Source organism: Nicotiana sylvestris, chromosome 10, assembly GCF_000393655.2.
Source record: "Nicotiana sylvestris chromosome 10, ASM39365v2, whole genome shotgun sequence".
NCBI lineage: Eukaryota > Viridiplantae > Streptophyta > Magnoliopsida > Solanales > Solanaceae > Nicotiana > Nicotiana sylvestris.
The window spans coordinates 29,909,907-29,981,995 of NC_091066.1; positions in this window are offsets into that span (position 1 = coordinate 29,909,907).

A 72,089-nucleotide genomic window follows, 5' to 3' on the forward strand; every position below is an offset into this window, starting at 1 on the left:
ATGCGGTCCGCACAGAGGTGGGGTTCAGACTACCCACTCTCTGTATCCAGGTAGTGCAGCCGCACAAGGGGAAATGCGGTCCGCACAAAATGTAGTGTGGTCGCATTCCCTGAGGTTTAGCTTTCAGAATAATAAGTAGTGCGGTCCGCACAAAATAGTACTGCGGACCGCACAGGGGCACCGCGGACCGCACAAAATGACTTCAGTCCGTACTGAGTGCCCAGTTGTGGCACGAAATTAGGGTTCATGGATTTTTTATTTTAAGCTTAATTAACACCTGATTCCTGTCCCTACGTGATTTTCCATTATTTTAACTACATGAACCTACTCTAATCAAGAAATTAACAACCCTAATCTAATCAATTGAGGAAAATATGGGAAACATAGAAAAGGAAGTAAGGAAAAAAATTTAAAAAGAAATTAACAAAATTGAACAAGTGAAAGGGATGTAATGGTACCAGCTATGAGATGAAATGAAGAATAATGATTCCAAGCAGTTAGTTACGAGGAGAAAAGATGATGAACAATGCTTTTATTAGTTCTAAGAGTCAGGGTTCGAAAAGGGTAAAAGGAGGGCCTCAGGCCCTATTTATAGAAAAGGACCTGGGGCCCAGTCTCACCAACCAGTGTGGACCGCACAAAATGGACCGCGGTCTGCACATCACAACTATTTTCAAGCTTGAGGAGGCAACACACTGCGGTCCACACAAAATGGACTGCGGCCGCAGTGGTCCAATGCGGACCGTACAAAATGTAGTGCGGCCACAGTGGTAAAATTTAGAGCGGTCTACATTTTACCCTTACTAGTGCGGTCCGCACTAAATGTAGTGCGGCCGCATTAACAACTTCAGAGATCTGGCACTTTTTTCCACTATGTTCTGCACTATACCAACACAATCCTGTAACATCTCACAACCAGTTAGCCCAAAAAACAATCCTACTCTACAAATGAAAATCAAATAAAACAAGAAGAAAAACACATGGGTTGCCTCCCAAGAAGCGCGTGATTTAACGTCGTGGCACGATGCAGGTTACCATCACATCATTTGAAATGAAGAAGCGCCACCACGTGGCTGTCATCAATTTTTCCCAAGTAATGCTTGACCCGGTGCCCATTAACTCTGAAAACTTCACCATTTTTGTTCTTTAAATCAAGAGAACCAAACGGGGTCATACACACCACTTCAAAAGGTCCACTCCATTTTGACTTGAGCTTTCCCGAAAACAGACGTAACCGGGAGTTGAACAAGAGAACCAAATCACCTACTTTGAACTTTTTTCCACGAGCATATTTATCATGAAGGTACTTCATCTTATCCTTATACAAGGACGAACTGGAGTAGGCATGGAATCTGAATTCATCAAGTTCATTGAGCTGCTCCACACGAAGATTGGCTGCAACATCCCACTCAAGATTTAGCTTCCTCAAAACCCACATGGCCTTGTGCTCTAAATCAATCGGTAGATGGCAAGCTTTCACAAACACCAACCGATACGGAGACATACCAATCGGAGTCTTGTAAGTAGTCATATAAGCCCATAGAGCGTCATCCAACTTCTTTGACCAATCAGTCCTATTTGCATTGACCGTCTTTGACAATATGCTTTTGATTTCCGTGTTAGAGACTTCAACTTGACCACTTGCTTGAGGATGATAGGGAGTAGAAACTTTGTGATTGACACCATACTTTGAAAGCAGAGTGTCGAAAGCTCTATTGCCAAAATGAGATCCCCCATCACTTATGATTGCACGAGGAGTACCAAACCTTGTAAAAATGCTTTTTTTGAGAAATGCAACAACACTCCGGGCCTCATTGTTGGGCAAAGCCACGACATCAACCCACTTTGAAATATAGTCCACCGCCACAAGAATGTAAGTGTTCCCACAAGAGCTAACAAATGGGCCCATGAAATAAATGCTCCATACATCAAAAATATCAACCTCAAGGATGGTATTGAGAGGCATCTCATCTTTCTTCGAAATTCCACCCGCTCTTTGGCATTCGTCACATCTCTTCACCAAATCACCCGCATATTTGAATAAAGTTGGCCAATAAAACCCATAACTAAGAACTTTAGAAGCCATCCTCACCCCGCCATGATGGCCACCATAGGGAGAGGAATGACAAGCCTCCAAGATACTCAATTGCTCCTCCTCCAGGACACACCTTCGGATCACACCATCCGTGCAAATTTTAAACAAGTACGGCTCATCCTAATAGAAGTACAAACTATCCCGCTTAAGCTTCTTCCTTTGGTTAGAAGAGAGCTCACACGGTATTATACTGGTCATAAGGAAATTAGCAATATCGGCAAACCATGGCATATCATCCATCGACACCGAAATGAGTTGTTCGTCAGGAAATGAGTCATTGATCTCTAGGCCATCACGAGGCCTCCCCTCCTCCTCCAAGCGGGACAAGTGGTCCGCCACTTGGTGCTCACTACCCTTCCGGTCCACAATCTCCAAATCAGACTCTTGAAGTAACAAGACCCATCGCATCAGTCTAGCTTTGGAGTCCTTTTTCGTCATCAAGTACCGGAGTGCGGCATGGTCGGTATGAATAATAACCTTAGCAACCATAAGATACGACCGGAATTTTTCCATAGCAAACACAATAGCCAAAAGTTCTTTCTCGTTCACTGTGTAGTTCACTTGAGCATCATTCATTGTCTTGCTCGCATAGTACACCGGATGAAACATTCTTTTCACTCTTTGACCCAACCGCAACATCGCTCGCATCACACATGAGCTCAAAGGGCAAGCTCCAATTAGGCGTGGTAATGATAGGAGTGGTGGTCAACTTATGCTTAAGAAGTTCAAACGCTTGCATACACTTTTCATCAAACACAAACTTAGCATCTTTTTCCAATAACTTGCACAAAGGATTCACTACATTCGAAAAGTCTTTAATAAATCTCCGGTAGAACCCCGCATGCCCAAGAAAACTTCGAACTCCCTTGACGTATGTAGGGGGAGGGAGCCTTGAAATCACCTCGATCTTTACTTTATCCACCTCAACGCCATGCTTCGAAATTTTATGCCCAAGAACTATTCCTTCTTCCACCATAAAGTGACATTTCTCCCAATTGAGGACAAGATTGGTTTCTTCACAACGTGCCAACACCCTATCAAGATTCTTCAGGCACTCATCAAATGAATCCCCCACAACACTAAAATCGTCCATGAACACCTCCAAAATGTCTTCCACCATATCGGTGAAAATGGCTATCATACACCGCTGAAATGTAGTCGGTGATTACACAACCCAAAAGGCATCCTAGAGAAGGCAAAAGTGTCATATGGATAAGTGAATGTGGTCTTCTCCTGATCTTCTGGAGCAATCAAGATTTGGTTGTACCCAGAATACCCATCCAAGAAGCAATAGAAGGCACGTCCAGCAAGTCGGTCTAACATCTGGTCAAGGAAAGGCAAAGGGAAGTGATCATTGCGGGTCACTTTATTCAACTTGCGGTAGTCCATGCATACTCTCCAACCAGTGACTATTCTTGTAGGAATCAACTCATTTTGAGAATTTGTAACCACGGTTATGCCACCCTTCTTCGGTACACATTGCACCGGTGAAGTCCAAGAGCTATCAGAGATGCGGCATACAACCCCAGCATCCACCTCTTTTTTCACAACTTCTTGCATTTCCTCGTTCAACCTCCTTTGATGCTCCAAGGAAGGCTTTGCATTATCTTCTAGAATAATCTTGTGCATACAGAATGCAGGGCTTATTCCCCGAATCTCAGCTAAAGTCCATCCAATTGCCTTTTTCCGCTTTTGAAGCACCGCCAATGTGGCATCAACCTGCATGTTAGTAAGGCAAGAAGAAAGAATAACTAGCAAGTAGAATTTAAGCCTAAGAACTCATACCTGAGGTGTGGAGGAAGTGGTTTTAACTCCAATACCGGAGGCTCCTCAATTGAAGGTTTAGTTGGTGGAGTCTTTCTATTCTCGAGATCCAAAGACAATTTCCTAGTCTCATAAGAATAAGATCCCATTCTATGTAAAGCATTCACGCACTCCACTCGGATTGCATCCTCATTGACATCAAGATTCAATAATACGGCCTCCAATGGGTCCTCCACATTGATCATTGCACTGGTGTCATCAATTATCACTGTTGTGACGAGGTCAACAAAAGAGCACACCTTGGTACTGTTGGGCTGCTTCATAGATTTGCACACATGAAAGACCACATTTTCATCACCCACCCGGAAGGTGAGTTCCCTTGCTTCCACATCTACCAATTCCTTCCCCATAGCTAGGAAAGGTTTGCCCAGTATGATAGGAATTTCGTAGTCCACTGATAAGTAGGATTTTAACATGTTTTATACCCATACTTGCCTGCGCTTTGAGTGTAATTTGCTACAAAATAGTCCCAAAATGCTTACAGATTGCACTTGATTGCAGGTTTGAGCTATAAAGTGATAAATCGTCAAAGTTCGGCTCAAATCGGAGTGAAACCTGCTCAAATGTCAAAGATCATTAAAGTAAGGACATTCAGAACTTGGTGCGGACCGCACCATCATGTCATGCGGCCGCACCATAGGAGTTCATAGACTGTGAAACTACAAGTCAAGCTCATGCGGCCGCGTCCCACTTCATGCGGCCCGCGTCTCACTCATGCGGCCGTACAATATTGCTATGTGGTCGCGTCCAAGAAGTCAGAGAGTGTCATATTCTAGAAGCAAACCACGCGGCCACGTCCGACTTCATGCGGCCCGCATCCCTCTCCATGTGGCTGCACTCTATGGTCATGAGGCCCGCATCAGTGAAGTTCAGAGAAGCTGTCAAAACCATTCATGAGGCCGCACAACAACTTTGTGCGGTCCGCGCCAGTTTTCATGCGGCCGCATTCCAACTTTGTGCGGTTCGCATCACCATCTTCAGAGAGCAAGATTCAGAGGTCAAGTAACCCAGTGCGGCTGTGTGCCATCTTTGTGTGGTCCGCACTAACCCCGCAGGGGCAGTTTTGTCCAGTTTTCTAGCCAACTATAAATAGAACATTTTACCATTTTTAGGTTAAGTTTTGTATATCTGATAGCTGCTGCACTCGTGAGACTTATGTTTTGGCCTATCTTGGACATTTTTAGTTTAGTTTCATCATAGATTATTGTAGTTTAACATTAGCAAATAATTAATATGGTTGTTTTATCTTCTATTTCTTCATTTTCTTCTTTAGCTATGTCTAGCTAAACACATTAGCTAGGGTTGTGGCTCAACTCTAGTGTTGTTAATTAATGGGTGTAGCTTCTTAATGATAGATTGATATTGCGTGTTTGTTATTTGGGTTAATTTTATGGTTTAATTAAGGATTGTTGGTTGCAAACATTGATTCTAGCTTAGTGGGTCTTGACTCTTTTTGAGAAAGAGAGTCTATGACCCCAAAATTGACCCAACAAGGAATTGGGGTGGACCCATGAGAAATGGTAGTCCCAATTAACGGGTTAAACCTCGAGAGAGTAATCACCCTACTTGAACCCTAGTTGCTTGGTTTAATTGGCCTACCCAATTGGTCTCGAGAGAGTCAATTAGGCAAAATCGCTCTCTCTACCGAGAGGTGTGAGAGTGGGTATAATTGTGCAACGGTTATAACATTGATCCCAAATATGTCAATCGATTATTAGTAGTCTCTACCCGTTAGTTAACCACCTAGGTGATGCCACGACCCTAGTGCCTTTTTTTCTATATTAATCACAACTTAGAACATCTCCCTTTAGCATAAATTAGCTTAAACTTGTAGTTGATACAATTAGGACTCGACCCAAAAAATGATAGAAGTACAATTAGGAGCAAACACGCATTCCTAGTCTGAACAAATACGCAACTCCATTCCAAGCTTCCTGTGGAAATTGACTCCGATACCACTATTCGGGTAAAAGTCTTAGCACCCTCTCTTCCTACCGTTGTGTAAGGTTGAGTTTGCCGCGATCAACTTTTTGGCGCCGTTGCCGGGGAGCTTACGGTGTTGACTATTTGTGTAGCTAGTTTTGTGTTTTGCTTCTCTATCCTTCTTGTTTACTAATTTTGTTTGTGTCGATCAATCAGGTACAATGGCTCTTAATGCAAATGACCCTCTCGGCAATGTGATAGCGGGGGAGGAGGTAGAGGATCTAGAACAAGATGAGGTCTTACCTCAAGTTCCACGAAAGGGCCGACATGTAAATATAAATGCAAATGAGAACAACAATATTCCAGACCCTCCTCTGGCACCACCGAGAGTGGCTCCCAGAGTTTTACCAAATCAAGGATATGCCAGTGCTATTGTTCCTCCCTGAATCCGGGCGGGGGACTTTCAAATCACAAATGTTATGCTGACCTTGCTCTAGCAGAGAGGTTATTTCATGGGTGCCTCTGATCAAAATGCCTACAAGCACTTGAAGGGGTTCGTGGATACATGTTGGGGTAGCAAGCAAACAAACGTGTCCGAGGATGCGTTGAGATTGAGGCTTTTCCTGTTTTCTCTTCGGGGTAAAGCATTGGATTGGTTAGAAAGGCTCCCAAATCATTCTATTGCAACATGGGATGAATTGGCGGACAAATTTATTGCCAAGTTCTTCTCTCCAAGTCATATGGCAGCTCTTCAGGAAGAAATTCTAGCTTTCAAGCAAGAGCCGACGGAACCTTTGCATGAGATATGGGAAAGATATAGAACAATGGTGAAAGAGTTCCCTAATAACGATATGATCGAGGCTATGATTCAACAAACCTTTTATCGGGGCATCAACACCACAAATCAATGCATCGTGAGCCAATTGGCCGGAGGGAATTTTATGAAACTTTCTTACCAAGAGACATGTGATGTACTGGATGAAATGGACGATACCTCTTTGGCATGGCAAAGCCGAGCAAACGTGCCCCAAGGTGACCCCACGGTCATCCATTTGCACAAGGAATTGCACGATCATGGCCAAGCTATCGCCTAGATTACAACAACTATGAATCAATTGGCAAAAGCGCAATTGCAACAAGTCCAAAACCCGCACCAAGTCAACGCAATGGAAGGTGTTTCTATGTTGAAAAGGAGGCAAAGAGGACAACAACCTCAATGTAATTGTGAAAAATATGACAACAACAATGATGGTGGTGGTTATTCAAATGAGTGTTATGATGATCAAAGCGAAGAAGTCCAATATGTCAACAACTATCAAGGGAATAGAGGTAACTCTTCAAATCAACAATGGCGTCTTCAAGGTAATTGGGGCAATCAACAACAAGGCGGAGGTAATTGGAATAACAACAACCAAAACAACAATTGGGGTAATCAAGGCAACCAAGGAAATTGGCATGGTAGTAACAATAATTGAAGCAACAACAACAATCAAGGAGGGTGGAACAATAGCGGGAACCAAGGCAACCGGGGGCAAGGTTTTCAAAGGCCCCCCATGTACCAACAACTGAACAATCCACCCCCTTTCCTTCTCAATGTCCGAGTTCGTCCGGAAGCCAGATGGGGAGAATTGAAAGCATGTTCAAGCAAATGATGAAAAAGAACCAAGATTCCGAGGCCCAAATAGCTTTGCATAACAAATCTATCCGGAACTTGGAAGTGCAATTAGGCCAAATCTCTCAGTCTTTAAATACTCGCCCAAAGGGTGCTCTACCAAGTGATACAGTAGTAAACCCCAAGGGTGGGCACAATAATCATGTGATGGCGGTGACAACGCGAAGTGGAAGAGGCGGTGATGTGCATGCCTCAAGAGGAAACCATGTTATGGTGGATGAAGATGAGTTACGAGATAATGAAATGCCTATGGTGGTTGAAGATGTAGTTGAACCAAGTGTGAGAGATGATGTGCGGATTGATGTTCATGAGGTTGAGGAGGAAACACAAGAGGCCATGAACCCGTCTAGGGAACACGTGATTGATATGCCCGAGCCGTGGTGCCCAAAGCCCAAGCACCCTTACCTCGACCTCCTTCGCCCTATCCTCAACGGCTGGCCAACAAAAGGGTGACAACCAATTTAAGAAATTCATTGAGATGATGAAGAGTTTGACTATAAATGTGCCTTTGGTGGAGGCACTCGAGCAAATGCCAGGGTACGCAAAGTTCATGAAAGATTTGGTTACAAAAAAGAGATCAATGGAGTGTGAGACAATCAAGATGACCCATCAAGTGAGCGCAATTGTACATTCTATGGCTCCGAAACTTGAGGACCCCAGTGCATTCACTATCCCGTGTACCGTTGGAAGTGCCAACTTTACAAAAGCCCTTTGTGACTTGGGGGCAAGTATCAATTTAATGCCATATTCGGTCTTCAAGACCTTGGGAATCGGACAACCTCGTCCAACTTCTATGAGGCTTCAAATGGTGGACCGGTCAATGAAGCGGCATTTGGGGATTATTGATGATGTCCTTGTTCGTGTTGATAAGTTCATATTGCCGTCCAATTTCGTTATTTTGGATTGTGAGGTGGATTTTGAGGTGCCAATTATCCTTGGAAGACCTTTCTTAGATACTGGGAAGGCTTTGGTAGATGTTGAGGCGGGAGAGTTGACCTTTCGTGTTGGTGATGAAAAGGTGGTGTTCCATGTGTGCAAATCTATGAGGCAACCGAATAGCACCGAGGTATGCTCGTTTGTTGACATTGTCACGGCGGTGATAGTGGATGACACAAGCGCAATGGTGAATGTTGAGGACTCACTTGAAGCCGTGCTCTTGAACATGGATGTTGATGATGATGCTGGGAGAGTTTAATGTGTAAACGCTTTGCATGGTATGGGCTCGTATTCTTATGAGCCTAGGAAGTTATCCTTGGATCTTGAGAATCGCAAAACTCCTCCAACCAAGCCATCTATTGAGGAGCCGCCGGTGTTAGAGTTGAAACCACTTCCTCCTCACCTCAGATATGAATACTTGGGCCCTAATTTCACTTTGCCTATTATTCTTTCGTCTTGCTTGACTAACGTGAAGGTTGACGCCACTTTGGCGGTTCTACAAAAGCGCAAGAGGGCAATCAGATGGACATTGGCGGATATACGGGGTATAAGACTCACCTTTTGCATGCATAAGATCATATTGGAGGAGGATGCGAGGCCCTCACTTGAACACCAAAGGAGACTCAACGAAGCTATGCAAGAAGTGGTCAAGAAGGAAGTTATCAAGTGGTTTGACGCCGGTGTGGTGTATCCTATTTCTGATAGCTCATGGACTTCTCCGGTGCAATGCGTACCGAAGAAGGGCGGGATGACTGTGGTAACCAATGCTAATAATGAGTTGATTCCTACTCGGACGGTGACAGGATGGAGAGTTTGTATGGACTATATAAAGCTTAACAAGGTGACTCGAAAGGATCATTTCCCGTTGCCGTTCCTCGACCAAATGCTTGATTGCCTTGTGGGTCGGTCATTCTATTGCTTTTTAGATGGGTATTCGGGGTAAAATCAGATTCTCATCGCCCCTGAAGATCAGGAAAAGATGACCTTTACTTGTCCCTACAGCACATTCGCATTTTCGAGGATGCTGTTTGGATTGTGTAATGCCCTAGCGACATTTCAACGATGTATGATGGCAATTTTTACCGACATGGTGGAAGATATATTGGAGGTCTTTATGGATGATTTTAGCATGGTGGGAAACTCCTTTGAGAAATGTTTGACAAATTTGGACCGTGTGTTGGCCCGATGTGAAGATACAAACCTAGTTCTCAATTGGGAAAAATGCCATTTTATGGTAGAAGAGGGTATTGTATTGGGTCATAAGATTTCGAAGAGAGGTATTGAAGTTGACAAAGCCAAGATTGAAGTCATTTCAAGGTTACCTCCCCCTACTTCTGTCAAAGGGGTGAGGAGCTTTTTGGGGCACGCGGGTTTCTACCGAAGGTTCATCAAAGATTTCTCTAAGGTAGTTAATCCGTTGTGCAAGTTGTTAGAGAAGGAGGCCAAATTTGTTTTTGATGAGAAGTGCATGGAAGCTTTCGAGCTTCTAAAACACAAGCTGACAACAACCCCAATCATTATCGCACCCAATTGGAGCTTGCCATTTGAGCTCATGTGTGACGCTAGTGATGTTGCGGTTGGGGCGGTCTTGGGCCAAGGAATCAACAAGATGTTCCATCCGGTGTACTACTCAAGCAAGACGATGAATAAAGCTCAAAGAAACTATACAGTCACCGAGAAGGAGTTGCTAGCTATTGTGTTTGCCATGAAAAAGTTCCGACCATACCTTATAGGGTCCAAAGTGATTATCCATACCGATCATGTCGCCCTTAGGTATTTGATAACCAAGAAAGATTCAAAAGCAAGGTTGATGAGATGGGTGCTACTTCTTCAAGAGTTTGATCTAGAAATTGTGGACCGAAAAGGAAGTGAAAATCAAGTGGCGGACCACTTGTCCCGCTTGGAAGAAGAGGGGAGGCCTTCTGACGGCCTAGAAATCAATGATGTGTTCCCGGATGAACAACTCCGTGCGGTATCTATGCATGATATGCCGTGGTTTGCCGATGTGGCAAATTATCTTGTGACCGGTATAATCCCGTATGAGCTATCTTCTAACCAAAGGAAGAAGCTCAAGCGGGATAGTTTGGATTATTATTGGGATGAGCCATATTTATCCAAGATTTGCACCGATGGTGTGATTCGCCGATGTGTCCCGGAAGAAAAACAATTGAGTATTTTGGAGGCTTGCCTATGGTGGCCATCATGGCGGGGTGAGGACAGCTTCTAAGGTGCTTAGTTGCAGTTTCTATTGGCCCTCCTTGTTTAAAGATGCCGGTGATTTTGTCAAGAGATGTGATGAATGCCAATGAGCCGGTGGGATTTCTAAAAAGGATGAGATGCCTCTCAACACAATTCTAGAGGTGGACATTTTTTATGTGTGGGGTATCGACTTTATGGGGCCGTTCATGAGTTCTTGTGGGAACACCTATATCTTGGTAGCGGTTGATTATGTGTCGAAATGGGTCGAAGTCATCGCTTTTCCCAACAATGAAGCTCGAAGTGTGGTGGCATTCTTGAAAAAGAGTATCTTCACAAGGTTTGGCACTCCACGTGCTATCATTAGTGATGGTGGTTCTCATTTTTGCAACCGGGCTTTTGATTCATTGCTTTCCAAGTATGGTGTAAATCACAAGGTGACCACTCCTTATCATCCTCAAGCGAGTGGCCAAGTTGAGGTTTCCAACCGAGAGATCAAGAGTATATTGTCCTAAACTATCAATGCCAATAGGACCGATTGGTCGAAGAAACTAGATGATGCTCTTTGGGCCTATCGGACAGCTTACAAAATCCCGATTGGTATGTCTCCGTACCGGTTGGTGTTTGGGAAAGCTTGTCATCTTCTGGTGGAATTGGAGCATAAGGCTATGCGGGCCTTGAGAAAATTGAATTTAGAATGAGATGTCACTGCGAATCTCCGGGTTGAGCAACTCAATGAGCTAGACGAGTTTAGATTTCATGCCTACTTCAGCGCATCCTTGTACAAGGACAAGATGAAGTACCTTCACGATAAGTATGCCCGAGGGAAGGACTTCAAAGTTGGTGATATGGTTCTTCTTTTCAACTCCCGGTTGAGGTTATTCCCAGGAAAGCTTAAGTCTAAGTAGAGTGGTCCATTTGAAGTTGTTGGTGTAACCCCATTTGGAGCTATTGATCTCAAAAACAAAAATGGTGAAGTTTTCCGGGTCAATGGGCATCGTGTTAAGCATTACTTGGGAAAGTTTGATGACACCCCCGTGGTGGCACTCATTCATTTGAAGTGACTTTGATGGCAACATGTGTCGTGCCGCGACGTTAAATCAGGTGCTTCTTGGGAGGCAACCCATGTCTTTTTCTTTCTTTGTTTATTTCTGTTGTAGATTAGGATTTTTGAGCTAATGGTTTGTGAGATGTTGCAGGAATTGTGATTGAACCAGTGCAAAACAACTATGCAAAAAGTGCACAGTCTCTGAACAGTGACCGTGCGGCCGCAATCCCACTTTTTGCGGTCCACACCGGCCAAAGAAAATATTGCCAAGTTTCTAAAGATGGCTAGTGCGGCCGCGTCCTTGCTTGTGCGGTTCGCACCGGTGAAGGCCAAGAATGATCAGTCTCTGAACTGCGTTCACGCGGCTGCGTCCCACTTTGAGCGGCCCGCGTGGTTCTCATGCGGCCGCAGCCCGTCTCATGCGGTCCGCGTGCCTTCGTTTTAGAACCAGGTAAATGGTAAAGTCCTAGTACGGCCCGCGGTCGTGTTCACGCGGCCGCACTGGACAGTAAGTGATGGGCCCCACTGTGTTTCCTATAAATAGACCATTAGGATCTTCATTAGAACTTTTCGCCAAAATTAACCCCTGAGCCCTAAAAGTTACTGTTCACATTCAGAGACCCCTCTTAGTGTTAATATCAAGAGCATTTCTTCGCTTTCCTGGTAACATATCTCTCACATTAGTCTTTACTTAGTATTAATTTAAACTTTATACATGTTTCCCTAGTCATAACTTCTTCGTTTTTCTTTTTTGTTCTTCGTCGTTTCATGATTAGGATAGTTTTATATTGTTCTTGTTGTTCTTTGAAATGATGGGCATGTTATAAATGAGTAGGGACAAAGTAGGATGCTAAATCGTGAAAGACTTGAGTTTTTTGTAAAACCCTAATTGCCCCTGTAATGAAAGCCCAGCGCGACCGCACTCCCTGATTATGCGGTCCGCATGCCTTTTACGCGGCCGCATCATTCTGTTACGCGGTCCGCGTAGGCCTTGAGCCTAAAGGTTGATACTTCCCAGCGCGGCCGCATGCCTTGTTTGTGCGGTCTGCCCCATGCCCCATGCGGCCGCATCCCATGTTTGCGCGGTCCGCGTGGGTGAGGTTCAGAGGGCACCAATTTTTAATAGTATGGCCAATGCGGCCGCATGAACAGTTTGTGCGGACCGCGTTGGCCCCCACGCGGCCGCACCCCTTATTCATGCGGTCCGCATGGTTCCTAATCAGATAGGTGTTCATTTCCCAATTTGGTCAGTGCGGTCCGCATGCCTTGTTTGTGTGGTCTGCACTGCTATTACCTGTTCTCTGTTTGTGTTTCTATTCTGTACTTAAACTCTGCAATTGCCTGAACAAACAATGTTAGAATTATTTGTGTGCAGGAAATGGTTAAATAACGAGGGCGTGGAGCTAAACAACCCGGACGAGGAGCTAACCCCTCCCGGGGAGGTAAAGCAAAATTGAAGAAACTCACTCCCCAACCAAAGCTAAAAACAAGAAAGCAGGTGATGAGTGATGAAGAGCTGTCAGGGAGTGAGTACCTCCCTTCCCAGGATGTCTCAACTGATTCGGGGAAAGCCCCCGCAGGCCCAGCTAAAGCTCCAACTGTTATACAACCTGAGTCGTCTGAGGGCTCAGAAGCAGGCAGTGCCAAATACTCCACCTCCCCCACAGCTTCAAAATTCGGGGAGGCTGCAGAAGATAAAAACAAGAGTGATGAGGAGGTCCCGGACAGTGGGGTACTTAGAGTTGGGGGAATTGAAAGAACTAGAAACCCAGTTGTATGGCAGGACAGATTTGTCAGCGAGGTGGCCTTTCATAAATTTCGGGAAGTGTGGCCAAAGAAGAAGGTGATTCCAGAAAGAATAGTAGTCACCCGGGATTTGTTACCCTACCTTCCCCGAGTCCATGAATAATTTATTACTAGAGTGGGGTGGGATTTCTTTAAAGATGAGCTGGTCGATGCAAATGAATATATGGTGAAGGAATTCTACAGCAATGTGGCCCACACAAAAGAAGGGTCAATTGCAACCAAAGTGCGGGATAAGAAGATAGTGTTCTCGGGAGAGGCGTTGAACGAATATTTGGGTTTCAATGAGGAGGATGACTCTCTGTACAGAGAGAAGTTAGCGTTGAAAAAGGAAGCTCGTCCATGGATGGCACAGTTGTTAGCTCAACCGGGTACTGTTCCGGAGTGGATTCAGGTGGGGAAGAAAATACTGCGAAAGGACCTCAATTTTGAGGCGAGAGGATGGTTAACTTTTGTATGCAACAGGTTGGACCCTTCGTCCCATGACCAGACCATTCCAATCACCCGAGCGGTTCTCATTGCATCCATCATGGCAGGTTTCACCATCAATGTGGGGAATGTTATGTACAGTGTGATCACATCCATTGGCATTGATACGGACAGAAACTACCCCTACCCGAACACCCTAACAATGTACTTTGAAGATGCAAAGGTGAAAAAATACCCATTTGATGTTGGAGTCCGGCCGGTGTCCCCGTTCTCATGGTTTAATATTTAGGGGTCGGACAACCCGAAGGGGGATAAGAAGGGAAAAGCATCCACCTCTACCCCGACTGGCCAGTCTGAGGAGCCAGTTGCGGTAGAGGCCTCTATTGAGCCACCTACTCCTGTTTCGGACATCCCATCCTCCTCTGTAGGTCCCAGTTCTTCAACTGGCCCAGTGGTTCCCACATCCAAATCCAACCCCCCTCACGGCCCAGCAGTTAGCAAAGACATTGGCCAATTTGAACAACTGGATGTCAGTCTTGACATCCAAATTGTCCACTTTGGCTACCACAGTTGCAGCCCAGTCTGTTCCAGCCACCGTTGAGATTCCTCAGTCCATTGAGGATACATTGAAGACACTCCTGGCCAACCAGGAGAAGATTTTGGCTACTCAGGCTACCTTGACAAAGGCAGTTGATGCACATGGCAAAGCTTTAAAGGAGCTTGCCAGAGAACACAAGAAGATGAGAAAATCCCGGGCATCTAAGAAAGAGGTGAAGGAGCTCCGAGCTGAGGTTGACAAGACAAAGGCAGACCAACTACCTTTAGACTTGTTCTTTGATGAGTCAGCACCTCCACCAGCAGTAGTTGTACCGGAGCCACAGCAGGAGGAGGAGCCTAGGCACCCAAGGAAGAAGAGGAAGCTTCCTAGCACTGAGGGTGTTGTGATAGAGGTAGCACAGATTCAGGAGGATACTTTCAGTGCTCCACCAGATGTTCAGCCGGTCTATGACCCGGCCCCTATCCCAGCAGCAGCAGGCCGGGAACCAGTCTGAGGTTCCTGCCAGTACAGAGGACCAGGGGACCACTGGTCAGCCCATTACGATGGATCAGGCTTGAGGAGCCACTCTATATCTTTTCTCTGTTTATATGCTTATTTTGGTAGTTGGCATTGGGGACAATGCCAACTTTTATTTGTGGGGGTGCGCCCTACTATTTTGTATTTTGATGGTTGATACATTTGAGATGACTGTACATATTTATTTGACTCTTAGCTTATGTTTCTAGTTGATAGTTGGCCTGTACATAACTTTTCATTCTAGTTACTTTTCTACTTTATGTACATATTCATTCCCCCCTCCCCGTTGTATATTCTACTCCCCTATTGTACATATTCATTCGGTTTTTCTATTTTCGTTAAAATGTTTCGTTTTTAGTTCCATAGCAGGCTCGTAACCTTTTTATTTTGTGTTGGCGTTTGCAATAAGCCCTTGGTTTTATTAATGCCACGGTTCTTTCCAAGGGTAGAGTGTTGTGCGAACCGGGTGGCTCTTCCCAATGAGAGATAGCGTGATAACCTTCTTAAGGGTTTGAGTCCGTTTTTTATTTTTCTTTTTTTTTATTTTCAAGTTTTGCAGTCAAAGGTACCTCAGGCAAAGCTTCACTTGGTCCTAACACATTTACCTTTGATCCCATGGTCAAAGACATAATGTTGTGCTTAGGATGGTGAAAGTCATGGCCTTGAGACTCTTGTGTTGACCAAATAGTCATCATGTGGTCGTATTGGACCATTGTGCGCTTGAATCATAACTAAGGTCGTTGTGGGCCCTCGACTCGATATCTTTATCAATCCTTGAGAGTGTGTGGTGAGAATTTGATTTGCGAGTCCAAGTCCCGAGCCGATAGTCTAGAACTTGCCCCGAATGTTTGTTGAGGCGAAATATTAGGTGAAATTTGGCTTGAGAAGTGATTGTAGGCTTTCCTTGATCCAAAATGCTAAGATTGAACAATTCACCTACCAATGAAATGATCCCTAGTTAACCCTTTTGAGCCTTGAACCTTCTTCTTTCAAGAACCAAAGCTACAAGCCTATACCCATTCTTAATGATACCCTCTCTTGGCACCCAAATCTTCCCTTGAGTAGATGGCAAATATCTAAGTTTGGGGGGAGACAAGAAAGGAAACAATGTGGTAAAAGGTACAAAAGCAAAAAGAAAAGAAAGGTAATAAAAAAAAAAAAAAAAGATAAGATAAAAAGAAAGACCTAATTGAATAAGGTCAAAAAGGGGATTCAAATAAAACAAAAGTGAAAAAGGGTGTGAAAAAAGTAGAAAAGTGAGAAAGGTGTTGAATTGCATAAGAAAGGGTGACAATGTGTCTCTCTAACCCCTTGAAAAAGAAGTGAATACTCAAATGAGTCAAGAAAGTGTGCCAAAATGAATCAAAAGAAGTGCTTAAGGGAAGATTGAACCCACTTGAACAAAAATATGTCCTACCCTTACCCAAAAGCCTTCACAATGACTCCACAAAAGCCCTACATGATTTTGAGTTGAAGGGAACCTACATTAGTGGATACTTACATAAGGGGCAAGCATATGGTACTTAGAGCCGGACTTGTGGCCTCTTCCTTGAGAGAGATGAGTGAAAATCCATCAACCTCGATTTGTGTGTCAATACTTTAAAAGGTGAGGTTCACTTAGGGAGAGTTGAGGATGTGTGAGTTTGGGTTCCACAATGGCCAAAGTAATTAAGAAAAGTTCTTTGATGAAATATGTCAACTCTTGATGCTCTTGTGTCACACTTGATCCACAAGTTTTCAAAGTTTAAATGTGTTAATGATGCATTCGCATTGAGGGCAACTGTTAGTCCCAATTGATGCTTGTTGAGGTTACCTTAGGATAAGCTGAAATTGCTTGGATATTGTCTTTGAGGGGTGGGTCTTGTTTTGTTTTCTTGAGGACAAGCAAAGGTTTAAGTGTGGGGGAATTGATAAGTAGGATTTTAACATGTTTTATACCCATACTTGCCTGTGCTTTGAGTGTAATTTCTACAAAATAGTCCCAAAATGCTTACAGATTGCGCTTGATTGCAGGTTTGAGCTATAAAGTGACAAATCATCAAAGATCGGCTCAAATCGGAGTGAAACCTGCTCAAGTGTCAAAGATCATTAAAGTAAGGACATTCAGAACTTGGTGCGGACCGCACCATCATGTCATGAGGCCGCACCATAGGAGTTCAGAGACTGTGAAACTACAAGTCAAGATCATGTGGCCGCATCCCACTTCATGCGGCCGCGTCCCACTTCATGCGGCCCGCGTCTCACTCATGCGGCCGCACAATATTGCTATGTGGTTGCGTCCAAGAAGTTCAGAGAGTGTCATATTCTAGAAGCAAACCACGCGGCCGCGTCCGACTTCATGCGGCCCACATCCCTCTCCATGCGGCCGCACTCTATGGTCACGCGGCCCACATCAGTGAAGTTCAGAGAAGCTGCCAAAACCATTCATGCGGCCGCACAACAACTTTGTGCGGTCCGCGCCAGTTTTCATGCGGCCACATTCCAACTTTGTGCGGTCCGCATCACCATCTTCAGAGAGAAAGATTCAGAGGTCAAGCAACCCAGTGCAGCCACGTGCCGTCTTTGTGCGGTCCGCATTAACCCCGCAGGGGCAGTTTTGTCCAGTTTTTCCAGCCCACTGTAAATAGAACATTTTACAATTTTTAGGTTAAGTTTTGTACATCTGATAGCTACTGCACTCATGAGACTTATGTTTTGGCCTATCTTGGGAATATTTAGCTTAGTTTCATCATAGATTATTGTAGTTTAACATTAGTAATTAATTAATATGGTTGTTTCATCTTCTATTTCTTCATTTTCTTCTTTAGCTATGTCTAGCTAAACCCATTAGCTAGGGTTGTGGCTCAACCCTAGTGTGGGTAATTAATGGGTGTAGCTTCTTAATGATAGATTGATATTGGGTGTTTGTTATTTGGGTTAATTTTATGGTTTAATTAAGGATTGTTGGTTGCAAACATTGATTCTAGCTTAGTGGGTCTTGACTCTTCTTGAGAAAGAGAGTCTATGACCCCAAAATTGACCCAACAAGGAATTGGGGTGGACCCATGAGAAATGGTAGTCCCAATTAACGGGTTAAACCTCGAGAGACTAATCACCCTACTTGAACTCTAGTTGCTTGGTCTAATTGCCTACCCAATTGGTCTCGAGAGAGTCAATTGGGCAAAATCTCTCTCTCTACCGAGAGGTGTGAGAGTGGGTATAATTGTGCAACGGTTATAACATTGATCTCAAATATGTCAATCTATTATTAGTAGTCTCTACCAGTTAGTTAACCACCTAGGTGATGCCACGACCCTAGTGCCTTTTTTCTATATTAATCACAACTTAGAACATCTCCTTTTAGCATAAATTAGCTTAAACTTGTAGTTGATACAATTAGGACTCGACCCAAAAAATGATAGAAGTACAATTAGGAGCAAACACACATTCCTAGTCTGAACAAATACGCAACTCCATTCCAAGCTCCCTGTGGAAATTGACCCCGATACCACTATTCGGGTAAAAGTCTTAGCGCCCGCTCTTCCTACCATTGCGTAAGGTTGAGTTTGCCGCGATCATCCACCTCGCAGTCCAAGATCACAAAATCAGCTGGCAAGATAACTTTGTCCACCCGGACAAGCACATCATCAATAATACCTAAGGGTCTCTTCATCGATCTATCTGCCATTTGTAATCTCATGGAAGTCAGCCTAGGTTGCCCAATACCCAAAGTTTTGAAAACTGAGTAGGGCATCAAATTGATACTATCTCCCAAATCACATAGAGCCTTGGCAAAATCCGCACTCCCAATGGTGCAAGGAATGGTGAAGGCACCGGGATCTTCAAGCTTCGGGGCCATTTAATGCACTATAGCAATAACTTGGTGAGTCATCTTTATAGTTTCACAATCCATAGAACGCTTATCTGTGACCAAATCTTTCATGAATTTTGCATAACCTGGCATTTGTTCAAGAGCCTCCACCAGAGGGACATTAATGGAAAAGGTCTTCATCATGTCAATGAACTTCTTAAACTGATTATCATTCTTTTGCTTCGTGAGCCTTTGACAATAAGGTGGAGGTGGCCTTGGCAAAGGAGCCTTGTCTTTAGGCACAACCAGCTCCGACATGTCTATTATGTGTTCTCTAGACGGATTCACATCATTTTGAGTTTCCACCTCGACATCTTGAATATCAATCCTCACTTCTTCATTCACATTTTCATCAATCACATTTTCAACCACCAAAGGAACTTCATCTTCTTGCAACTAAACATCATCATCCACAATTTGCTTTTGTTTGGAGGCATGCATATCACTGCCTCTCCCACTTGTTGTTGTAACTGCCATAACATGGTTGTTCCTACCCTTTGGGTTCACTACAGTATCACTTGGTAGAGCACCCTTAGGGCGAGTATTTAAAGACTGTGAGATTTGGCCTAACTGCACCTCCAAGTTGCTGATAGAGGTATTGTGGGAAGCCAACTGTGCATCTGAATCCGCATTCTTCTTCATCATTTCAATTCTACTCATATCATTGCCAGAAGAACTAGGACCTTGAGATGGAAATGGGGGGGGATTGTTCGGTTGTTGGTACATTGGGGGCCTTTGAAAGCCTTGCCCCCGATTTCCTTGGTTTCCATTGTTCCATCCACCTTGATTGTTATTGTCACCCCAATTGTTGTTATTACCATTCCAATTCCCTTGGTTTCCTTGATTGTTGTTCTGATTGCCCCAGTTGTTGGTTTGGTTGTTGTTCCCCCAATTACCACTGTTTTGTTATTGGTTTCCCCAATTGCCTTGAGGTCTCCACTGTTGTTGATTGGAAGAGTTGCCCCATTGGCCTTGATAGTTGTTTATATATTGAACCTCTTCACTTTGGTCATCATAACCATCATTTTGAAATTCATCATAGTCATCATCAAATTGCTCAGAATTCCCTTGGTTTTGTTGCCTTCTTTACCTTCTTTTGTTGACAAGCATATTGACACCCTCCATGGCATTCACTTGGCGAGGATTTTGGACTTGTTGCAACTGTGCCTTTGTTAATTGGTTCATAATAGTTGTCAACGCCGCTATAGCCTGCCCATGATCATGTAATTCCTTATGCAAATGAATAACCGTGGGGTCACCCTGAGGCACATTGGCTCTACTTTGCCATGTAGAAGAAGTGTCAGTCATCTCGTCAAGTATATCACATGCCTCATCCTACGACAGCTTCATAAAGTTTCCCCCAGCAAGTTGGTTCACTATGCATTCATTTGTTGTATTGATGCCCCGGTAGAAGGTTTGTTGTATCATAGCCTCGGTCATATCATTGTTGGGGCATTCTTTCACCATTGTTCTATAACACTCCCAAATCTCATGCAAAGGTTCCGTGGGCTCTTGCTTGAAAGCCAATATCTCATCATGCAATGCCGCCATATGCCCCAACTAGAAAAATTTAGCAATAAACTTATCTGCCAACTCATCCCAAGTAGTTATGGAATGGTTGGGAAGTCGCTCGAGCCAATCCAATGACTTCCCTCTAAGTGAGAATGGGAAGAGTCTTAACCTAAGAGCATCCTCGTACACATTCGTCTGCTTGCTCCCCCAGCATGTATCCACGAACCCCTTGAGATGTTTGTAGGCATTTTGATTTGCAGCGCCCGTGAAATACCCACGCTGCACAAGTAAGGTCAACATTACATTGGTTATCTGAAAATTGTCCGCCCGGATTCGGGGTGGGACAATAGCACTCGCATAGCCCTGGTTCGGAAGTACTCTGGGAGCCACTCTTGGAGGTGGCGGAGGGGGGTCTGGAACATTGTTATTTTCATTCGCATTGGCCTGGCGGACTCTACTTTGTCCTTGAGGTACAAGAGGCACCTCATCATCTCCGACATCATCTACCTCCTCCCCCGCAATTACATTTCCAAGAGGGTCATTAGCGTTGTTCGCTACCATTTAGTACCTGAGTTGTGACACAAACAAGTTAGTAACAAAGACGAAAAGAAGAACAATACACAAAATCAACTAAATAGATAGCCAAAACCGTTAGCTCCTCGACAACAGCGCCAAAAAGTAATCACGGCCTACTCCGCACTACTATTGAGTAGCAAGAGAGGTTCGGAGCAGCTTTTACCCGATTTAGGGTCAGGATCGATTTTCTCAGAGAGCTAGAATTTGGAATCGAGTATCTATCTAGTTTAGGGTTGCGTATGTGTTTCAAATTACACTTCTAATCATTTTTAGGATTTTCGTTTTACTTCTACTATTATCAACTACAAATGGTAAATGCAACTAGATTAAGCTAAGAGTTAATCTAAAAGGGGTTGTTCAAATATTTAAAAGGCACTAGGGTAATGACTTTCACCTAGGTAGTTAATTGACCGGTAATTGAATCTAAGACACAATTGACATAATTGGGGAGTATGATATAACCGTTGCACGATATTACCCACTCTACACCTCTCGGTGGTTCGGGTGATTTTGCCCGAATTGACTTTTTCAAGACCAATTGGGTGTGCAAATTTGCACAAGTAATCAAGGTTCAAGTCGGGTATTACTCTCTAGAGGTTTAACTCTTTAATTGGGGCTATCAATCTCTTGAGTACGCCCCAATTCCTTGTTGGACCAATTTTGGAGACTTGCTCTCTTTCTCAAGAAGAGCCCTAGTCAACTAAACACAAACTAGTGTTTGCAACCACTAATTCTGCAATTAACCATGAAATTGGCCCAAATATCAAACACTCACAGTCAATCTGCCCTAAAATACAAGACTCATCAATTACCCACACTAGGGTTGAGCCACAACCCTAGCTTATGGGTCTAGCTACTCACAATTAAAGAAGAATAAGACAGAAATAGATGAAGAACAACTCATATTAATTAATCACTAAGGTAAATAACAAGATTCAATGATGAAAAGTAGATAAAATTGCCCAAAATGGCTAAGAAAGTCGAACCCACGAGTGCAGCTACGTTACAAAACTATTTGATATCCTAAAAATAGGAAAAGAAGCTATTTATACTAAGCTAAAAATTCTGGACAAAATGCCCCTGCGTGGTTAGTGCGGACCGCACAAAATGGTGTGCGGCCGCACTAGGGCTCTGAACTTGAAAATACAGCTCTCTAAACTTGGGCAATGCGGACCGCACATAATGGATTGTGGCCGCATAGGCTTCTAGTGCGGTCCGCATAAAATGGACCGCGAACCGCATAGGCTTCAATCCTCAAATCTGGCACCTCTCTGATCTTGGGTTCTGCGGACCGCACTAAATCGAATGCGGCTGCATTGCCTTCCGTGCGGACCGCACAAAACCTAGTGTGTCCGCATTGCATCTTTGCCTTGAAATCAACCTCTCTGAATCTCCTAGTGCGAACCGCACAGAATGGTGTGCGACAGCACTGGCCTGCTTTGCCTAAGCTTGTCTTGTCTTTGGCACTTGTGCAAGTTTCACTCCTTTTGAGCTGATCTTTGACATCTTGTCACTTTGTTGATCAAACCTGCAATCAAGCACAACTTGTGAGCCTTTTGAGACTATTTTGTGCAAATTTCTAATCAAAACTTAAGCAAGAAGGAGTATAAAATGTATTAAAATCCCTAGTTATCAAGTCCCAAAAGGCTCACAAGTTGTGCTTGATTGCAGGTTTGATCAACAAAATGACAAGAAGTCAAATATCAGCTCAAAAGGAGTGAAACTTGCACAAGTATCAAGACAAGACAAAGCTCAGGCAAAACAAGGCCAGTGCGGTCGTACATCATTCTGTGCGGTCCGCACTGTGAGGTTCAGAGACATGACATTCAGGCACAAAGTCAATGCGGTCGCACACCATTCTGTGCGGTCCGCACTAAGATCAATGCGGCCGCACTCGATTTAGTGTGGTCCGTAGTAAGGAGGATTAGAGAGTTGCCAGATTTCGAGTTCAAGCCAATGCGGTCCGCGCTCCATTTTATGCGGACCGCACTAGAAGCCTCCGCGGCCGCAGTCCATTCTCTGCGGTCTGCAGTGCCCGAGTCAGAGAGTTAGATTTTCAAGCTCAGAGCCTTAGTGCGGCCGCACACCATTTTGTGCGGTCCGCACTAGCCCCGAAGGGGTATTTTTATCCAGATTTTTTAGCTTAGTATAAATAGCTTCTTTTCCCATTTTTAGGGTACCAGATAGTTTCAGAACATAGCTGCGCTCGTGGGTTCGAATATTTTAGCCATTTTGGGCAATTTTATGTACATTTCATCGTTGAATCTTATTGTTTATCTTAGTAATTAATTAATATGAGTTGTTCTTCATCCATTTCTTGCTTTTCTTCTTTAATTATGAGTAGCTAGACCCATAAGCTAGGGTTGTGGCTCAACCTTAGTGTAGGTAATTGATGGGTCTTGAATTTTAGGGCTAGATTGACTATGGATATTTGATATTTGGGCCAATTACATGGTTAATTGCTGAATTAGTGGTTGCAAACACTAGTTTGTGTTTAGTTGACTTGAGCTTTTCTTGAGAAAGAGAGCCTAAGTCTCCGAAATTGGTCCAACAAGGAATTGGGGCGTACTCAAGAGATTGATAGCCCCAATTAAAGGGTTAAACCTCGAGAGAGTAATACCCGACTTGAACCTTGATTGCTTGTGCAAATTTGCATACCCAATTGGTCTTGGAAAAGTCAATTCGGGCAAAATCACTCAAACCATCGAGAGGTGTAGAGCGAGTAATATCATTCAACGGTTATATCATACTCCCCAATTATGTCAATCGTGTTTTAGACTCAATTACCCATCAATTGACCACCTAGGTGAAAGTTACTACCCTAGTGCGTTTTAAACCATTTGAACAATCCTCTTTAGTTTTACTCTTAGCTTAATCTAGTTTCATTTACCATTGTAGTTTGATAAAAGTAGAAGTAAATCAAAAAACCCCAAAAATGATTAGAAGTGCAATTTGGAACACATACGCAACTCTAAACTAGATAGATACCTGACTCCAAATTCTAGCTCTCTGTGGAAATCGATCCCGATCCTAAATCGGGTAAAAGCTCTTCGACCCTCTCTTGCTACTTAATAGTAGTGCAGGGTAGACCTCGATCACCAAACATGCACACAAGTCTTAAAACATCATACGAATTTGTTCGTGCGATCAAATCGCCAAAATAACACCTAGAACTACGAATTTAGCACCAAATCAAATGAAATTCTTAAGAACACTTTGAAATTTCTATTTTTACAACCGGATGTCTGAATCACATTAAATCAGTTCCGTTTCTCACCAAATTTCATAGATAAGGTATGAATATTATTTTGGACCTGTACCGGGCTCCGGAACCAAAATACGGGTCCGATACTAATAAGATCAAACACTAAACAATTCTTAAAACCATTTAATTTTCAGTCATTCAATTTTAATCAAAAATTCATTTCTCGAGGTAGGGACCTCGGAATTTGATTTCGGGCATATACTCAGGTCCCATATTTTGATAAGGACCCATCGGGACTGTCAAAACATGAATCCGGGTTTGTTTAATTAAAACGTTGACCAAAGTCAACTTAATCAACTTTTGAAAGCAAAAATTATTATTTTTATCAACTTTTAACATAAACGCTTTACAAAAATACGTCCGGACTGCGTGCACAAATCAAGAAGGGTAAAAATAAAATTTTAAAGGCCTCATAACACAAAATCAAGTTCTAAAACACAAGATGAGCTTTTGGGTCATCACAATTACATTTTTTACTGAACAAGATAAAACATCCTTTCTTTTTCTTTTTAATTTCAGAAAATTATAGGAAAATATCTTTCTTTGCGAATTGTAGGTCACTCTGCAATCACTTTTCGCTATTACATGATTGCTTAAGCACAAATATCAAGTTAATGGAATTGTGAAAGTGCAATGTCAATTATATTTTGTCCAAGTCGAAATATATATATTATTAAACTCTATTATTAATGTTTTGTCCTACCTAGTGACGGATCCAGCATTTTAAGGTAATGGAATGCTTACGATTAATTAGTACTAACAAATGATGGGAGGAGTCGGATTGATATGCACGGATTGAATACGTTTTGGACAACACGAATAAAATTTCGGAATCACTCATATTTAATACGGATAAAACATAGATTGAAGGACAAAAAATATGAATATTTATATTTTTTTGAATATTATCATTATTATGGATTCCAAACCACAATATAGGTTGTCAAATTTGGTGGTGGTAAATTGCATATATTTTTTTGTACCACGATGAATTAAATGAATTGAAGAGAGAAGAAACGGTAAAGTTAAGAACAAAAGGGAAAGACATGTAAAAGGAAGACGAAAAAAGGTTAAAGAATACACTACGTAAGAATCAAACTCCGGATAACACAGATCGCATATTTAAATTCCATTAATCAGTAGCAACCAACAATTTGTTTGAATAATGGGTGCTCATTTAAATATATACCCATTTCATGAGAAATTGTCAATAAAATTTTGTGTTTGATACCATGAAAAATGGGTGCTTGAGCACCACAATTCTCTATGGGTATACGCCCATGGTCCTACATGCAATCTACTTATTTTATCCAAGTCAGAAATGTCAATAAAAAGAAAATAAACTCTATTATTATGTTTATTGTGATCTACTTAACTACTACCTACATGCAATTCTACAAGTGTTTTGCATGACATCAGAAAGAAACCAAAAAAGAAAGAGAAGAAGAAAAAACAATAAAAAGTTTCTTCTCTAGGCCGACAAGAGTAAAATTTAAAAAAAAAAAAAAAAATTGGCGAGGTTGGAACTTTTTATAGGTTATGTTTGGGATTTCTTTTGGTTTACTATCTGGTATCCGGTACCTACATTGAGGCTCAACTAAATTCGGATTCGTGCCGAAATTTTTTATATCGGGAGATAAAGCACTTCCCAACAAAGACGACTTTATACTGAGGGATTCGAATACGAAACCTTTAATTAAGGATAAAGAAAATACTTACCATTTCATTACAATCATAATCCTTGTGGATAAGTTTGGGATTATATGATAAGAAAGTCATCACAGATCCTTAAAGAGGGATAAGAAATTAGGTAAGAAAATGACAATAGTTACACTAAATAAAAAATCTGTCATATATTGCATGAGAAACAGCCACGTTGTAAAGGAAGCAGCATAACTCAAAAACATCCCAACAACCTAATTGGCCATTTGTTCCTTTTATCCATTTAATAACAACTAAAAAAAAAAAAGAGATGAAGGAGTAGGATGTATATACCATCAAACCTTCCTATAACAGTCTCGTTTGTTCGATATTATTTGGCTGTTATAGTAAAGTATTGTTATCAAGGACATATATTATAACATAATATAAAAATCGATTTCGAGAAAAATTTAATTTTCATAATGAATGAATGTTATATAGGGATATTATTATAGAGAGGTCTGACTGTACTAATATCGTAAAAAAATGCTAATAAATTTAAGTCGCCTAAAAGATACCTATAGGTAACGGTTTATAATAAGTGAAATTATAAAAAAATATATATGTAAATGCGTGTAATGTGTATGCGCGGAGCTACATAAGTTTTCTGCTTCTAAAGAAATCCCTTGAGTAATGTATATATTTAAGCAGCTATTTTTAATTTAAGAGATTAGATGGACGACTTTTTGGTTAACAAGGATCTTTGCATAAATAACCAGTCGAATTTACTATTTATTTTTTTAGTCGATATTGTATACGGTTAAAACGGGGCCTACCCGATTTTACTATTTGATCGAGGCCAGGGAATTGCATCGAAGGCCAGCCTCGTAGTGAATCAGATCATAGCACAAAGACAAGGTATCTAGTTCGCGGATCGAGGTGCCTGTCGAGATCGAGGCTAGCAATAATTGAAACCAAATATGGCAGATTTCGAGCAAAGCGCAAAAACGGAAAAGCGGGATATCTGTGGCCTGTCGAAGATCACAGCGTAAATCTCGGAATGGATCGAATGAAAAGCGGTTAATTAGCTAATCATGGGATTTACTTTCGTAATGAGAATTGTACCATAGATAAGATTCCTCTACTATATAAAGAGGGTTCTGATCATTTTGTAAACACCTTACTTTCATGCATATCAAAGAAATACAATACTTTCTGGCTTATATTCCTGTTCATCATATTGCTATAATTTTAACTATTCTTACATTGATCAGTTCGAGGGTACTCAACTCGAGGGTTGCACTCCGGTCAAACACTGGTTTGCTTTTATATTATCGTTGATTTCTATGATTGCTATTTACGTTTATCAATTGGTATTAGGTGAAATCATATGTCTTTAAAACCATATGAAAAGTTTAATTGTTATCCAATTTTAAGGATAAACAGTTTGGCTCCCACCGTGGGGATAAGGATAATAGTGATTACATGGTATTAACACTGGTTTACTCTATGCTTGTTCTTGTAAGTGTCTTTGATTTCAGGAATCAACATGTCAAACTCTCAAGTAGCACTCACTCACACAGGCACCGACCTTGGTCTTTATGGCGAGAACGAGAACATAGTCGACCCGGGAAACGGAGTACCTTCAGTCAACCCCGATGGACCACCGGCCGTAGATCCAGTCGATGTCAGCTCCCGTATTTCCATCAATGGGAATTTGGGCGTCGACCCTGAGAATAGCATCTGCAGGGAGTAGCCGATCAAAATGCACAGAGCGGTGAAGAAGGTAGAATTAGTCTTCGAATGATATTCGAGATGTTGCAGACTCGACAAGCTATGATAGCATAACTCCAAAATTAGAATCGAGCACCAAGAAGAATTGAGCTTTAAACATCACAAGAAGTTATTCACAGAGCCTAGCCTGTACCGAAGAAATCGAACGCCAACGAATCGGGGACTGATCCCGCCATTATGAAGATGCTCGAGAAGCTCACTAAACAGATCGAATCAAGTGAAAAGAAAATCGTGGCCAATGATAAAAAGATAGAAACGTACAACTCACGGGTTGAGCAAATACCGGGGGCACCCTCGATTCTAAAGGATTTGGATTCGAAGAAGTTTGTGCTGAAGCCTTTCCCTCAAAGTACGGCTCCAAAGCCCATCCCGAAGAAATTTTGTATGTCAAAAATTCCCAAATACAATGGGACCACCGATCCTAATGAGCATGCTACTTCTTATACATGCGCAATAAAAGGGAATGACTTAAAAGACGATGAGATTGAATCTGTTCTATTAAAAACGTTTGGAGAGACTTTATCGAAAGGAGCGATGATATGGTACCACAATTTTCTGCCCAATTCCATTGATTCCTTTGCCATGGTTGCAGATTCATTCGTAAAAGCATACGCTGGAGCAATAAAGGTTGCGACTAGGAAGTCGGACCTCTTAAAAGTAAGACAAAAGGACAATGAAATGTTAAGGGAATTCGTGTCTCGGTTTCATTTGGAACGCATGGACCTACCCCTGGTCACAGATGATTGGATTGTTCAAGCTTTCACTCAAGGTTTGAACGAGCGATGTTCGATAGCATCACGACAACTAAAGCAGAATTTGATTGAATATCCGGCTGTGACATGGGTCGATGTACATAATCGATACCAGTCAAAGATCAGGGTCGAGGATGATCAATTGGGAACCCCGTCCGGTTCCATTTATTCGAACAAGCCCGTCGGCAGAATTCAAAGGGACATTGACAAAGAACCCTGATCGAACAAAGATCGGTACCAACCATACAATGCATATCATAAAAACAGCGGCCAGGACGGAATCTCGTTCGAAATGATCAAAGGAATAATCAAGGATAGATATCCCGAGGGGTTATGAGTAAAAGTGGTTTCGATAAACATGTCGAGCCCACGGAAGCACCACGACTATCAGAATACAACTTCAGCATCGATGCATTGGGTATTGTGTCAGCTGTTGGACGGATCAAGGATACTAGATGGCCCAGGCCCCTACAGACCGATCCTGCTCAAAGGAACCCTAACCAAATATGCAAATACCATGGTACCCATGGTCATAAAACCGAAGATTGCAGACAACTGAGAGAGGAGGTAGATCATTTATTCAACTAGGGTCATCTTCGAGAATTCTTAAGTGATCGAACCAAGAACCACTTCAAAAGAAGAGACTCAAATAGACAGAATGAGCAGGAAGAACCACAGCATGTAATTCACATGATCGTTGGGGGTTGATATTCCTCAAGGACCGGTATTTAAATGCACCAAAGTGACAATCACGAGGGAGAAACAAACTCAGGACTATTTACCAGAAGAAACATTGTCTTTCAACGATGAGAATGCAGAAGGGATCGAACAACCTCACAACGACGCACTGGTAATATCTATCCTTATGAATAAAATTCAAGTTAAACGTGTGTTAATTGATCCAGGAAGCTCGGCAAATATTATTCGATCAAGTGTCGGAGAGAAACTCGGCCTCCAAGATCAAATCGTGCCCTCAGCTCGGGTACTTAATGGCTTCAACATGGCAAGTGAAGCCACCAAAGGGGAAATCATTTTGCCGATAAATGTGGCAAGGACCATCCAGGAAATAAAGTTCCATGTGATCGAAGGCGACATGAAGTACAACGCATTGTTTGGGTGGCCTTGGATCCATAACATGAGGGCAGTACCCTCGATGCTTCATCATGTCCTGAAGTTCCCAACATCAGAAGGAATCAAAATGGTGTACGGTTAACAACCCGCCGCCAAATAAATGTTCGCAATCGATGACGTAGTACTAGTATCGATGCTTTCATCAATAAAGGAATCGGAGTCGAAGGTAAAGTGAGAGATCAAATAGCAACCACAGTCGCCGGCCTCGGCCCGGTCAGAGGAGTGGGAAATTTTCGAGGATGATGATTATATGATACCTCGAACCTTCATAATCCTCGATGACTCTGATGCAATGAAGTCAATGGTCGAAGATCTGGATCAAATCATGCCGATCGAGAATTTGTTTGATCGAAAGTTATACCTGGGAACGGGGTTGACTCCCAAGCTCAGGGAAAAACTCGTTCAATTTCTTTTAAATAACATGGATTGTTTTTCTTGGTCCCACCTAGATATGAAAGGAATCCCACCGGAGATCATTATGCATCGACTAAGTTTGCATCCGAATTTCTGCCCGGTGAAACAAAAGAGAAAACCTCAGTCCGAGGTAAAACATGCATTCATCAAGGACGAGGTAACAAAACTTCTCAATATAGGGTCCATTCGGGAGGTAAAATATCCTGAATGGTTAGCAAATGTAGTTGTAGTCCCTAAAAAGGGAAACAAACTTAGAATGTGCGTAGACTATAAGGATCTAAATAAGGCATGCACTAAAGATTCCTTTCCTCTGCCGAATATTGATCGCATGATCAATGTTACGGCCGACCACGAGATCCTTAGTTTTTTCAATGCCTACTCTGAGTACAATCAAATACAAATAAACCCAGAGGATCAGAAAAAGACTAAAATGTAATGTCGTTCGAACTAAAAAATGCTGGTGCTACTTATCAATGCCTAGTAAATCGAATGTTCGAAGAACAAATAGGTAAATCAATGGAGGTTTATATTGACGATATTATAGTAAAGTCTCTACGAGCAGAGGACCATTTGAAACATTTGCAAGATACCTTTGACATATTGAGAAAGTACAACATGAAGCTTAACCTAGAGAAATGTGCATTCAGGGTCGGCTCGGGCAAGTTACTCGGCTTTATGGTATCAATCGAGGAATCGAAATCAACCCTAATAAAATCAAAGCAATCGAAGACATCACAGTTGTTGATAATGTCAAGGTTTTACATAGGCAAAAGGGAAGCATAGCCGCCCTGGGTCGATTTATTTTGAGGTCCTCAAATAGGAGTCATCGTTTCCTCTCACTGCTTCAGAAAAAGAGCAACTTCGCATGGACCCCGGAATGTCAACAGGCTTTGGAAGAACTCAAACGTTACCTGTCGATCCCACCATTGTTTCACACCCCAAAGGCGGATGAGAAACTTTACCTATATTTAGCGGTCTTGGAGATAGTTGTAAGTAGGGTTTTAGTTCGAGAAGAGCAAGGTACGCAATTTCCTATTTATTATGTTAGTCAGACCCTAGGTGAAGCCATGATACGATACCCATACTTAGAGAAATTAGCGCTTGCTTTAATAAGCGCCTCTAGGAAATTAAAGCCATATTTCCAATGTCACCCAATTTGTGTTGTGACCACTTACCCCCTTTGCAACATTTTGCAGAAGCCCGAGCTCTCGGGCCAATTAGCCAAATGGGCCGTTGAGATCAGTAGGTACTATATCGAGTATCAACCCCGTACGGACATCAATTCTTAAATCTTGGCAGACTTCGTGGCCGACTTTATGCCAGCCCTCATACACGAGGTCGAAAAGGAACTATTATTAAAATCGGGTACGTCATCGGGGGTGTGGACCCTCTTCACAAATGGCTCTTCGAACGTGAAGGGGTCCGGGCTAGGTATCGTTTTGAAGCCGCCCACATGTAATACGATTAGAAAGTCTATCAAAACTTCAAAATTGACTAACAATGAGACTGAGTATGAGGCCATGATTGCAGGTCTCGAGTTAGCTAAGAGCTTGGGAGCAGAGATCATCGAGGCCTAATGTGACTCCCAACTTGTGGTAAATCAAGTCAACAGAACTTTCGAGGTTCGAGAAGATCGAATGTAGAGGTACTTAGACACATTACAAGTGTCTCTACATCGATTTAAAGAATGGACACTGCATCACGTGCCTTGAGAACAAAATAGCAAGGCCGATGCCCTTGCAAATTTGGGGTCGTCGATCGAAGACGATGAACTTAACTCGGGGACTGTCGTGCAACTTTCAAGGTCAGTTATCAAAGAAAGACATGCTGAAATAAACTCCACAAGTTTAACCTGGGATTGGAGGAATAAGTACATTGAATACCTAAAGAACGGGAAGCTTCCATCGGATCCTAAAGAATTGAGGACTCTACGCACGAAGGCCACACAGTTCACATTGGCCGAGGATGGAACATTGTATAGGAGAACGTTCAGTGGACCGTTAGTGGAATGTTTGGGACCAGGAGACACTGACTATGCTCTACGGGAAATTCACGAGGGCACTTGTGAAAACCATGGCGGTGCCGAATCATTGGTTCATAAAAGTCATCAGAGCATGATACTATTGGGCCGATATGGAAAAGGACACTAAAGAATTTGTTTGAAAGTGCGACAAATGTCAAAAGTATGTGCCGATGATCCACCAGCCCGAAGAGCAACTCCACTCAGTCCTATCCTAGTGGTCGTTCATGAAATGGGGGATGGATATCGTCGGCCCTCTACTATCAGCCCCAGGTAAAGCTAAATTCATATTATTTATGACTGACTATTTCTCTAAGTGGTTTGAAGCACATGCCTTCGAGAAAGTCAGAGAAAAAGAAGTCATAGACTTCATTTGGGACCACATTATATGCCGATTCGGAATGCCTGCCAAGATCGTATGCTACAATGGAAAGCGATTCGTCGACAACAAAGTGACAAAGTTTTTCGAAGATCACAAAATAAAAAGGAGCATGTCAACGCCGTACCATAGTAGTGGAAATGGACAGGCCGAATCGATGAACAAGACCGTCATTCAAAATCTGGAGAAAAGTTTGAATGAAGCTAAAGGAAAATGGAGAGAAATATTACCCGAGGTCCTTTGGGCATATCGAATAACATCGAAATCCAGTAAGGGGGCAACGCCATTCTCTTTAGTCTACGATGCCGAAGCTATGATCCCGGTCAAAGTCGGAGAACCCAACTTTAGGTTTCGATATGCAACAGAAGAGTCAAATCACGAGGCTATGAATATAAGCCTTGAATTGCTAGATAAAAGACGGGAAGCCTCCCTCGTTCGAATGGTTGCACAGAAATAGCGGATTGAGAGGTATTACAATCGAAGAACCAATCATCGATACTTTAAAACCGGGGACTTAGTCCTAAGAAAGGTCATCATCAAAACTCGAGACCCAAACGAAGGAAAACTTGGCTCGAAATGGGAAGGACCTTATCGGGTCCTCGATATCATCGGAAAAGGATCCTACAAACTTGGCACGATGGACCGTGAGCAATTGCCAAACAATTGGAATGTATCACTTCTCAAACGATACAACTGCTAAGGTATGATCTTCTCTATTTTCATTTACATTTTATATTAACCAATTATAGGTGTTCAACCGAAGATATCGAAGGATCCTCCCACACAAAGTTCTTAGGTTTGAAAGCACACATTGCACTCTTTTTCCCTTAGACCGGTTTTTATCCCAAATGGGTTTTTCCGGTGAGGTTTTTAATGAGGCAACCATTGTTCGTGCTAACTTAGAGCAATTCAACAATATCCGAGGCTTCTTTACAATCAATATCGAATACTGGAGGGCATCCCCCTCGGATGTCAACTTTGTTACAAGGAAGATACTTCATGTCAACAGGGTCACGTTTGGTAAAACTTTGTAAGGGCCAAACAGTCAAACGAATCGTGCCCATTTAGATCACTTGAGCCCTAAAGGCAAACATGTACACATGTATAATCTATTGAGAGAAGTATTTTTCCTTGACAAATATTTCTTGCCTTAAAGAAATTTTTACTTTACAATTTCATACTTTTGATCTATTGTGGAAACAGGCTTAAGGGCCGATCACAACTGAAGTGCAAACAACTTACCCCGTACTCGGGGACTGTTGTCCAAACAATCGATGTAATCGAATTATTAAAATCTCGAGATCATAAGACCTTAAAAAGGCAACCCTCATTTTATAGGCCACGACCACGGCCACCCCACTCGGGGACCGACACTTCAAACAAGTTTGATAGGCCACGGCCACCCCACTCGAGGACCGACACTTCGAACAAGTTTGAAGTTTAATCGGGAAACAAGCCCAAGAGGCATATCCCAAGTTAAAGGCTATGTCCAAACCACCACGGTTCGGAGACGTCCGAATTCTGTAATAAAAAGGCCTTCTAATATCTTCATAAAATCGGTTAAAAAGGCTACCCTAGGCATAGTTACAAAGGGTTTCGATAACATCAACCCTCAAAATCCCTATAGGGATATAGGATTGTTCAAACTCTCTAAACAATATTATGCTAAGGCATAACAAATTTTTATATGATTAACTCTTTTAAGCCAAAAAGGGGAAATGAGCCATTCTTTTAAGGCTATATCGGCCTAATTCAAGAGCCTAGGGGCTGTTTTATTTTTGAGTTCGAGAAGTCATCCTCACTCAACTAAAACCTAAGGTTCATCCTACTTCGAGTTCGAGCAAATACTCGTTCGATTATAAAGACTACACTAGTCCGACTTCGATCAAATTGCCCAAGCCTCATACTTATGAAAATTTTCAAGACATGGTCGAAACAGAATTTGTACGAGGCGGAAATTGAAATAAAGACAAATTAAAAAGAAAAGAGATCTTTTATATATATGAAAATACTTACATGGATCGGTCAGGATCTTACACAAAAAATTCAAAAAAGGAAATATTCTAAGTGCATAATTTTCCTCAGGAGCTATACCTTCACCATTGGAATCCCCTCTGCTCTCGGATCCACTCACACTCCCGAAATCATCATCATCGAAAGAGAGCAACGCTTTGGCTTCGGTCTCGAGTTCTTTCGCGTTCTCGATCTCGATAGCAAGGTTAAAGCTACGAGTATGAATCTCCTCAAGAGTCTCTCTTTGAGACTGGTACTTGGCATGCTCGGCGGCCCAATATGCTCGAGTCTGAGCAGTATCAGCAACTTCCTTTGCTCGAGCTTGAGTAGTTTCAGCATCAGCTCGGTAGACGGCCACGATCGTCTCCGCATCAGCCTTTACTTTTTCTGCCTCAAATGTAACCTTTTCAAGTTCGGCGGCCAACCGAGCCTCGAGCTCCTCAATTTTCTAGGCTTGGGCCGAGCTTTCCTTCTTCATGCTTTGGAGCTGACGTTCGGCCGATGACAGTTGGGTTCGAGCAGTATCTTTCTTCAAGGCAAGGCGGTCCATGTTTTGTTTCCACCCTAAAGTCTGTGCCCTCATCATGTTGGCCTCCTCACGGAACTATTCGATTTTTTGGCCTTCTACTGAACCTGTAGGATCGAAGTATTAGTCGTCGTCTTCGAGTTGATATATCGAGCTTCTAAAAAATTTCATTACCTGCTCAATCAAGTCGGTCTGCTCTTTATGACTGAGGCCAATTTGGCTCGGAGGTCCTTTATCTCCTCTTCTTTTGCCCGTTGAGAAGTTTGAGGGTGTTTCTCTCCTCCGTGAGCCTTTGAAGATCGGCCTTGCATCATCTCAGCTCTGCCCAGGATTTAGAAAATGCATCCTGATGATGTGTCAAGTCCTATGTAGAAAGAAACGAAATAGTCAAGAAGAAATAAATACAAGCGTGATATCGATGAGAGGAGCTGAGATTTACCCGGCTCAGAAGTCATTGAGCCTCATAAAAGAGACTCAATGCCTCAGTCAGGTCGGTAGCATCTTCGACTCCCATAAAGCAACCACGGAAAAGGTCCCCCCCTTCGTGGGCTCTTTCCACATCAGGGGTCCCCATGGCCTGGGCTTCCTGAATTTGCCCTCAGAAAATGTAGGGAGGGGCGGTGAATCGCCAATTTCTATTGCGCCAAACAAGTTACTTGGGGCGTTTTCTTCTTTTTGAAAAGCCTCGAAGCCAGCCCCTTCAGAAACACCCACCGATTGCTCATTTCAGAGGGAGGCATCTTCAGCCTCCGAAGACTCGGAACTTTGCTCGGGCCCTCTTCTGAGATCTCCTCGGTTCAAGGCTGAATCTCTTCGACCCTCACCGGCTCAGTGGCCTTTGGGGCATCAATGCTTCTCTTCGTTCGAGTCACCAGCTCGTAGCCAACATCTTCATTTTCCACTTCTTCCTTTCCTAGTCGCTGAACTACATCTGCAGGCAGGATGGCAGTGTCTTTCTTCGACTTGTGAGCCTTACTCTTCTTGGGCTTTGGAGTCTCGAAGGTTGAGACCCTCTTTCTCTTTTTATCCTTCGCCGGCTTTGGGGACGGGGGTGAAACCTCCTCCTCCCCGAACGAGGGCCTCATGACAGCGTCTTTTCCGAAGCCTATATGAAAGGGAGTCAAGTAAGTATGAAAAGAAACATTTTAGCGAAAATCGTCAAGCATGTAAAAAAGGGCTTACCGTGATTTTTGGCCTCCCATCGGCCCCTTGCCAAATCACGCCATGAGCAGCGTATGAAGAGGTCGAAGCCAACTTCCGAACCTGGCTCTCAAGGTTAGGGATTGCACCGAACATCCAAGAGACCACTACATCGTAGAGAAGGATGCTGATAAGGAGAAGCAAAGAAAACAAAACAATAAATGGATGCTAAAGGCAGGATTGTACTTACGCTTCATATTTCACTCCTCAGGAAATGGCATTTTATCGGTAGGGATTAGGTCAGGAATCTTCACTCGAACGAACCTTCCCATCCACCCTCGATCCTTGTCCTCATCTATACTCGAGAACAATACCTTGGTTGCCCGGCATTGGAGTTTTATTAATCCGCCTCGAAAGAGATGGGGGTTGTATAACCTACTGAGGTGGTCGAGGGTGAAAAGCATCCCTTTGGCTTTGTTCGCAAAGAATCGGAGCAGAATGATAATCCGCCAAAAAGAAGGATGGATCTGGCCAAAGGTTATTTGGTATTGGCGGCAAAAATCAATAATGACGGGATCGACATGGCCTAGGGTGAAAGGGTAAGTGTAAACACTTAGAAACCCTTCGACATGGGTAGTGATGTCTTCTTTGGGGGCCGAAATCACCACCTCTTTATCTTTCTAATGGCAGTCTTTCTTTACCTGCTCAAGGTCACTCTCAGTTATCGAGCAAATATATCTCGACATAGGCTCACACCGACCAGGGACCAACGAAGTCTTCTCGACTTTGAAGTCAAAATCAAGGACACATCCCTTCTCGATAACACACTCCCCAAGGCACGATTCCATCGGTGTTTTGTCGCTCGCCGGCCGCGATGAAGAGATGTTTTCCTTTTGAGGAACATTTTTTGACTTTTTCGCCATTTTTGTGTAAGTTTAGGGAAAGAAGAAGAGGATAAGGCTTGGTGTTTTGAGGGAAGGTTGATAACGAAGCCTAGAGATTGTGTAGAACAGAAAAGCTTAAGAGATTTAAAGAGTTTTGAAGATTATAGCAGAGATCAAGAATAAAGTTTGGGCAAAGAGAAGGAAAGCACATTTATAGGATGAAGATGACGGTTCTGAATCAATAATGGCTGACAGCAACTGACAGGCATTTAATGCCTCGATATATGAACCGACGGGATGTTTCAGTTACTTTCGTCGCTTGCGTCACGAGGATGATGTCATGACAAGTTGAGGTATAAAATCGAAGGCTCAGTTTGTTTCTTCTCATTACACTCTAAGAAACGAGGGGACTATCTGTATACGGTTAAAATCGGGCCTACCCGATTTACTATTTGATCGAGGCCAGGGAATTGCATCGAAGGACAGCCTCGTAGTGAAACAGACCAGAGCACGAAGACAAGGTATCTAGTTCGGGGATCGAGGTGCCTGTCGAGATCGAGACCAAATATGGCAGACTTCGAGCAAAGCGCAATAATGAAAAAGCGGGATATTCGTGACCGATCGAAGATCATGGAGTAAATCTCGGAACGGATCGAATCAATATTGGTTAATTAGCTAATCATGGGATTTACTTTCGTAATTAGAATTGTACCATAGATAGGATTCCTCTACTATATAAAGAGGGTTCTGATCATTTTGTAAACACATTACATTCACGCATATCAAAGAAATACAATATTTTCTGGCTTATATTCCTGTTCATTAGATTGCTATATTTTTAACTATTCTTGCATCAATCAGTTCGAGAGTATTCAACTCGAGGGCTGAACTTCGTTCAAATATTGATTTACTTTATATTATCGTTAATTTCTATTATTGCTCTTTACGTTTTATCAATTGGTATTAGGTGAAATCATGTGTCCTTAAAATCATATTGTAAGTTTAATTGTTATCCAATTTTAAGGGTAAACAGATAAACATAAATTATATACGTAAATTATATATCTCTTATTATTTTTTATTTAACTGATTGAAAGGACTGACTATTTGAGTTAATATACTACTCCATGACAATAAATAAAGAATCCAACTTATGGAAAGTCGTGAGATGTTAGAGAAAATGGTTGTACTTTCGAGAGATATGACAGATTATTAATGCAGAAATTCTAAGTGCTATAAGTCATGGCTCGCGTAACAATTCTTGGCAACAATTGAACATTTAAAAATAGGTATCAATCAAGATTTTTGAAGTGGATTCAAAATTTAAATTTAATATATTCGACATTTATATTTTCACTATCGAATCATTGTACTTTTTATTATAAGTTCAGAATGCAATTAATGTTGAACTATTAATAACTTTTTACAAATATATTTATACTCGGACGCACAAATAATTAGTTCCGTTGAACCCAAATAATCGTATCCCCTCCATTACTGAATCAAGTGTCAGTTCTTCAGTCTCGACCATTTACGCGAACATGTCTTTTGTAGTCTTATGGTTTGTTTGATTATTACTACAAATTACAATCCCCTTGTCCTGTCTATTTTTTTTTCTCACGTTTATTCTATACTTTCATCGTTTTTATTTTATTTTTTCATTTAAATACTTTTTAATTATCTTTTGTAAAAATATATGTGGACAAAATATTTTTACCATTTTTTTTGAACTTTTTGACATGGAATTACGGAGTAGCAAAGTGCTGATGCAGAGAGTAACGTGTCACAATCTGATACCAAAAAATTAGCCTTTTGATCGCTTCTATTTTCTATGCAATTTACGCATAGTTTAGTTACTTTAATAAGATAAAAATATTTTTTTATAGTTCGATCACCTAATCAAAGTTAGGATGGTATTGATCAACTACTGATGATGAGCTTTATCTGCTCTGTATTAATACCTTACATCTTTCTCGTATTTCCTATATCTCTTATATTGCTGTTACTTTGTTTTTTTATGGTATTTATGTTATGTTATGGATTTTATGGTATTTTATGTTGTTTTATTATGAGTCTATTGATAGTACTAATATAGTGTCTCTTGTTGCCTCTTTGAGCCGAGGGTCTCCTGGAAACAGTCTCTCTGTCCCTCGAGATAGAGGTAAGGTCTGCGTACATATTACCCTTCCCAGACCCCACTTGTGGGATTACACTGGGTTGTTGTTGTTGTTGATCACCTAATCAAAGTTTGATTATCTCTACTCTACTTCCTTACAGTTTCTTTCAACGAACACAGTCAAATTCCTTCCAAGAAATACTCTGGTAGCCAAATCAGTGCAATTGATGGCTCACGGTTACAGTATTGAATAATCTATTAAGTGAACCATGGTTAAGACGAGTTTGGAACCTAAATATTGTATTTTTTTGACTCAAAATATATAAATAGATAGGAAAAAAAATTAGTGATCAAAATATATAAAACGTAATTTTGAATCATGTTTTACCTTAACGTTCGTTTGGATGGTAAAACGCGTTTCAGAACTGGATTTTATATAATATGTGGTTTGAAACCACGTTTTCTAAATTTAGCTTTCTGTGGTTGACAGCTATGTTTTGCAAGCATGCACAGATGCACAGCTGTATCTTATTCTGCCACCAGATAGATATGACAGTATACCTGCTGGTTTTACTGTCACTTTATATTGTGCCTTTATTTTGGATACTACAAGTTTTTGTGGCTACTAGTGGAAAAACTTTCCACCTTAAGCAACACTGTTTATCCCATGTTTATCGTAATCTGTTGTTGATATTACACCAGGCAAACATCAATTATACGAACATGCTTATCAAGCCTAAACTGTAAACTAACAAGACAAAGACATAAATACACTTGGCTGAAGATCCCAAGTTCCCAACAATAGTATTAAAAAATCGAAGGCAGATAAGAGAAATAATTAAGAACAAAATGGTATAATTATTGGAACATAACACGTGGAATTAACCCCAGGTATACACACATAGTAGAATTAATTTAGCTGATATTTTTTCATAAAACATGTGGATGCGTGGATTATAGTTAGACGAGTCCGAAACTGAAATGATGCCTTTTTGGACATAAAATATATTTATACAGTTAAAAAAAAGTTATATTTTTACATAAAACGCAGTATAATACTATATTTTACTTCAATTTGGGCCCACCAAATTAGTGTTCTGCAGGACCGACATAAATAATTTATTTTTTAGTGTAAAACGTATTATAATACTACGTTTTACTGAAACGTAGTATTATACTGCGTTTTACACTAATTTTTGGGCCCACCAATAAGTGTTCTGCGGATAACTGACATAACAATAATTCAAATACATAAAACGTAGTATTATACTGCATTTTACATAAAAAGAATTTTGCACCCCAAGCTAGGACTTGCCTTATTTAAAGGCGTTAGAATTTTATGAAAATTCATTCAAAACTTTCCTTCAAACTTCCGTTCATACTTCTCTTCTTCTTATCAAGCATTTTTTTATAATGTCTGAAGAGCCAAAAATAATGGTTTCATTATATTGGGGGGGGGGGATGAGTTTGTAATGGAGAATAACTCTGTGAAGTATAGCTCACCTCCACAGTGTCATGTTAAATTGCCACTTACAATGGAGTACGATAAGTTGGTATCGTTGTTAGGTAAAAAAAATGAGTGTGAGGAAACGTTCGGTGAACCTTAAAGTAACCGGTAGATTCTGTATTCTGTGACTCCGCAGGGGTTTGCTTATTATTCTGAGTTTAACATCGAAGATGATGAAACTCTTAGAGATTTTTTGCGAATTCTGGATGAATACAGGGAATTTATTGTAATAAAATTGTTGGAAATGTACGTCAAGGTTGAAGATGTTCCCAATAATGAGGGTGTGCATAGTAGGGATAACCCCCAGTCATCCGGTGGTTATTCTGGAGCAGTTTTTGCCGGACAGATTCCTGATGAAAGAGCTTGCGTTGATTTAAACTTGTCACTACCGGTGAATGAGTAGCCACAAAATAATTTTTCGACTTTATATAATCCACAAGACAACTGGTAAACTTCAATTTTTCTATACTTTAGCGATGTTTATTTTATGTTTGAACTGAATTTGTATTAACACTCATATTTTTCATAGGGGGTACCGTCCGGATATGAATTTTACAAGTTATGACCCCGCTCCTAGTTGGAATATGCATAGTTCTGGCGTGTTGGACCACGGTAGTCCATCCGAGAGTCATCACCAACAAGAAAATATCCATCATGGAACGTCAACACAGTACGACTTGTAAGTAAAGTGATATAGCTATATGTAAAGTATTTATCTAGTTGAGTAGCTTATCATTTTCTTCTTTTTGTGTAGTGAAAACGAGCAACTTGATGTTCCTGACCTCACACAGTTGCCCATAGACGATGTATTGACTCTTGATTTGGCAGATGCGCAGAGTCAGGAAGATGATAGTGATTATGACAACAATGCCGATGAGTCTGGAGATGACACGCCCTTTCTTGATGAGGGTGATGACGAGAAGGAAGTGGATGTCGAACATGAGCTGACGAGGGAGCATGCTCTTCCACATCACGTTAGACCAAGAGTGTATGAGTCCCACGTGACGTTTCATAAGCGAAATATTCCCTACCTTAATAATCTGCCAAGTATGCCGGACGTGGATGCCCTTACAAGGGATGATGAAGAAATTCGGTCAGCAATGTGGGATGAGTCTAGACCAGCGGTGCTGGCAAAGGGCATGTATTTCCCCGATAAAGCTCGCCTAATCAGAGCTGTAAAAATCTACAGCATAAGAAAGTGTCGTGAGATGACGGTAAGGGAGTCAACTACGGAGGTATACAAGGTTGTATGCAGTAGAGACTTTATGGGTTGTCACTGGATGTTGCGTGCCAGCAAGAAGTAATCAGGGTTGTGGAAAGTGGGTAAATTTATTAGCACCCACAGATATGAAATGGACACATTCAATGAGAATCACTTCAATCTGGATGTAGACTTAATTTCTCTTGTCTTGATTCCATATTTGGAAGTGTCCATTAGGTTCAAGATTAAAGAGTGTATTACAGTCGTCCACCAGGAGTATGGTTGTACTATAACCAAAAGAAAGGCATATCTCGGTAGCAAACGCGCTTTTGAACTTATTTATGGCGACTGAGATAAGTCTTTTTCATCTCTGCCCAGGTGCATGGCTGCACTGCAACACTTTAACCCCGGGACTTTTGTTGAATGGAGGCGTGAGCGGAGTCCGAACAGACCCGAATATATTTTTAACTATATGTTCTGGTCATTTAAACCAGTAATTGATGGTTTTGTGCATTGTCATCCTGTAATTTCCATAGACGGTACTCATATCTATGGAAAGTATGATATTAAGGTTTTGATTGCAGTTGCAGTAGATGCCAACGGACAAATATTTTCACTAGCTTTTGCCATTTGTCCCAACGAAAGCGAAGAGACGTGGACGCCTTTTTTAAACCACTTGAAGCAGCACGTTGTCAAACAGCGTTCAGGTATTTATCTAATATCTGATCTACATGGTGGTATTTTAAGTTCTGTATGGCATTTGCCTGAATGGCAGGAACCCTATGCATACCACCGTTACTGTGTGAGGCACCGAAGGCCAATTTCCAGAAGAAATATCCTGACAAGGCCTTGCATGATTTATTGTGGATGGCTGCAAGTGAGCACCAGCAGTGCAAATTCATGAGGCGTATGGAAGCAATCCGGTAGTTAAATCCATGAGCCTATACTTGGCTGATGGGACATGAGCTTCACATGTGGACATTGCATGCTGATGGTGGCAGACAATGGGGAGCCCTAACTATAAATGTGTCGGAGTCATTCAACGGCTTGTTGAAGTCTAGCCGTGGATTGCCTGTCACTGCCATGGTCCGCATGGCATTCAAACAGATTGTGGAGAGGTTTGTTGAAAGGCATGGAGCTGCATTGGCATTGATGGACATGGGTGTTCAATTTATGACAATACCGATGAGAAGATCTGAAAGGTATAGGAGGCGAGCACATTGACATTCATTTTTATAATACGATCACGACCAGGGTGTTTTTGAAGTTAAGACCGCTATACGCGGACACCGGGGGAATAATCTACAGACGGTGAATGAAGCCAGCAGGTTGTGTTCATGTGGGAAATAGACCATCTACCACATGCCATGCGCACATGCCTTGAAATGCTTTCAACAAGTTGGTTTAGGGGCAACCAACTATATTGATAGGCAATACAGTGTTGTTGCATACGTAGACACGTATAGTGGGCAGTTGCAGCCATTGGGTGCTGAGCATTATTAGCCGCCGGAACCTTTTAAAATGGTGTGTAACAAGGACTATTTGCGCAAGCTGCAAATGCAAAAGAGAACGTGTATACAGAACCAAATGGATGTTGGTGACATCGTTTATGCGCGTAAATGTGGCATATGCTCGCAAACAGGATACGACAGTCGTAAATGTCCTTCAGGTGGTGTGCATAGCGGTGGTAATCCAGCTCCTGGTGCAAGTTCGTCGAATATACCCAACTATCAAGGATACACCTAGTCTTTTATTTTCGTATTATTTTTTGTAATACATGTCTGTACTTGTGTATGTTGCAATATCTATCAAATAAAATTATGTTCCACAATCTTGTTACATCTTATTTTTTAACATGACCTTTTGAATTGGGATGCTGATATGGTTGTTCAAATATTCAACTTATTGGTGTTAGTAAAGAAGACCAATCTAAAAATTAAAAAAAAAAACTATAAAATCAAGACATCCTTTATTATCCTTCTTAAAATTTAATATGCAAAGTGTGGTATAATACTACGTGTTGTGAGTTGTCTTGTCGTTCTGAAAAAAGTTGAACCGACTGCGAAAAGGCTATTTCGTTTCAGAAAAATTTAATATGTAAAACGTGGTATAATACTACGTTTGGTGTGTTGTCTTGTCATTCTGAAAAAAGCTGAACCGACTGCGAAAAAGTTGTTTCGTTTCAGAAAAATTTAATATGTAAAGCGTGGTATAATACTACATTTTGTGAGTTGTCTTGTCGTTCTGAAAAAAGCTGAACCGACTTCAAAAAAGCCATTTCGTTTCAGAAAAATTTAATATGTAAAGTGTGGTATAATACTACGTTTTGTGTGTTGTCTTGTCATTCTGAAAAAAGTCGAACCGACTGCGAAAAAGCTGTTTCGTTTTAGAAAAATTTAATATGTAAAGCGTGGTATAATACTACGTTTTTTGTATTGTCTTGTCGTTCTGAAAAAAGCTGAACCGACTGCGAAAAAGTTGTTTCGTTTCAGAAAAATTTAATATGTAAAGCGTGGTATAATACTACGTTTTGTGTAAAATCTTGCCTATAAATAACGGGCGCATTCTAGTTATTTTCTGCGCTTAACAATAACCAATAGCAAATATTTCCATAAAACCAAGGTTTCTCTTTACGCTTTAACAAATGTCTCACCAACCCCTTTATGTCCCAAGGTGCGAGTACGGCAAAAAATGCATGATGTACGATTGTTGGGAAGAAGCTGAACGCCACTACTGAGCGTGTATGAACAAGTTTTATAGGCAGCCCGATGAACCTACATGCAATTTTGAGGTATGGACTGATGAACCCTGTGAGCAGGAATACTACAAAGACAAGTTGTATTTTCTTCATAATTTGTGTACGAGGTACCGGGAAAGAGAGCGCCAATACAAGCAAGAAGTTGAGGAGTTGAAGGCGAAACTCAAAGAGGTGGAAGAAGAAAAAAATCTAGAAGACCAACTCATGTGGTTGGAGAAGAGAATACTATCCAGTCGTGACTAAACAATGACATGTACGTGTTGAGCGTAATAGTGTATCTTTATGTTTTCCTTGTCATGTGTTTTCATTAGTTGTACCGAATTTATGTTTTGTTAGGTTTGCTATGTTTGTGTTGTACTATTAAAATAAAATTGTTGTTCAAATTCTGTTAAAATAGAATTGTTGCCATTATTTACATAATGTAGTATTTACGCAGAATACAAACAAAAATAAATCAATGAGTCACGCAGCTTGTATGCTTCAGTGCAACCGCTGGCCTGAGTCACATCCCCTGTCGCGCGGGCACACTATCAGGATTATCATCATCAAGTCACCTCTTTATGTGAGGATGCACAGCAGCATCGACAGTACAGCTGGCAGGATCGGTAGAAGGGGTCGACGGGCCGTCAGCAACCTAATAAACAATTACTAAGCTTAGCATATGAAAATATATATTAGTAATGTACGTGTTAAGTCAAAAACATTTTCTCACCATGGTCTCGTCGACCTCCTGAGTATAAGCACCCGTAGTATCCTCATCATAACATACAGTGGCCTCTGTGATGGGCTGGGGCGAAGCCTTAATAAGAAAATTAAAAAATAATTTATGGCAAATCATTAAGGAAAAGAAAACAAATTGAAATTTTATAGTAATAAAAACATACCTGCACCTGTGGTAGATCCGCATCAACCGCCGGGGATGAGGCATAACTCAACCTGCGCCCGCCATCCACACCTCGGGTCGGCCGATCCTCAGCTGCGGTAGATGGGCCTGAAAAGAACTGGTCTACATCTCCGTCGAATGTACCCGTGATCAACAATGGATATGACGGGGTGACCTGCGATGCTGGCAGAGACAGCTGAAGGCTGTACGACGACATGCTGCTGGAAGGCTCGTCTAGCTGAGGGAAATAACCCGGCTGATCATCACCAAGATCCTCATCAGGTGCCTCAACAGGTGGGTCGACAGGTGCCTCAACGCCCTCTTGCTGGGGACCACCTCGTCGTCGTCCCCCGCTACCCCGTGGGGCACCCTGCCTCGTGGGATAGCCCTGCCTCGTGGGGAAGCCCTGGCTCGTGTCCGACCCCTGCCTTGTGGGACAGGCCTACCCCGATGGTGCTCCTCTGGCGCCGCATACTCAGCCTCGTGATCCAACTTCGCGCCCTCTTTGGCTGGCTGCAGGGTACGGAGAGCCATCTCTTCCACCCGCCGGCCATACTTAACGACTACAGCATTGTTGCCATGCTGCTACATCTCCTGTCCCAACTGGTAGAACATGTGATGCCCAATAGCCTGCACAACATTTAAAATATTAATTAAATAATGCTATATCACAATTATAAGACTTATGCCACAAAAACATACCAGTGTCTCGTGCCTCCCGGGGTATGGTCTGTACCGACCGCCAAGTACATGAATGGGGTTCCCGATTATCAGTTGGGTGTGACGGTGGTACCATGACGTATAGAGCTCAATAGTCGCCTCCTGGATCTGCGAAGGTAAAATTTAAGAGTCATTTTGACTATATAGAATTCAAAGTAATAAAAAGAGTACTCGAAAATGTTGTCACATGTAGAAGTGGAAGAAAACCACATATGTCCACCTGGGTGCCCATGCTAGCCCGGCACATAATCTTGTACAGGTATGCTAGAACAGTAGCACCCCCAGCTGTACTGGGGTAACTCATCTAGCTGCTGTAGGTGATACAGAAAGCATAGACTCACTAGATTTCCTGAAGTGTTCGGGAACAAGACACCCCCAAAAAGAAGAAACAACGCCAACCTCGTGTATCGGTCAATATGGAGATCCTCTATCTCGCCGGTAATGTCGGGGTGCAATACCTCCATATGTTGTCTGATAGTTGTCACAGAAATGCGACTGCCCCCTCTAACTGCAGCCTCACCTTGTGGTCTAAAACCAGTATACTGCCCTAGCAAATCCAAATACTGAGGACGCGTCATAGCTCTCATATACTGGGGCAGTGCAACGGCCAGTCCATCAACACACAGCCCATACAAAACCTGAACATCCTGAAGCGTGATGGTGACCTCTCCAGTGGGCAGGTGAAAAGTGTGCGTCTCCGGTCGCCACCGCTCTATCAACGCCATGATGAGAGACCAGTCGAGCTGCATCCGCCCAATCTCAAAAATCCTAAGGAAGCCCGTAGCATGCAGGCGATAGACTACGCGGGCATGGAAAGCTCTCTCCCTCAAAAAGTCCCACAAGTCGTCCGGTCTCCTAGCGCGGAGAGTCTGATCAAATACATGTCCCTCCCATACATAGGCGGACCTATGGTCACCCTGTAACACTAATATCTGATCCGCGGCTGATCCAGGATGCACATGCGGCAAGTCCATGTCGTCTACTGTAATTTAAACAATATTAATTGTGTGTTTGTGTTATAATAAATTAAATAATTAATTATTTAATTGGACAGAGTAATTATCTATGGGTTCCAGGCTCGATATTTGAGGCCCAGTAGTACCAAGCTATCTTTAATTATTATGTGTGTCAATTTCAATATTTTTAAAATTTTGTTAGTTTAATAAATTAAATAATTAATTATTTAATTGGACAGAGTAATTGTTTATGGGTTCCAGGCTCGATATTTTAGGCCTAGTAGCACCAAGCTATCCTTAATTATTATGTGTGTCAATTTCAATATTTTTAAAATTTTGTTAGTTTAATAAATTAAATAATTAATTATTTAATTGGACAGAGTAATTGTTTATGGGTTCCAGGCTCGATATTTGAGGCCCAATAGCATCAAGCTATCCTTAATTCTTTTGTGTGTCAATTTCAATATTTTTAGAATTTTGTTACTTTATAAATTAAATAATTACTTTTTAATTGGACAAGGTATACAACTATGAGTTCCACGCTCGATATTTAATTTGACAACATATATTAATTTGTTAGTTCTGTAAGTTTATTTTATAAATAAATAATTAATTTTGTAAAGTGTAATTGGATAGAGTTTGTAGTTAGTACATACTTAAACTACAGAGACTCTACGCTAAAAGACTCTATATTTTACTATGCTAAAAAGCTCTATACTTTACTACGCTAAAAAGCTCTATATTTTACTACACTAAAAAACTCTATATTTTACTACGCTAAAAAGCTCTATATTTTACTACGCTAAAAGGTCACTATTCTTTAAGCAAATAAATAATCTAAACTAAATAAAAACAACAAATATATGAACATAACATTCACGAAATTACATATAAAACAGTAAAAGATATTTGTGAACAATTTCATTAACAATAAAAATTATTTCTCAAGTTTTAACAATTTTTTAAAACACTAATAATTTAATCCGGGTAAAAATAACATACAAATTTAATCGCAAACATAACACAAATCAACGTGGAAACACATTCAAGAAAATAAATATGCATATGCTCTACGAGTTTCGACATAAACTAAATCGGAAGACCTCGATTTATGTTTTTTGAAATATCGAAAATTTGAAATTTTGACCCCGAAAGAAGGAATCCAAGCCTTGGGTTGTATGCGGGACCTACGCTCTTCACTTTTTGTGTGACGGGTGGGGCCCAAGATTTTTTTTTAATCGGGGGGGAGGGGGGCAACAAAAATTGTGTGTGTGGGGGGGGGTTTAAAAATATCGACTGGTTCTGTCATGGGGAAGATGGAGGGGTTATATTTTTTTTATAGGAAGACGCAGTATAATACTACGTTTTCCTTAAATGTAGTACTATACTGCATTTTTCTATAAAAAAAATAATTTTTTAGTAAAACCTAGTATAATACTGCGTTTTACTTTAACGGCTAACTTTTCGTTAAAGTAAAACGCAGTATTATACTGCACTTTATGTAGAAATGTAACTTTTTCTTTTTTAATTGTATAAACGTATTTTATGTCCAAAAATCCATCATTTCAGTTTCGGACTCATAGTTAGACCGAGTCTTCATCTCACAACATATAGAAGTAAACATTATACAACCAAAGAAAGCTAAATTTAGAAAACATGGTTTCAAACCACGTTTTATATAAAACACAGATTTGAAACGCGTTTTACCTTAACTCCCAAATGGACGTTAAGGTAAAACATGGTTCAAAATTACATTTATTTTGGTCACTAAGTTTTTTTTATCTATTTATGTATTTTGAGTCCAAAAAAAAATATAATATTTAGGTTTCGGACTCTGGTTAAGACTTTGATCTCGTAAATTAAGGGTGTGTTTGGTATAACGAAAAATATTTTTTGTGGAAAATATTTTCTTGGAAAACAAATAGTAATCTTACTCATTTTCGGTGTTTGGTACGCAGATTAAGGGAAATAACTTCTCAAGAGTATTCATAAATATTTTAGATACACTAAACATACATGAAGCCATAAACTTTCAAATCAACAACATTCCGAACCCACAAATTTCATAAACTTCTGAACCGCTAAACTTTTGAACCCGTAAACTCTATAATTTCTAAACACGCAAATTTTCAAACACATAAACCTCTGAACTCATAACTTTGGAACTCATAAAATTTCGAACCTGTAAACTGAAAAATGAACAACTAGGACCGAAAATATTTAAAAAATAAAAAAATAAAAAAATTGCCACTACGGTGGGGTGGGGGCGGGGGTGGGTGGTGCGAACAAAAAATAAAAAAACAGAAAATTAAAAAATATAGAAAAAAGGTTGAAAAGAAAAGTTTGGGGGTGGGGGAGGTGGGGTAGGGGAGAGAAGGAGAAGGGGGTTGGGATTAGATGTGAGGCTCGGTGAAGTTTTTGGAAAATGTTTTCCTAACTTTTTCTAGGAAAGCCATTTTCCTTCAATTTTAGGAAAATGTATCTAGAAAAATATTTTTCAAACTATTTTATGCAATCAAATAGTGAAAAATGGAAAAATATTTTTCGTCATACCAAACATAACCTAAATATTAACCATAAATAATAAATTGTGACATGTTTTACCAATTTAAATAAAATCCTTGTAAGGAAATGGAGATAATGAAAAATGAAGAGGGAGCCGCATCCATAATTGTAAGTTTCTTTTCTGCTGTTTTTTTTCGATTTTGAAATTCTCCAATCTGTAATTGTAATCAAGTGTCAATTCTTCAGACCAAACTAGAAAGAACAAATCCATAAGATCCATCACTATCAGTTTCAATCAAACATGTCTTTTGTAATCTTATGATTATTTTGGAGTTCTTGGATTGAAACATTAAAATTAGTGCGATCCCCTTTTGTTCTTGTCCATCACCCATTACTAAATAACGCTATATTTTAATAGCTTTTTTTTTTCTCATTTTAAATATTTTACTAATTGTCTTTTGTTTATAATATGGTGCTCAAAATTTTTATATGATGATCTTTCTTTTTCTATCGTTGATTTTACAAAGCGGCAAAATGTTGGTGTAACGAGTGACGTGGTATAACCTGGCACTAGAAATTTAACATTTTGTTTTTTTTTTCTTCTAACTAATTAACCATATAGTTCAATTATTTTATGCTTTTACTTTTATAGTTAGTAAAATTTAACGGCCATACATGAAATTGACCTATTAAGCCTCTACAATCACCTATATAACCAAAGTTTTGATGGTCTATAGATCACTTTCTCTATACCTTCTTTTAATGAAATGAGTCAAATTCCTTCAAAGAAACACTTGATCTTGGTAGCCAAATTATTATACTTCAGATATGAAATTTTGAAAAATTTCAATTTGTGCAACACTCTTTTTTTTTAGCCAGTTCCAAAAAATAACAGTTTTTATATTTAATATTAATAATTTAACTTTAAAGTATTCATTTTACTCTTAATAAGATGATTTATATCAATAAAAATATTTATGATTTTTTAGACCGCAAGTTAAGTCTTTATATTTTTCTTAAACTTTGTCCTCAATTGTGACGACCCAAAGGGCCATCACCTGTTTTCTTACCCATTATGTGCTTTCGAGGCCTTTAAAACCTCATTTAGAGTCGCTTTGATTTGCGTGCGCAGCCTGGGCGCGTAGCCGGAAAGCTTAAATATAAAATTCTGTGAAAAATATTAAGTCTTGACGTTAAAATGAATAAATTTAACTTCGGTCAATATTTTTGGGTAAACGGACCCGGACCCGTGATCTGACGGTCCCGGAGGGTCCGTAAGAAAATATGGGACTTGGGCGTATGCCCGGAATCGGAATCCGAGGTCTCTAGCCCGAGAAATAAATTTTTAAGTGAAATTATTTTCAGAAATTATTTAAGGAAATTTGAAGTGAAAACTGATTAGAAAGCAATGGTATCGGGCCCGTATTTTGGTTCCGGCGCCCGGTACAGGTCTTATATATGACTTGAGTCATTCCTGTAAAATTTGGTTAAAAACGAATGTCGTTTGACGTGATCCGGACCTTAATTGAGAAATTTGATGTTTAAAAGAGTTTTGAGAAATTTTATTGATCTCGAGGTTTAATTCGATGCTCGTGATGTTATTTTGGTCATTTGAGTACACGAATATGCCCGTAGGATATTTTTGAGGTTGTGTGTATACTTGGGTTTGAGTTTCGAGGGCTCGGGTGAGTTTCGAGTGGGCTCCGGAATGCCTTAGGCTTAGAAAGTCAGATGTTGCAGGTTCAGGAAGTTGCAGTCTCTGAACCCTCTAGTGCGGTCCGCGAGAAAACGCGTGCGACCGCAGAGGGGCCAGCGCGGCCACGGTCGCCTTTGTGCGGTCCGCGGTGGAGGCTGTGCGGCCGCAGTCGCCTTTGTGCGGTCCGCCCAGGGTGCTGAACTGCAGGTCTTCAGGGAAGGGCCAGCGCGGCCGCGGTCGCCTTTGTGCGGTTCGCGATGGAGGCTGTGCGGCCGCGGTCCATTTGATGCGGTCCGCACTGGGGGTCTGAGAGGGGTATAAATAAACGGGAATTTCAGTTATTTTTCACTTTTTCAAAACCCCAAAACATAAGAGGCGATTTTTCAAACAACCTTTCTTTTCCAAAACGTTGGTAAGTGATTTCTAACTCATTTTCTTCACTCCTTAATATCTTTTAACATGATTTAAACTTCAAATCAAAGATTTTCATGGGAGAAATTGGGTGTTTTGGGCAGAACCTAGGTTTTCTAAAATTAGGGATTTGGACCTCAATTTGAGGTCCTATTTTAAAATAAATTATATATTTGGATTCGTGGGGGAATGAGTAATCCGGTTTTGGTCCGAACCTCAGGTTTCGACCACGTGGGCCCGGGGGTGATTTCTAACTTTTGGGTAAAACTTTAGAAAACTCATTTTCAAGCATTGGGGTTGATTCATTTAGAACTTATTGATGTAATTAAGTAACTTGTGACTAGATTCGAGCGGATTGGTGGTGGAATCAAGGGGTAAAGCTATAGTTGAGACTTGAGTGGTGATCAAGGCATCGAGGTAAGTGTTTGGTCTAACCCTAGCTTGAGTGATTAGGAGTTGAGTCATACTTGCTACTTGCTTTTCGTTGAGTACGACATATAGGCATGGTGACAAGTATCTATACGTTGGTGTCAAGCATGACCGTGAGTCTTAATTGAAAGTGGTTGTGTTCTTAAATGACACTTGGGTGCTTTACTTAATGATCTTCTATGATTGAGCATTTTCAATAATTGAACTGAGTATAAGTTGAGTTGAGGTTGGTTATAGCTGATTCTCCCTTGCCGAGATGACTAATTCAATATTATTTTTCCTTTGCCGGAAAAATTATAACATTGTTGTGTTCCCTTCCCAGGAAGTTATTATATTATTTATGTTTCCTTGCCGGAATTTCTTGTGATTGTGTGATGAAATGAAATGGGAGCAGGTGGTACGCCTACCACGAGATATAATGAAATGGGAGCGGGTGGTACGCCTACCACAAGATATAATAAAATGGGAGCGGGTGGTACGCCTACCACGAGATTTAATGAAATGAGAGCGGGTGGTACGCCTACCACAAGATATACTGAAATGGGAGCGGGTGGTATGCCTACCACAAGTTATGAGAAATGGGATCGGGTTGCACGCCTGCAACAAGTAGAAACTGAAAGTGAAAGTTGCCTTATTTCTCTTTATCCGTGTTAGAAGTTAAATTGTAGTTTCCTTACTATTCTTTGGTATTCCGTTTTATCTGCTACCCCCAGAGCATGTTTCCCCTTTCCCAGCTTTGATTGCTTACTACTTGTTTACTTTTCCGCCATATAGTGTATAACTGCACAAGTTTATCTGGAGTCTGGTCCTAGCCTCGTCACTACCTCGCCGGGGTTAGGCCAGACACTTACCAGCATATGGGGTCGGTTGTGCTGATGCTACACTCTGTGCTTTTTTACACAGATCCAGGTCTTGGACAGTAGCAGTAGCGCGGGAGCCAGCTTTCAGTCCAGTGAGACACCGAGGTAGCCTTGTAAGCGTCCGCAGGCCCGACGTCTTCTCTATCTTTATTTCAGTCTGTTATCTCATGTATTCGAGACAAACAGTTTATGTTTTTTTCTTTCAAACGGTTGTATTTAGTACTCTTAGAAGTTCGTGAGTAATGTGACACAAGTTCTTGGGTAGAGGCTTATGTTGATTTCTGTATTATTGTTCAGTTTCTTTAATTTAAGTCTTCCGTACAATTATTAAATTTTACTGTTTTCATGCTATCACTGATAATCGCTAAAAGAAGTAATTTGTTAATGAAGTAAGCTGTTAAGGATTGACTTGCCTAGCTTACATTAGTAGGCGCCATCAAGACTCCCGAGGGTGGAAAATCTGGGTCGTGACAAGTTGGTATCAGAGCTCTAGGTTACATAGGTCTCACAACTCACGGACAAGCTCAATAGAGTCTGAGGGATCGGTACGGAGATGTCTGTATTTATCCCAGAGGCTACAGAGTTAGGAAAATCTCACATTTGTTCTTTTTTGTCGTGCGGATTTGTTCCTCAGATGCTAATTGGATTTTTACTCTGTTCTTTCACAGATGGCGAGAACACGCGTTTCCGCATCTACCACTTAGCAGCCCGAGCCCCCAGCAACAACTCCCACTAAGGGCAGAGGCCGAGGCCGTGCTAGAGGCCGAGGTAGGGGCAGAGTTCAGCCCCAAGAAGCAGCACCAGTGGCAGAACCTCAGTTTGATTTTGAGGAGGAGTTTCCAACTCCAGCAGTTCTGGTTGGCCCAACGCAGGTCCTAGAGGGATTTATTGCTACCCCAGTTCTCCAGGACGCTCTGGTCCGATTGGGGGGCCTCATGGAGAGTGTCACTCGAGCTGGTTTGCTTCCTGTAGCCCCAGCCACTTTTCAGGCTGGAGGAGGGGATCAGACTCCTGCTACACGCACTCCGGAGCAGGTAGCTCAGATTCAGACTCCAGCGGTTCAGCCAGTTGGAGCAGTTCAGCCGAGTGTAGTAGCTCAGACCGGTGATGGAGCGGCTATGTCTGCCGATGCTTTGTGGAGGCTGGATATGTTCACCAAGCTCTTCACTACTACTTTCACCGGTGCTTCTTCTAAGGATCCCCAGGATTTTCTGTATAGCTGTCACGAGGATCTTAGGAACATGGGTATTGTTGAGACCAATGGGGTCGATTTTGCTACCTTCCGCTTGTCTAGATCCACCAAGACTTGGTGGAAGGATTATTGCTTAGCTAGGCCAGTCGGGACGCCATCTTTGACTTGGGAGCAGTTTACAATATTGTTTCTGGAGAAGTTTCTCCCCGTTACTCAGAGAGAGGCCTATCGGAGGCAGTTCGAGCACCTCCAGCAGGGTTCCATGACGGTCACCCAGTATGAGACCAGGTTCATCGACTTAGCTCGCCATGCTCTTATCATACTTCCTACCGAGAGAGAGAGAGGGTGAGGAGGTTTATCGACGGTCTTATTCAGTCGATTTGTCTTCAGATGGCCAAGTGAGATCACTTTTCAGGAGGCGACCAATGTGGCCCGCAGAGTTAAGATGGTTCTGTCGTAGGGAGGTGGTCAGGGGTTGGATAAGAGGCCCCGTCATTCAGGCAGGTTTAGTGGTACCTCGTCTGGAGGTAGAGATTCATATGGTAGAGGCCATCCTCCTAGGCCCTTTCAGTCAGCTCTTCAGGCTTTTCACGGTGCTTCAGGTGGTCGTGGTCCTCCGGTTCAGTATTCTGATCAGTAGTCCTTTAGTGCACCACCAGCACCTATCAGTGCACCACCGTTTCAGAGTTTTTAGGGTCGTCAGCCCCAGCAGCCGAGGGCTTGTTTTACTTGTGGTGACACGAGGCACATTGCTAGGTATTTCCCTCGGGCTTCGAGCAGTTCTCCGCATCAGGGTTCCTGTGCTATGGTTCAGGAACCAGATGTTCCACCGCCCGCCCAGCCAGCTAGAGGTGGGGGTAGAGGTGCTAGAGGTGGAGGTAGAGGTCCTAGAGGTAGCTCTGGCCGACAGAGGTGGAGGCCAGCCAGCAGCAGGCCGTCCCAGAGAGGTAGTTCAGGGTGGTAGGGCCCAACCCCGATGTTATGCTCTCCCAGCCAGGCCTGAGGCTGAGGCTCAGATGCAGTTATTACAAGTACGGTTCTGGTTTGTGATAGAGATGCTTCAGTGTTATTTGATCCAGAGTCTACATACTCGTATGTGTCATCTTATTTTGCATCGTATCTGGTCATGCCTAGTGATTCGTTGAGTATTCCTATTTATGTGTCTACGCCGGTGGGTGATTCTATTATGGTAAATCGAGTCTATTGCTCTTGTGTAGTTGTGATTGGGGGTCTTGAGACTCGTGTGGATTTGTTGCTTCTAGACATGGTCGATTTTGATGTCATATTGGGGATGGACTGGCTATCACTTTACCATGCTATCTTGGACTGTCATGCTAAGATTCTGATCTTAGCTTTATCGGGTATGCCTCGTTTAGAGTGGAGAGGGACTCCTGATCATTCTACCCGTAGCATCATTTCTTATGTGAAGGCTCGGCGTATGGTCGAGAAGGGGTGCTTGGCCTATTTAGCTTATGTTTGTGATTCTAGTACGTAGGTTTCCTCTATTGATTCTGTGCCCGTGGTTCGTGAGTTTCCTGAGGTATTCCCTTCAGAACTGCCGGGTATGCCACCCGACAGGGATATTGACTTTTGCATTGATTTGGCTCCGGGTACTCAGCCCATTTCTGTTTCGCCGTATCGCATGTCCCCGCCTGAGTTGAAAGAGTTGAAGGAGCAGTTGCAAGACTTGCTTGAGAAAGGTTTCATTAGACCTAGTGTTTCTCCTTGGGGTGCGCTGGTGTTGTTTGTTAAGAAAAATGATGGTTCGATGAGAATGTGCCTTGATTACCGGCAGTTGAACAAGGTCACCATCAAGAATAAGTATCCACTACCGAGGATTGATGATTTGTTCGATCAGCTTCAGGGTGCCAAGGTATTTTCAAAGATCGACTTGAGATCTGGCTACCATCAGTTAAGGATTAGGGCATCCGATGTCCTTAAGATAGCTTTCCGCACTCGGTACGGGCATTATGAGTTCTTGGTCATGTTATTTGGGTTAACAAATGCCCCAGCGGCTTTTATGGATTTGATGAACCGAGTGTTTAGGCCTTATTTGGACTCGTTCGTGATAGTCTTCATTGATGATATTTTGATATATTCCCGCAGCCAGGAGGAGCACGAGCAACATCTCAAAGTGGTTCATCAGACTCTGAAGGATAGTCAGTTATTTGCTAAGTTCTCAAAGTGTGAGTTCTGGCTGAGTTCAGTTGCATTTCTGGGTCATGTTGTATCAGCAGAGGGTATTCAGGTTGATCCGAAGAAGATTGAGGCAGTCAAGAACTGGCCTAGACCAATATCAGCTACAGAGATTCAGAGTTTCTTGGGATTGGCAGGCTACTATCATCAGTTTGTAGAGGGGTTCTCATCTATTGCAGCCCCGATGACCAGGTTGACCCAGAAAGGTGCCCAGTTCAGACGGTCGGACGAGTGTGAAACGAGCTTTCATAAGCTCAAGACAACTCTGACTACTGCTCCGGTGTTGGTTTTTCCCACAGGTTTAGGGCCTTACACAGTTTATTGCGATGCTTCCCGTATTGGGCTTGGTGCAGTGTTGTTGTAGGATGGCAAAGTCATTGCCTATGCTTCGAGGTAGTTGAAGATTCATGAGAAGAACTATCCGGTCCATGATTTAGAGTTGGCAGCCATTGTTCACGCATTGAAGATGTGGAGGCATTATCTGTATGGCATGGCATGTGAGGTGTTCACAGATCACAAGAGTCTTCAATATTTGTTCAAGCAAAAGGAGTTGAATTGGAGGCAGATGAGATGGTTGGAGTTGTTGAAGGATTATGATATCACTATCTTATATCACCTGGGAAAGGCCAACGTAGTGGCCGATGCTCTGAGTAGAAAGTCAGCCAGCATGGGCAGTCTTGCTTATATTCCGGTCGGTGAGAGGCCGCTTGCGTTGGATGTTCAAGCTTTGGCCAATCGATTTGTGAGATTGGATATGTCTGAGCCTAGCCGAGTATTATCTTGGACGGTCGCTCGATCTTCATTATTGGAGCGTATCCATGATCAACAGTTTGATGATCCCCATTTGTGTGTTCTTAGAGACACGGTGCAGCGTGGAGGTGCCAAACAGGTTATCTTAGGTGGTGATGGAGTTTTGAGATTGCAGGGGCGGGTTTGTGTGCCTAATGTGGATGAGCTTCGAGAGTTGATTTTAGAGGAGGCCCATAGTTCCCGGTACTCTATTCATCCAGGCGCAGCGAAGATGTATCAGGATTTGCGGCAGCATTATTGGTGGCGTAGAATGAAGAAGGATATTGTTGCATATGTGGCTCGATGTTTGAATTGTCAGTAGGTTAAGTATGAGCATCAGAGGCCTGGTGGATTGTTTTAGAGGATTGAGCTTCCCGAGTGGAAGTGGGAGTGGATCACTATGGACTTTATTACTGGACTTCCACTTACTTAGAAGAAGTTCGACGCAGTTTGGGTCATTGTTGATAGGCTGACCAAGTCAGCGCATTTCATTCCTGTGGCAGTCTCCTATTCATCCGAGAGGCTAGTTGAGATCTATATCCGGGAGATTGTTCGCCTTCATGGTGTGCCTGTTTCTATCATTTCGGACCGAGGTATGCAGTTTATCTCGCATTTCTGGAGAGCAGTTCAGCGAGAATTGGGCACTCAGGTGGAGTTGAGTGCAACCTTTCATCCCTAGACGGACGGCCAGTCCGAGCGGACTATTCAGATTCTGGAGGATATCCTCCGAGCTTGTGTCATTGATTTTGGAGGTTCGTGGGATCAGTTTTTGCCTTTGGCAGAGTTTGCCTACAACAACAGCTACCAATCGAGTATCCAAATGGCTCCTTATGAGGCTTTGTATGGTAGGCAATGTCGATCTCTGGTTAGATGTTTTGAGCCGGGGGAGGCTCGGTTGTTGGATACGGATCTGGTTTAGGAGGCCTTGGACAAGGTCAAGATCATTCAGGAGAGGCTTCGTACGACTTAGTCCAGGCAAAAGAGTTATGTAGACCGCAAAGTTCGAGATGTGGCTTTTAAGGTTGGTGAGCGGGTATTGCTCTGAGTGTCGCCTATGAAGGGCATGATGAGATTCGGGAAGAAGGGCAAGCTTAGCCCTAGGTTCATTGGTCCATTTGAGATTCTTGATCGAGTGGGAGAGGTGGATTATAGACTTGCATTGCCGCCTAGCTTATCAGTCGTACATCTAGTATTTCATGTGTCCATGCTTCGGAAGTGTCACGGCGATCCATCTCACGTGTTAGATTTCAGTACTGTCTAGTTGGACAAGGACTTGTCTTATGAGGAGGAGCCGGTGGATATTCTAGACCAGCAGGTCCGTTAGTTGAGATCGAAGAGTTTTCCTTCGGTTCGTGTTCAGTGGAGAGGTCAGCCTCCTGAGGCATCGACCTGGGAGTCCGAGTTCGATATACGGAGCCGTTATCCTCATTTATTCCCCGACTCAAGTACTTCCTTCTTCTGTCCGTTCGAGGACGAACAGTTGTTTTAGAGGTGGAGAATGTGACGACCCAAAGGGTCATCACCTGTTTTCTTACCCATTATGTGCTTTCGAGGCCTTGAAAACCTCATTTAGAGTCGCTTCAATTTGCGTGCGCAGCCCGGGCGCGTAGCCGGAAAGCTTAAATATGAAATTCTGTGAAAAATGTTAAGTCTTGACTTTAAAATGAATAAATTTGACTTCAGTCAACATTTTTAGTTAAACTGACCCGGACTCATGATTTGACGGTCCCGGAGGGTCCGTAGGAAAATATGGGACTTAGGCGTATGCTCGAAATCGGAATCCAAGGTCCCTAGCCCGAGAAATTAATTTTTAAGTGAAATTGTTTAAGGAAATTTGAAGTGAAAATTGATTAGAAAGCAATGGTATCAGGCCCGTATTTTGGTTCCGGCGCCCGATACAGGTCTTATATATGACTTGAGTCATTCCTGTAAAATTTGGTTAAAACGGACGTCGTTTGACGTGATCCGGACCTTAATTGAGAAATTTGATGTTTAAAAGAGTTTTGAGAAATTTTATTGATCTCGAGGTTTAGTTCGATGCTCGTGATGTTATTTTGGTCATTTGAGTACACGAATATGTCCGTAGGATATTTTTGAGGTTGTGTGCATACTTGGGTTGGAGTTTCGAGGGCTCGGGTGAGTTTCGAGTGGGCTCCGGAATGCCTTAGGCTTAGAAAGTCAGATGTTGCAGGTTCAAGAAGTTGCAGTATCTGAACCCTCTAGTGCGGTCCGCGAGAAAACGCGTGCGACCGCGGAGGGGCCAGCGCGGCCGCGGTCGCCTTTGTGCGGTCCGCGGTGGAGGCAGTGCGGCCGCAGTCGCCTTTGTGCGGTCCGCCCAGGGTGTTGAACTGCAGATCTTCAAGGAGGGGCCAGTGCGATTGCGGTCGCCTTTGTGTGGTTCGCGGTGGAGGTTGTGCGGCCGTGGTCCATTTGATGCAGTCCGCACTGGGGGATTGAGAGGGGTATAAATAAACGGGAATTTCAGTTATTTTTCACTTTTTAAAACCCCAAAACATAAGAGGCGATTTTTCAAACAACCTTTCTTCTCCAAAACGTTGGTAAGTGATTTCTAACTCATTTTCTTCACTCCTTAACATCTTTTAACATGATTTCAACTTCAAATCAAAGATTTTCATGGGGGAAATTGAGTGTTTTGGGTAGAACCTTGGTTTTCTAAAATTAGGGATTTAGACCTCAATTTGAGGTCCGATTTCAAAACAAATTATATATTTGGATTCGTGGGGGAATGGGTAATCCGGTTTCGGTCCGAACCTCGGATTTCGACCACATGGGCCCGGGGTGGGAGGGGGGGTAATTTCTAACTTTTGGGTAAAACTTTAGAAAACTTTTTTCATGCATTGGGGTTGATTCATTTAGCACTTATTGATGTAATTAAGTAACTTATGACTAGATTCGAGCGGAATGGTGGTGTAATCAAGGGGTAAAGCTATAGTTGAAACTTGAGTGGTGATCAAGGCATCGAGGTAAGTGTTTGGTCTAACCCTAGCTTGAGTGATTAGGAGTTGAGTCATACTTGCTTCTTGCTTCTCGTTGAGTACGACGTATAGGCATGGTGACGAGTATCTACAAGTTGGTGTCAAGCATGACCGTGAGTCTTAAATTGAAAGTGGTTGTGTTCTTAAATGACACTTGGGTGCTTTACTTAATGATTTTCTATGATTGAGCAATTACAATAATTGAACTGAGTATAAGTTGAGTTGAGGTTTGTTATAGTTGATTCTCCCTTGCCGGGATAACTAATTCAATATTGTTTTTCCCTTGTCGGGAAAATTATAACATTGTTGTGTTCCCTTGTCGGGAAGTTATTATATTATTTATGTTTCCTTGCCGAAATTTCTTGTGATTGTGTGATGGAATGAAATGGGAGAGGATGGTACGCCTACCATAAGATATGATGAAATGGGAGCGGGTGGTACGCCTACCACGAGATATAATGAAATGGGAGCAGGTGGTACGCCTACCACGAGATATAATGAAATGGGAGCGGGTGGTACGCCTACCACAAGATATACTGAATTGGGAGCGGGTGGTACGCCTACCACGAGATATAATGAAATGGGAGCGGGTGGTACGCCTACCACAAGATATACTGAAATGGGAGCGGGTGGTACGCCTACCACAAGATATACTGAAATGGGAGCGGGTGATACGCCTACCACAAGATATGAGAAATGGGATCGGGTTGCACGCCTGCAACAAGATGAAACTGAAAGTGAAAGTTGCCTTATTTCTCTTTATCCGTGTTAGAAGTTAAATTGTAGTTTCCTTACTATTCTTTGGTATTCTGTTTTATCTGCTACCCCCAGAGCATGTTTCCCCTTTCCCAGCTTTGATTGCTTATTACCTGTTTACTTTTCCGTCATATAGTATATAACTGTACAGGTTTATCTGGAGTCTGGTCCTAGCCTCGTCACTACCTCGTCGGGGTTAGGCCAGACACTTACCAGCACATGGGGTCGGTTGTGCTGATGCTACACTCTATGTTCTTTTGCACAGATCCAGGTCTTGGATAGCAGCAGTAGCGCGGGAGCCAGCTTTCAGTCTAGTGAGAAACCGAAGTAGCCTTGCAAGCGTTCGCAAGCCCGACGTCTCCTCTATCTTTATTTTAGTCTGTTATCTCATGTATTCGAGACAAACAGTTTGCATTTTTTCTTTCAAACGGTTGTATTTAGTACTCTTAGAAGTTCGTGAGTAATGTGACACCAGTTTTTGGGTAGAGGCTTATGTTGATTTCCGTATTATTGTTCAGTTTCTTTAATTTAAGTCTTCCGTACATTTATTAAATTCCTCTGTTTTCATGCTATCACTGATAATCGCTAAAAGAAGTCATTTGTTAATGAAGTAAGCTGTTAAGGATTGGCTTGCCTAGCTCACATTAGTAGACGCCATCACGACTCCCGAGGGTGAAAAATCCGGGTCGTGACATCAATCAAATATCATTACATGAATTAGGACAGAGGGAGTAGAACTATATGAATTGTAAGGATTAGATAAACTCAAAGCTTAATAATGCAGGCAGTCTCTCAATTTTGAAAACAAATGCAGTGGGGAGTCCATTTTTGAATCTTAGGATCTTAGGTGTTTCACGTGCTATGTGGGCTCCGTCCAATTTCAACATTCAATTTTATGGAGGAAAATTTATTTGTATGCACTCGCTAGAAACGTAAAAATTGCATGGGGCGTCCTATTTGGTCGTCCCCATTTAACCTATACCTATTTTTTTTTAAAAAGTTTTAACTTATACCCACTTTTTAAATAACTTCAACCCCCTTTCTCCTCTTCCTTCTCCTCCTTCGTTTTCTTAAGATATTTTAAACATTGGTCTTCATTGTTACGATTTATCAATAACAATGAATCAACTAACATACGCTGCACGATTTCTTTTTATTTTTTTTCGCATTTTTGATGTAATCTTTTTTTCTTTGAATCAAATGAATTGATCTGTGGGGTTAAAGTAATAGTTTCACATTATACCACTTAAACTTTATGATTATTTGATTTATTTCCACTGAAGGAACATTTTTCTAATGTAATTACTGATCTGCTCCATAAAAACGTTTAGAAAGAAGGAAAAAAACGAAGATCCAATATAGTGATTGTATGGGTCAAAAAACTCTATAAGCTTATTCAAAAACTTCAGCTTATATAGTGATGAAGTTTTTGAAAAAGCTTATCCAGGACAAAAAAGCTTCAGCTTATTTAGTCCTGAAGTTTTTAATAATGAACCAAATAACTTCAGCATCTTCTGCTGAAGTTTTTGAAAAAGCTCATCCAGGACAAAAAAAACTTCAGCTTATTTAGTGCTGAAGTTTTTACAAATGAACTAAATAACTTCAGCATCTTTTGCTGAAGTTTTTGAAAAAGCTTTTTGACAAAACTAATGAATCCAGTTGCTGAAGTTTTTACAAATGAACTATATAACTTCATTATCTTCTGCTGAAGTTTTTGAAAAAGCTTATCCCGGACAAAAAAACTTTAGCGTATTGCCTTTGCTACTTCAGGTCCGTCTACTAGAATGCTGAAGTTTTGCGTGATTGCCTTTGCTACTTCAGCCCCGTATGCTGAAGTTACGCGAAAACGTGGGTACACTTGCAATGTTTTTTGCAAAGCGGTCACAAGTTAAAACGTAACCCAAAAAATGAATATAGATACAAATGCCCCGCTAGAAACTTATTTAATTTGGTTGCCATAAGATTTCAAATTCATTTAGTATATTAAAACAGCCAGCCCAAAATTTCGCCAACCACATCCCATCCACTTTCCTCTTTCACCATTTGTCAGGCTACACAAAAAGTTCCACCGTTACCCTGAAGCTATTGCACTGCCGCCACACCCGTATAGCTCCCATCACATTACCTTACCCACACCCCTAAAAATAGATTATAAAAATCAAACATACCCACTCCTAGGCTAGTCATACACCCCAAAAATTCACCACCAACTCTGTTACCACCGCACTACCACCACCGTACCATCCTACCCACAAAAAAAGACAGATAATCAAAAATCAGGCCAACCCACCCCTGGACCAGCGTCATCCACCCTCAATTCCACCACTAGATATAAACAAATAAGGACTAAAAAGGAAAAAAAAGAGTGAGAATTTATACAAAAAAATTATCACAAAAAAAGAAGAAAACTAGTAAAGTAGGAATGAGAAGAAGGAAAAAACAAAAAGCGATGATTTCTATATATTATGTAAACAGACTATTAAACATAAAGAAGTAAGATCTCAAACGAAAACATAAAGAAACACTGAGAGTATTTGTGAGAGAAAGATTATACACTTTATATACAAAAGATATATTAATTATTCACGTTATATACATATTATAAATTATATACGCACCAGCATATATATATATATATACACAGTATACATTTTATATACAAAATTTTATGAATTTGAATGTATATAAATAGCGTATATATATATTATATCAGTATAAATACACCTTTCATACAAATATGTGTACGTAATTATACATTTTATATGTAAAATTGTCAATACTCACCATAGTCATAGTAATCTTTCACGTCCAATTTTGTATAATACGTGTATAATAAATGTATCATTAGTATATAATGTATACACAGTGATTATACACATATTATACACTAATCATACGATATATAAATAAATGAGCATTGACAGTAATGGAGGACAACCAACTTGGTCGGAATTTTTTTTTCTAACAATGGCTATTTTATTTCGTCCATCTATCATCTTCTCATAAAATTCATCCAAAAAAGTGTCATGCAATATCATATTTGAAAGTAGACAGAAAGCGAAGATGGCGACAACCACTACCAGAATTTGGCTGGAATTTACTCAAAAAAGATGTAGTTATTTTTCCATCTAAGTGAAGAAGGAGAAAATTGTAAAGCAAAAAATTAAAAATTAAAAAATGGTTTGGTGTCGTTATAGTGGAAGAGAAGAAAAAAAAGAAGGGAGGGGTGAAAAGGGAGAAGATAAGAAGAGAGGGAAAAGATGGAAGTCACCGATAGGTTGAAGAAGAGAGAAGATGAGGGGGGAGAGAGGGGGTGGGGAAGTAGGCGGCTGAAAGAGGGGAAAAAGAATGAAACTTTAAGATTTTGGCTATAAGTTGATATTAAATTGCTAAAAAGTCTAAAATGGTAGCTTGTGTAAAGTAGGACCATTATTTTGACCGAGTGGCCATAGAGTGATGATTTCCCTCAATTCTATTTGACATGTGGGTTGAATTCGGGTTATAAGGGATTGGCAGGTCGAGTTAACAAATTTTTTACGCAAATAATCTGTTAGATTTATTATTTGCTTTTACTATTCTGTATGCATATATTATACTTTGATTGTACACAGTTATACATATATTGTACATGGATTATACATATATTATATATCCGCATACTATTTTTTATTTAAGCGATTACGTGAACGGCTATATAAGTTAGTTCTTCTAATTCCTTTTGGGTTAGATATGGTTAGATTCAAAAAAATTTTAGATGAATATGGGTAATAATTTTGGTCCGGATAGGTTTGGAGCGTGACGGGGAAATTCTCTTAAGAAAACTACCCTCTATAGCCCCTCAAAATTTTAATAGTCGATATTTTTTTCATGGACCCGAAATGTCCCTCCGGCTCAAATATATTACATCTAATAGCCCATAAATTATCCATAATATACTGACCCACCCACGCCTTTTAACTCACATTTTTTTCCTATTGCATTCGGTTCTCTCGAAACACTGGTTTCTTCTCAAACACAACTTCTCCATTTTTACTTTTGCTCTCAATGTAAGTCAAAATTTCAGTAGATTTTCAGATTTTTGTTCATAGTCGAGTCTATAATGGAGGAAAAAAAGTCTTTGAAGAAAAATATAAAGTTGAGGGCATCTCCAAATTCTATGAAATTAGCTAGTAAATTAGTGAAATATAACCCTAGTTTTATTAGGAATGAAGATGACGATTTTGAAGATTTACCAGAATTTGAGTGTGATTTGGGGCATGCAACCCCTAAATCTGTTAAAGAAATGCAAAATACCTCTATTGAAGGAATGCAAATTACCCCTGTTAATAGAAGGACTCGTTCACATAGCGGGACTTACAGTGATAGAGTAACGAGGTCACAAACTGTTCAGCGTGTAGTTGTTGAAAAAGGCACAAGTTCAAAAAGAAGGATTAAAATGGTGAGAACAGATGTTGTGAAAGATAAGGGTAAAGGTTCTAGAAGGAAGGCTAAAAGGGATGGGGAAGATGTTCTATAAAAAAAAGAGAAAAGTTCATGTTGATAAAAAATGTTCTAGCTCATTTGATTTGAAGGTATTTTTGTAACGGCCCAACCGTTCGTTTCATGAGTTACCGCTCTGTTTCCACTATTTATGCTTCCTTGTGTGGTGTTCAGCTGTATTTCATCATATCGTGTTGGTTATGTTGTGTTCGGAGTGATCTTAGAGTGGAATGAGACACTTAGTCTCTTTTGAGTAAGCTTAAGTTGGAAAAGTCAATCGGATATTGACTTATGTGTAGAAGTTCTCGGATGTAAATTCTGATGGTTCAAATAGCCTAGGTAATTTTGGACTTAGGAGCGTGTTCGGAATGTAATTTGGAGGTCCGCGGTAGATTTAGGCTTGAATTGGTGAAAATTAGAATTTTGGCATTTTTCGGTCAACAGTGGAAATCTTGATATCGGGGTCGGATTGGAATTCCTGAAATTGGAGTAGGTCCGTTGTGTCATTTGTGACATGTGTGCAAAATTTCAGGTAATTCGGATGAGGTTTGATAGGTTTTTCCATCGGTTGCGGAATTCGGAAGTTTTGGAATCCTTAGGCTTGAATACGAGAGTGATTTGATGTTTTGATGTTGTCTTGAGTGTTCCGAAGGTTGGAATAAGTTTGAATGATGATATGTGACCCGTTGGCGTGTTTGGTTGAGGTCCTAAGGACCTCGGGATGGATTTGGGTGGTTGACAGAAGGTTTGGAGTGGATTTAGAGTTGCAGAATTTTTGTTGCTTCTGTTGTTTCCGTACCTGCGGAGTGGGGACCGCAGGTGCGATGATCGCAGGCGCGAATAGATGACTGCAGGAGCGGAGATTTGTCGCAAGAGCGGAAGGATTAACGAGGCCTAGGGCGCAGGTGCAAAAGCAGGTGCCCTAAGTGAAGTCCGCAGATGCGGGCATTTGGTCGCAGGTGCGGGGGTCGCAGATGCGGTATTTGGACCACAGATGCGGAACCCCTGAGCAGAACATATAAATTCTTGCTGTCATGAAGTTTGGTCATTTTCCCATCATTTGTGTTTGGAGTTAGAGCTTTTTGAGAGGAATTGAAGAGGGATTCGAGGGGTAACACTTGGAGGTAAGGTTTTTAAACTCAATACTCGATTCTATAGTAATTTTAAACTAACTAGACATGAAATTTGTGGAAAAATTGGGGATAAATTGGAGAAATTAGGGTTTGTAACGGGAGAGTTTAAAATGAGGATTTGACGGGCCATTTGAGGTCCGATTTTGATATTTTTGGTATGTATGGACTCGTGGGAGGATAAGTATTCTAGTGATGTAATTTTTATCAAATTTCGAGACGTGGGCCCGAGGGTCGGGTTTTGCCAATATTGAGATTTTTGAGTAAATTTAATTATTTTCGCTTGGACTTTGTTCCTTTAGCGCGTATTAACGTTATGATACTAATTTTGGTTAGATTTGAAGCATTTAGAGGCCGAGTCGAGAGGCAAAGGCATCGCGGGTTAGAGTTTGGACCAGTTTGAGGTGAGTAATGATTGTAAATGTTGTCGTGAGGGTATGAAACCCCAGATTTCACATTGCTTCACTACTTTGAGGTGACACACATGCTAGATGACGAGCGTGAGGGCGTGCATCGTTGGGGATTGTGGCTTGGTCCTTCCCGCACGACTATTAAGTCGCGTATTTGATTAAAAACTATTTGATACTATTGTGTTTTGGAAAGTATTACTATGTTTTGGGTTGAATGCAATATTTGGGCCTCGTGCCAACTGTTTTGGACCCTTAGGGGCTTTTTACTACTATTCCTCACTGTTTTTGATTTAATATATGTACTCAGTCATGCAATGTTTTACTGATTTCATAACTTAGTCTTATTTACTCTATTTGGTATTATAAATGATATTTTGGGCTGAGCACCCTGTTTTACTGTAGCCCGAGTGGCTTAAGAGGTTTCTGACTGAGGTCGAAGGCTTGTGTTGTGAGGATATCATGAGATCGGGTTGCGCGCCGCAACGTGTTGTACTGATTTGTGATATATGAGGGGCCGATGGACTGATTTATTATACCATGAGATGGCTTGTTATAGCATTTGGGCTGTAGGATCCCCTTCGGAGTCTGAACACCCCTACTGAGTGCGGGTATCCAATGTGAGTGATGTGATGATGCCCGATGGGCTATTTTTTTTATTTATGTTGTTGCCCGAGGGGCTGATTACGAGTGATTGTGAGGTAGCCTGAGGGGCTGGTTCTGTTGATATTTTGCCCGAGGGGCGGTTGATGGTACATATCTTGCCCGAGGGGCTGTTTATGTTTCTATCATTTTTACTCACTATTTTCATCACTTGTTTGAAACTATTGAATGATGTTTTTTAAAAGGAAAGGTTTTTACTGAGACTGAGTTTGTTTTTACGAGATAATTGATTTCTATACTATTTTGGAAATGTACTGTATCTGTTGTAGTGCTATGACGTGAAAATTACCCGTTTTCTTACTGCTCAGCTTTCATTTACTTTTATTACTTACTGAGTTGGCGTACTCACATTACTCACTGCACCTTGTGTGCAGATCCAGGAGTTGTAGGTCGCGATAGTAAGTGCTGATCGTTCTTCCAGCAGGTCTCCGGATACGGCAAGGTTGATGTTTGGCGTTCGCAACCCTGCACTTCTCCTTCTTACCTTATTCAGACTTTTCTTAGTATTTTATTTCCGGCTATGATAGCCTTTCTTGTGCTTAGACGGATCTTGTAGTTGATCGTGACTTGTGACACCTCGATGTCGGGCTTGTGTTATATTTCTGCACTGGTTATTTAGACTTATGTAATGAGATTTTTGTTAATTAATGGCTTAAAATGACCTTCATGAAATACTGGTTGGATTTGGGGTTTGTGTCGGCTGACCTAGTTTTACGATAGGCGCCATCACGACCGGATCAGTTTTAGGATCGTGACAAGTTGGTATCAGAGCCTAGGTTACATAGGTCTCACGAGTCATGAGCGGGTTTAGTAAAGTTCCGTGGATCGATACGGAGACGTCTATACTTATCCTCGGGAGGCTACAGAACCTTTAGGAAAAACTTCACATTCTTGAATTCCTGTCGTGCGAATCTATTGATTCGAGTAGCTAAACTTCTGTTATTCTAATCTCTCACAGATGGTGAGGACACGTGTTACCGGTCAGGATGGACGACCACCAGTACCACCAGTTGGGGCCACTAAAGGCCGAGGACGCGATCGAGGTCGTGGTAGGGGCAGGGGTGTAGCCCGCACAGCAGCTAGGGCGACACCTGTAGATCCACCAGCCGCCCCAATTCAGGATCGGGTCCCAGTTGCGGACGCTCCAGCAGTACCAGCTCAGGCACCGGCTGTGCCTATTATTATCCCAGGCCTTTAGGAAGCCTTGGCCTAGATTCTATTAATGTGCACTGGCCTGGCTCAGGCAGTCTTGGTTACTACGACCACATCTACTTCTCAAGATGGGGGAGGCACTTAGACTCCCGCCGCTCGCACACCTGAGCAGGTCGTGTAGGGATTTCAGACATCGGGGGCACCTCCAACCCAACCGGTTATAGCTGCTCAAGACTATGTAGCTCCTGTTATGCCAGAGGACGAGCAACGCAGATTGGAGAGGTTTGGTAGACTTCATCCTCCGTCATTTAATGGTGCTGAGGGTGAGGATGCATAGTGTTTCTTGGAAAAGTGTTAGAGGATACTTCGGACCGCGGGTATTCTAGAGACCAGTGGGGTCTTATTCACTACTTTCCAGTTCTCCAGGGCTGCACTTAGTTGGTGGGAGGCTTACGAGAGGTGTAGGCCGGTTAGCACAGCGCCCCTTTCTTGGCAGCAGTTCTCTATTCTCTTTCTGGAGAAGTTTGTACCGGAGTGTTACGAGAGGAGTTGCGCAGGCAGTTCGAGCAGCTTAGTCAGGGTGATAGGTTTGTTACGCATTATGAGATGAGGTTCTCCGATTTGTCTCGTCATGTGGTCTGGTTGGTTCCCATAGACCGAGAGAGGATCATGAGGTTTATAGATGGCCTCGATTTTCAACTTCAGTTGCTTATGACCAGAGAGAGAGTATCTGGTGCTACCTTTGATGAGGTTTTTGACATAGCTCGATAGATTGAGATGGTTCGTGGTCGGGAGAGGGTTAAGCGGGAGGCTGAGAGGCCTTATGGTCAGGGTGGATTCAGTGGTACTCCTCATCGGGGTCAGTTTTAGCACAACAGAAGTCGTCAATTCAGGCATGCTCAGTCAGCTCGCCCAGTTTATCGTAGGGCATCATCGGGCTATAGTTCTCACAGCTCTCATCAGGGCCATTTAACACTCAGTGCCCTTCTAGCCCAGAGTTCGTCCCATGCTCCTTCAATTCAGAGCTCTTTCATGCCAGTTTCTTCTGCTAGTCATCCCGGTACTAGGGGTTCCCTTCAGTACCTATCTCCAGCACCAGGGTTGTTATGAGTGTGGAGAGTTGGGGCATATATGGAGACAGTGTCCTCGTCGTCTTAGGAGTTCGTCTCAACAGAGGGGTCAGCCATCGACTTCAGCACCAGTTACTTCACCACCCACCCACCTAGATAGGGGTGGAGGACAGTTAGCTAGAGGTCGCCCTAGAGGGAGAGGTCGATCAGGTGGTGGTCATGCCTGTTTCTATGCACTCCCAGCCAGGCCCGATGCCATTGCTTTAGATGCGGTGATTACATGTAATGTCTCAGTTTGCCACAGAGATGCCTCTGTGTTATTTGATCCTGGTTCCATTTTTTCATATGTGTCATCATATTTTGCTCGTTATTTGGATACGCCCCATGAGTCTCTTGTTTCATCTGTTCATGTATCTACTCCGGTGGGCGATACTATTATTGTGGACCGCGTATATCGGTCGTGTATGGTGACTATTAGGGGTTTGGAAACCCGAGTAGACCTTTTGTTGCTTTGTATGGTTGATTTTGATGTGATATTGGGCATGGATTGGTTATCTCCGTATTGTGCTATTTTGGACTGTCATGCTAAGACAGTGACGTTGGCTATGCCGGGTGTGCCACGGATTGAGTGGCAAGGTTCGACTAATTTTGTTCCCAGTAGGGTAATTTCATTCTTGAAGGCCCAGCAGATGGTTGGAAAGGGTTGACTTTCTTACTTGGCTTTTGTGAGGGATGTCAGTGCAGAGACTCCTACCATTGATTCAGTCCCAGTAGTGAGGGACTTTTCGGATGTGTTTCTTGCAGACCTGTCGGGCATGCCATTGGACAAGGATATTGATTTTGGTATTGATTTGGTGCCGGATACTTAGCCCATTTTTATTCCACCATATCGTATGGCACCGACGGAGTTGAATGAGTTTATGGAGCAGCTTCAGGAACTCCTTGATAAGGGGTTTATTCGGCCTAGTGTGTCGCCGTGGGGTGCTCTTGTTCTATTCGTGAAGAAGAAGGATGACACTATGAATATGTGCATTAATTATAGGCAGTTGAAGATCAGAGACTCGGATATTCTTAAGACAACTTTCAAGACCCGATATGGTCATTATGAGTTCCTGGTGATGTCTTTTGGGCTGACCAATGCCCCAGCAGCGTTCATGAATTTGATGCACAACGTGTTTCGGTCTTATCTTGACTCGTTTGTCATTGTATTCATTAATGATATTCTGGTGTACTCGCGTAGTTAGGAAGAGAACGCGGAGTATTTGAGAGTGGTATTGCAACGGTTGAGAGAGGAGAAGCTTTATGCAAAGTTCCTCAAGTGTGAATTTTGGCTCAGTTTAGTGGCTTTCTTGGGACACGTGTGTCTAGTGAGGGTATTCAGGTTGATTAGAAGAAGATAGATGCGGTCTAGAGTTGGCCCAGACCGTCCTCAGCCACAGAGATTCATAGCTTTCTTGGTTTGGCAGGTTATTACCATCGGTTCATTCAGGAATTTTCATCTATTGCGTCACCCTTGACAAAATTGACTCAAAAGGGTGCGCCTTTCATGTGGTCGGATGAGTGTGAGGCGAGCTTTCAGAAGCTCAAGACTGCTTTGACCACAACTCCAATATTAGTTTTGCCATCAACTTCAGGTTCATATACAGTGTATTGTGATGCTTCGAGAGTTGGTATTAGGTGTGTGTTGATGCAGGAGGTTAGAGTGATTGCTTATGCTTCTCGTCAGTTGAAGCCCCACGAGAAGAACTACCCTATTCATGATTTGGAGTTGGCTGTCATTATTAATGCGTTGGAAATTTGGAGGCATTATCTGTATGGTGTGTCTTGTGAGGTGTTTACTGATTATCATAGCCTCCAACACTTGTTCAAGCAAAAGGATCTCAATTTGAGGCAGCGGAGATGGTTAGAGCTACTAAATTATTATGATATTACTATCTTGTACCATCTGGGGAAGGCCAATGTAGTGGTTGATGCTTTGAGTAGGAAGGCAGTGAGTGTCACACCTCCTTTTTCCGTACCCGAGAGGGTACAAAGGAGTTTTTTCCAATTAAAGGACAATCGAAAGGGGATTTATTTATTAATTTCAGAGTCGCCACTTGGGAGATTTAGGGTGTCCCAAGTCACCAATTTTAATCCCGAATCGAGGAAAAAAATGACTCCGTATTACAGTCTGCGCACCAGAAATCCAGATAAGGAATTCTGTTAACCCGGGAGAAGGTGTTAGGCACTCCCGAGTTCCGTGGTTCTAGCACGGTCGCTCAACTGTTATATTCGGCTTGATTATCTGATTTTATACAAATATGAACTTATGTGCCAATT